The sequence below is a fragment of the Primulina eburnea genome, chromosome 8 (genome assembly GCF_022965805.1).
Source record: "Primulina eburnea isolate SZY01 chromosome 8, ASM2296580v1, whole genome shotgun sequence".
Lineage (NCBI taxonomy): Eukaryota > Viridiplantae > Streptophyta > Magnoliopsida > Lamiales > Gesneriaceae > Primulina > Primulina eburnea.
This window is the reverse complement of record NC_133108.1, coordinates 30,847,623-30,919,711: the sequence shown is the minus strand read 5'-3', so window position 1 is coordinate 30,919,711 and position 72,089 is coordinate 30,847,623. Positions and strand designations below refer to the sequence as shown.

General features: G+C 34.8%; 1 protein-coding gene across 1 annotated transcript; it reads right to left on the bottom strand.

Moving 5' to 3' along the window:
• Positions 1-36,220: 36,220 nt before the first annotated feature.
• Positions 36,221-38,242, bottom strand: LOC140839375 (pentatricopeptide repeat-containing protein At5g59600). Its single transcript, XM_073206034.1, has one exon. It carries the CDS (start codon positions 37,990-37,992, stop codon positions 36,421-36,423), a length of 1,572 nt encoding a protein of 523 aa, XP_073062135.1. The 5' UTR covers positions 37,993-38,242; the 3' UTR covers positions 36,221-36,420.
• Between the last annotated feature and the right edge of the window lie 33,847 nt (positions 38,243-72,089).

The window sequence follows — 72,089 nt, the reverse complement described above, 5'->3', positions numbered from 1 at the left end:
TTTTTCAATAATATATTTTTCCTAAATATCCCCGGTCTCCGTTCCTCGTTCAAGCGCGAATACAACTTAAAAGCCATTATACATTAACTTTAATAACCCATGAATTAAAACACATATTTATGCAATAAACATGCATTTAATGCATATTAAAATAATTTAATAAAATACAAAAGAATTTTGATAATTTGCATGCATGTGGGTTACGTGGACATTCAAATTTTCGGGACGTTACATCTTGAACAGTCCCTGGGGCTTCTGCTGCCCCTGATTCCTGAGTGGCCAGGTGAACTATTTATTCTACGGCTGTGAGCTCTGGTGGGACTGATGCCTCTTCCGCTTAGACTTGTCAAAATGGGATGGCGAGGCGAGCCAGCCCACCACCCGCCGTAACCCGCCATTAGGTGGGGCGGGGCAGGCCAGCCGGCCTCTAAATGGCCAACCCAGCCCAACCCACCTTGGGTCGTGGTTACACGGGCCGACCCGCTTGTTTTTTTAAGAAAAAATGCTAAACATTATTATAGTGAACATATAAGAAAAATATACTTCTGTCAAATAGTTTCATAAAATACTTACAAACATTAAAATAAGAAATTAAGAAAGCATACAACATAATCCATAAAAAGAAAATGCATAAACAAAACATGAATAAACTAAAAAAATACTATAAAGTCTATTTTTATTAAACTCCATTCAATCTTTATCTTCTACAATAGCTCCCTCCACTGTTTCTTCATCAAAAATTTCAACAACATTAGATCCTTCTCGGGATGAAGTTGTTTTGAAATCTGCACATTCATCATCGTCTGCATCTAAAAGACACGAAGTAAGCCAATAAATCAATTTAAGAAAAGTTATATATATATATATGCACACACACACAAAATCAACACCTTGTTGCATATATTAGATAATAAGAATCACGATCTCATGGAAACTTGACAGCGAATCTAGCCATTAAATAAGATTACCAATTTCTGATTTCATTTTACTAATCTATCTGTATACATCAAGCAATATGTTCAATCATATGTTTAGTTTCAAAGCTTGGAGCTCATTTAATATATAAACATGCTTTTTTTTGAGTACGAGGATGCCATTTTTGTATTGTTGTACAATAATTATGGTAAAGAGTGTTAGAGTAGATGCCCTGTAAGCCAACTGTTGGCTAGGGAATTTATTGACTCAAGTGAAATAAACAATCTTTATTTTAATATAATTTACTTTTTAATGGTTTCATTATACTTTATCTGTATACCCATGCAAGCAGCATAGATAAAGTCCTTGATTATGCTTTAATACAAATGAATCGTAATTCGATGTTGAAACTTATTTGTAAACACTGCATATTCTAAATTCGTTCCTAGTCGATTCAGCCGCCTAAAACATAGATAAAGGCCGCTTGAGCTCGAGGCTAGCATCTGTGATGTTGTGTACTGCGTTTCTTGGTAAAGGCATAGAGATGTCCAAACATACAGATGGGTAGTCATATGATGATTATACCGAACAACCCTCCCTCGGACTTTCCAAGTGGTTCTCATTCATCGAGAGGATAAGTTCGTGGTTATGATTGTACACCATTAGTCCTTATGACCCGGGACAACTCTGAGGCTCTATATGCTAGGGCTGTGCTTTGACTCGTTTACCGGCTCCAGGAGAGTCATCAGGTGGTGAGGTTGGGTACAGTCGCGACACATATAGGAGCCAGTGCATTGTAGTCGGGGATTCACCGCTCACCTACGGGTGTGGATATCCTATGTGATCTGATGTAATAATAGTGCATGGAATCTTTGGCCAGAGTATGAGATGTACGTTGGAGAAGGAGTTCTCCAATGGTACACGCGATGCCACTATTATATGTAACACATAGTTATCGAATTAATATGCAACCCTCGATGAACCAATGGTTGCAGATTCGATCGGGATATTTGAGATGAAGGGACCGTACTGTACGCTAATCATAATCGACTGGTTCTTGCAGGCACTATCAGTGATACCTAGGGGATCATGGGGCGATGCTACTAGACGCTCTTACCATGATCCGATGGGTGCAATCAGAAATGAGTTCTGACATTCTTGATCAAAGTGTTGATGAAAAGAATGGGGCTAACTAGGGTAAGCCCGAATAAGAATAAATGTTATTCTGAATCACAAGGAGTTGTGAACCCACGGCTAGCTGTATCCCTGAACCATTGAGGGTCACACAAGTACTGGATTGTTTGTTCCCGTTGAGAGAATAAATTCAATAAGTTGAATTATATTATATAGTAAATTCAAGGGGTTGAATTTATGATAATTAAATTTTGAGAGAATAAATTCAAGGAGTTGAATTTATAAAAATTTGAGAATTTAATTTATTAAACTCAAATGTTGGGTTTATTAAATATTAAATTTTGGAGGTGATGAAAATTCAAAGAGTTGAATTTATAATTTAAATAATAAATTCAAATGTTGAATTTATAATGTATTTAATTTATTAAGCTCAAGATTTGAGTTGATTAATTAATAAATTAAATATGGTGGATAATATGTTTAATGGGCTTGTAGGAGTACAAGTCCAACATAATAAATAATTAAAGTTTTAACGGGCTTTGATTAAATTAATTAAACTAGTTGGACTAGTCCAATTAATTAAATCAAGCCCATTAATGTTAATTATGTAATTAGGGTTTAATTTATTATAAATAATGTATTAAGAATCAAACCCTAGCCACCACCCAAGCTACCTACGTGAGCCTCCATTTGAAAGAAAAAAAAAATCGGCCATTATTTTTGAGAGACAAAAAGTTTGAGCCTCTCTCAATTATTTTCTCTCCTACGCAAAATCTCTTTTAATTTTCTAGTGCAAATTACAAGAGGAACAAATCTTCTAGTCGTGGACCTAATTCGGAGATTGAAGAAAGTTCGTAGGGACTTACATCAAGAGCTATCTCCGCTAACCCCGGAATAGTTGGAGCCACGTGAATTAATTCACCAAAGGTATAATGATTTACTCCCTATGAATGTTTAATTATGAAAGCCATACAAGCGTCCAAATCTAATATATTTTGATTGTCAAAATAAAATAAAAATTTTAAAACTTCCGCTGCGTTTGGGCGCGTAGAAAACCGGGATCCAACAGTGGTATCAGAGCCAGGTTTTTCTAAATCGTATGGTTTTGATATATTGAATAATTTATTTCTAACCACACAAGAAAATATTTCAGAAAATTGATGCACCATAAAAATTATTTTATTTTTCAGAAATCAAAAAAAAAAAAAAAAAAAAATTAAATCTGCCCAAACTGTTCCGGGTAGTCCGTGCGCACAGGGCTGCGCACCGACGCCTGCGCGCAACGCACGCGCGCAGGCGCCGGATGCCTGCGCGCACCGCGCTAGCGCAGGCGTCGGACGCCTGCGCGCACCGCGCAAGCGCAGGCGTCGGACGCCTGCGCGCACTGCGCGCGCGCGGCGTCGGCGTGCGCTGCCGCTGCCCGAAACGTTCGGGCAGCGGGCGGGCAGTGGACGGGCGGCTGCCCGGGAGCGTCTCGGAAAGCGCGCTGAATAATGGGCTTGAATTGTTTGGGCCTAGGGTGTAATTTTCTGAATTTTAAATTTTTTGGGGCAAAATTGATATTTTGGAAAATTGGTTCAATTTTTCTTTTAAAAATTATTTTTTGGAAAATTAATAATTTTCTTGTAAAATAAATAATTAGAATATGATTTTAATTATTTATGGTAAAAATGAATTTTTACAAGAAATCAATTATTATTGATTTAATTGGAAATTAAATAAAGGGGTTTATTTAATTTATTAAATTCTTTAATAATTGTGGTGGTTTGTGATAAATTATTAGATATATGATTTATCAATTAATTAAATTGTTTAATTAATTGATGATAATATTTGATATTAAATGCATGGAGGATGATCGAGAGCCTTGACCAATGTGTTAGGTGTATGTTAGGATATTTTACTGTTTTTATTCTTTTTATAATATTTGATATTATTAAAGTGGGCCTGGTTTATGGCCCGTTCCCACCCCCATGAGTTGTATCCCTTATGTGCCATGGCTATTCAAATGTAATTATTAGAAATAGTGGGAGATCAAGACTGGAAGATGGTAGGCCCGATGATCAAGATGAAGACATGTAAAATATTGGAAGCTTTTGTAATAGTTGCATTTGCATCCCTGCATTCACCTAGGTTTTTGACCTGGATCCATGTATGGCTCACATGGATCTAATAGTGTTGGCGATCGATCATCCTTATTTATTGTTGAATGTCATATTATGATATATGCGATATATAGTAGTATGCATGTATGTATATTATTAGATAATATAGTTGCATGAATCCGGCAAACATACAAACTCGTGGCACGCGATTTTTAAATTAAAATGATGAGACAATTTTAAAATTATAATCCCTCATTTTGAATAAGATTCAAAAATTTATATCAAACCGAAAAAGTAAAAATTAAAAGAGTTTAATTTTTCCTTGCCTTCCATCAACCGTGGTTGCATGTTGATCGCTACCCGCGGACAGTGTCTGGCTCATATTATTGGGGAGGCCTGGACGCCGGAAAGCTGTGACTTCCACTGGACATATGATGTGAATTGAGTGGAACTCCCATGACTTCGGCTCATATTATTGGGGGAACTCATGGCGACTGTCTACTACAATTCAACATTGATGGGTTGGTTTGACACGCGAAAATAAACGGCGTCATATTATTGGGTCCTTATTAAACGTGAGGCAAAACACGCGGAGGTTGCATAGGGATGCAATTGGATTCTACCTTTTAGAAATTATAATCGGCTGATATTATTCGGGATTATAATTGGTTAATTGGACTCTACGTGCCCACGAAGGAAATACGATTTCCCTTTTTCATCAGAGGGTGATGAAAATGTCAAAATAGTGGGAGGGAGATTTATAAAATAAAATCCATATTTTATATCTTAAAATTATTTTAAAATAATCAGCAATCATTATTCTGTTTCCATATCAGTATATTTTCGATTTCGTCACATAATCAAATTTTGTTATTAACAAGCTAACCGAATCTAATTTTCAAGACTGGTTGGAAAATTGTTCTAAATTCGGAGAAAATGACATACACACTAATGTCAGTCTTGCTGAACTGACAAAGCATGCAAGATGGTAGGACCATAGTATGTAAGCTAAAGTGTAACATGCTCGCTTCTATGTCAAATGAACTGTAGGGACAGTTTGAGGAAATATTGAATGCTGCTGACATTCGAATGCACGTGCAAGAGTTGCATGGTACATGAAATTCATACGATGATGCACACCACTTTCAAGGAACTCATGACTACACGTATGCAAGATAGGGTTTTGGCCCATGAGCGTGGTGTACATATGATTGGGCTTATTGAGAATGTGGTGGGCCTGGAATATGTGATTCCTAACGAGTTATTAGATAACATCAATTTGTTGTCTTTCTCTTCCTCATTTGACGGGGTTATGGTGAACTTCAATTTGAATAAGATATATGATAGCCTTGAAGAGCTAGTCAATACGCTTATAACTTATCAGATCACCATAAAACAAGAAATTGTTGTTTTTTCTTATGGGCATCTCGTCACACGAAAAATGGCCCACAAGATAAGGGAAAGAAATGTTCTGCCTCTCACGAGAAAAAAAACAATCCCAATAAGAGGCAAACTCTGAAGGACACTTAAAGGGCCTACAAAACCTGATAAGTCAGGACATATTTATTTCACTGCAAGTAATCCGGACATAAGATATTATAAGCGCCAGAAATGTTCTGGGAAATAATAAGTGAATGTCTAAGTAAACACGATTTCAACAACAAATTTAGATGATCCAAATCCCGCACAAATATGGCACGCTAGACTATGTCACATTTCCCAAAGAAGGATGCACAAACTAGTCGGAGAAGGCATGTTTGACTTATCAAACATAAATTCTCTACATACTTGTAAATCCTGTCTAAAAGGAAAAATGACAAAGACTCCATTCGATGGAAACGTGGAACGTGCGCATGGTCTACTGGATTTGATCCACACAGACGTTTGTGGTCCGCTAAGTGTTAGCACAAAATATGGGCAATCCTACTTCATTACCTTTACTGATGACCATTCGAGGTTTGGGTATGTTTATTTGATGAAACACAAATCTTAAGCGTTTGAAAAGTTCAAAGAATTCAGATTTGAAGTAGAAAATTAGCTAGAAAGAAGTATTAAGGCACTTCGATCTGATCGAGGTGGAGAATACTTAAGTGCTGAATTTTTGGGTTATCTAAAAGAGAATGGGATTCTCTCCTAGTGGACTCCACCAGCAACACCGCAATTGAATGGTGTTTCTGAACATCGAAATCGAACCTTGTTGGACATGGTTTGATCCATGATGGGATTCACTGAATTGCCTACATCGTTTTGGGGCTTTGCGCTTGAAACTGCGGCAATGTTGTTGAATAATGTCCAAACTAAAGCAGTGGATAAAACACCATATGAGATATGGATGGGGAAACCTCCCAAGTATTCTTACATGAGAATATGGGGATGTCCTGCTTATGTGAAGCAGACAGTGGGAGACAAATTGGATAGTAGATCCACTTTGTGCTACTTTGTAGGATATCCAAAGAATTCTGTTGGATATTATTTCTATCATCCTAGTGAAGCAAAAGTGTTTGTTTCAAGAAATGCCACTTTTTTTGGGAAAGGAGTTTCTATTAGATAGAAAAGGCAATATGATAGAACTTGAAGAAATTCAAGATACTCCCTCAACTTTAGAAGTTGAACCTAATCCCCTAGAACCAGTTTTTGAAGTACAAGCTCCTACAAGGTCTGATAGGGTTATTAGACCACCTGCCAGATATACACTTCTTCATTAACAAGGCCATGATGAGCCTTGTGTTGGATGTGATCCAATGAATTTCAAAGAAGCAATATCTGATACTGATTCAACCAAATGGCTTGAAGCCATGCAGTCAGAAATGGACTCTATGTATTCAAACCAAGTCTGGACATTAGTGGATCCACCTGAGGGAATTGTTCCCATAGGATGCAAATGGATCTATAAAAGAAAGCTTGGGGCGGATGGGAAGGTAGTGACTTTCAAAGCAAGATGGTTGCAAAAGGTTATACTCAAAGACAAAGAGTTGACTATGAGGAAAATTTTTTACCAGTTGCTATGTTTAAGTCCATTAGAATACTACTAGCCATAAAAGCATGGTATGACTATGAGATATGACAAATGGATGTAAAGAATGCATTCCTCAATGGAGACATGAAAGAAGAAATTTATATGTCTCAACCTGAGGGATACACATCAGTAGGAAGTGGAGCATAAGGTATGCAAACTTCAGAGATCAATATATGGTCTCAAGCAGGCGTCAAGGAGATGGAACCTCAGATTTGATAGCACTATCAAAGAGTTTGGTTTCGCTAAGAATCGTGAGGAACCATGCGTGTACAAGAAAGTTAGTGGGAGTGCTGTGACATTCCTAGTACTTTATGTTGATGATATTCTACTCATTGGGAATGATGTAGGATTACTGCAATCAACTAAAGTATGGTTAGCAAGTAGATTCTCCATGAAAGATATGGGTGAAGCATCCTATGTATTGTGAATACAAATCTATAGAGATAGATCTAAAGGTATGCTAGGACTCACCCAAGCCACTTATATCGATACCATTCTGAAGCGATTCTCTATGGAAGAGTACAAGAGAGGATACTTACCAATGCGTCATGGTATTACTCTATCTAATGCAATGTGGCCCAAGACTGATGGAAAGATAGAGATGATGACACGTATTCCATATGCGTCAGCTATTGGTAGTATCATGTATGGTATGATATCGACATGTCTTGATGTTGCTTACGCTTTGAGTGTTACAAGCAGATATCAGGCGAACCCTGGTCCAATGCGTTGGAAAGCCGTGAAAGATATTCTTAAGTGCTTGAGAAGCACTAAGAACTTGTTCATGGTTTATGGGGATGGAGAATTGAAATTGAAAGGCTACACTGATTCTAGCTTCCAATGTGACGTAGATGATTCGAAATCGACCTCTGGTTTTGTATTCATGCTAAATGGTGTGGGTATCTCTTGGAAAAGTTCCAAGTAAGACACAGTTACGGATTCCACCACTGAAGCTGAATACATTGTTGCATCTGATGCAGCCAAAGAGGAAGTTTGGATGAGGAATTTTGTCCAAGAGTTGGACATTATTCCTAATGGAGTTGATCCAGTCCCGGTGTACTGTGACAACACTGGTGCCGTTGCGCAAGCAAAGGAACCAAGGTCTCATCAGCTATCCAAACGTGTACTGAGGAAGTTCCACATCATACGGGAGATCGTGGGAAGAGGAGACATATCAGTCGAAAGAGTACCTCTGCAGATAATGTTGCCGATCCACTTACATAGCCCTTGCCAGGACCATTGTTTGAGTAGCATCGCGAAGCAATGGGATTAAAGTTTATGGGTAGTTGGCTCTAGGGCAAGTGGGAGATTGTTAGAGTAGATGCCCTGTAAGCCAACTGTTGGCTAGGGAATTTATTGACTCAAGTGAAATAAACAATCTTTATTTTAATATAATTTACTTTTTAATGGTTTCGTTATACTTTATCTGTATACCCATGCAAGCAGCATAGATAAAGTCCTTGATTATGCTTTAATACAAATGAATCGTAATTCGATGTTGAAACTTATTTGTAAACACTGCATATTCTAAATTCGTTCCTAGTCGATTCAGCCGCCTAAAACATGGATAAAGGCCGCTTGAGCTCGAGGCTAGCATCTGTATGTTGTGTACTGCGTTTCTTGGTAAGGGCATAGAGATGTCCAAACATACAGATGGGTAGTCATATGATGATTATACCGAACAACCCTCCCTCGGACTTTCCAAGTGGTTCTCATTCATCGAGAGGATAAGTTCGTGGTTATGATTGTACACCATTAGTCCTTATGACCCGGGACAACTCTGAGGCTCTATATGCTAGGGCTGTGCTTTGACTCGTTTACCGGCTCCAGGAGAGTCATCAGGTGGCGAGGTTGGGTACAGTCGCGACACATATAGGAGCCAGTGCATTGTAGTCGGGGATTCACCGCTCACCTACGGATGTGGATATCCTATGTGATCTGATGTAATAATAGTGCATGGAATCTCTGGCCAGAGTATGATATGTACGTTGGAGAAGGAGTTCTCCAATGATACACGCGATGCCACTATTATATGTAACACATAGTTATCGAATTAATATGCAACCCTCGATGAACCAATGGTTGCAGATTCGATCGGGATATTTGAGATGAAGGGACCGTACTGTACGCTAATCATAATCGACTGGTTCTTGCAGGCACTATCAGTGATACCTAGGGGATCATGGGGCGATGCTACTAGACGCTCTTACCATGATCCGATGGGTGCAATCAGAAATGAGTTCTGACATTCTTGATCAAAGTGTTGATGAAAAGAATGGGGCTAACTAGGGTAAGCCCGAATAAGAATAAATATTATTCTGAATCACAAGGAGTTGTGTACCCACGGCTAGCTGTATCCCTAAACCATTGAGGGTCACACAAGTACTGGATTGTTTGTTCCCGTTGAGAGAATAAATTCAATAAGTTGAATTTATATTATATAGTAAATTCAAGGAGTTGAATTTATGATAATTAAATTTTGAGTTAATAAATTCAAGGAGTTGAATTTATAAAAATTTGAGAATTTAATTTATTAAACTCAAATGTTGGGTTTATTAAATATTAAATTTTGGAGGTGATGAAAATTCAAAGAGTTGAATTTATAATTTAAATAATAAATTCAAATGTTGAATTTATAATGTATTTAATTTATTAAGCTCAAGATTTGAGTTGATTAATTAATAAATTAAATATGGTGGGTAATATGTTTAATGGGCTTGTAGGAGTACAAGTCCAACATAATAAATAATTAAAGTTTTAACGGGCTTTGATTAAATTAATTAAACTAGTTGGACTAGTCCAATTAATTAAATCAAGCCCATTAATGTTAATTATGTAATTAGGGTTTAATTTATTATAAATAATGTATTAAGAATCAAACCCTAGCCACCACCCAAGCTACCTACGTGAGCCTCCATTTGAAAGAAAAAAAAAATCGGCCATTATTTTTGAGAGACAAAAAGTTTGAGCCTCTCTCAATTATTTTCTCTCCTACGCAAAATCTCTTTTAATTTTCTAGTGCAAATTACAAGAGGAACAAATCTTCTAGTCGTGGACCTAATTCGGAGATTGAAGAAAGTTCGTAGGGACTTACATCAAGAGCTATCTCCGCTAACCCCGGAATAGTTGGAGCCACGTGAATTAATTCACCAAAGGTATAATGATTTACTCCCTATGAATGTTTAATTATGAAAACCATACGAGCGTCCAAATCTAATATATTTTGATTGTCAAAATAAAATAAAAATTTTAAAACTTCCGCTGCGTTTGGGCGCGTAGAAAACCGGGATCCAACAAAGAGTTGAGACGGTTTCTAGGAAGACATGATGAATGGTATGTGGTTGTCATTTTTATCAACACCCATGTGCTATTTAACCCCTTCCAAGTTCCACTTATGTTTCTTATTTAAATAGTTAAATAATTTTTGGTTATTTTCCTACGTTGTATCTTTAGTTTTCCAATAAAAGATATTTATGCTAATTGACAGGAAGAATTACCAATAGGCAAAATATAATACTTTTTAAGCATTTTTTTTTCTCAAAAACCAACTTTAATACAGCAAATTCAGCCATTAACTTGGGATGTTGAGTTACAAAACCTTTACGATATGGAATACTAACAAGGAAGATCAACATCATTTGTTTCTCAGCCATTTTCAGGTATTTTCGGGCATTCTTTCGTTTGATCCCCGTTTTTTGATAATTTAAAGAAATAGAAAATCCCACAAATTTAAGGATGTAATCACATAATAATGTGTTCTTTTCTTTTTCTTTTTCGTCTTTGAAACCCAAAAAACAGTGAGACATATGTGTCTTTGAGCTTAACTACTGCAAATTTTATTTATATCGTTTTCAAGATGCTAATAGAAATCTTAACATGCTCATTAAATAACTAAAAAAAATTACTTTCGAGAGCAATTTTCCAAGAAAAAGCAATGGAGTCCGATGGGCAGCGAGATTTTACCAAATATATTGAGCAGCAAAGATGTGTATGGCTACGACGACCGCCTTCAACCGGCAAGGAAAGCCACTCAAATCTTGAATAACAAAGAGGCAGCATCAGCTTGGATGGTTAATTAAATGGGTAAACCGTGATTAAGCAAATCGAGGCAGCAGTAGCTTGGCAAGAGTGAGGAGACTTATTCAATGTCCATTTCTTAAAACCTAAAAATGTAAAAAATTATCCTAATTTGGCGGGCCAGCCTGCCTCGTTTAGGTCCGCCCCGTCTTGGCCCACAACCCAAACGGATGAGACAATTTGGCCCACCTCCAAATGGGCTGTTATTTTATCAACCCAACCCGCTAAATTTTATGACGAGACGGGTCTGGCCCAATTTTACAAGTCTACTTCCGCTGCATCTCCACATCGATATCCCTAAGGGCCTACTCCATCTGAAATGACAAGCAGTGGCAGCATCATAAGTAGCCGGCCTCATCAACATGACATCCCGGCGAATTGTCGGTTTGAGGCCATCCATGAAGTGCCTCAAATTCTCCGCAGCATCCCTATCTATAATGGGCACAAAGTTGTAGCCCCTGTCGAAAATCCGGATAAAGTCAGCCACAAACAACTCCCCTGTTGGAGACTCATGAACTCTAGTGTCAGGCGTCCCCTGACGTCAGCCGGCAAATAATTATTGTAGAAGGTGTTCTTGAACTGATTCATGTAAGGGTAGCCAAATCCACCCTGTGTGCTGCTCCCTCCCACCATAAGGATGCATCGTCCCTCAGCATGTACGTGGCACATCTGACTTGGTGTCCGTCTCTCATGTCTAGATACTGAAAGTACAGCTCTAGAGACCGAATCCAACCCTCTGCTATGAATGGATCAGTAGTATCCCGAACACCTTCCGATTGAGCCGTCTGAACTGCTCATAAATGTCAGTCTGGGGTCTCGAGCCTGCTGAGCCTGCTCCATCAATCTAGCAACACTCCAGAACTCGAGTAGTTGGATCTCTTGGTTGTGGTGGTGGAAAGCCTCTATCGCCTCCAGGATTACCATCCACCCTGTTTATTCTAGGGGCTCGTCTTGGAGGCATAACATCTGAATACAGTCCAAATTCTAAACTTTACCCATCATGCAGTTCAATCTAGTTTTCAAAACATTTAATCCTTAAAGCATATAAACAGCTAAACGTATATTGTAAAACATACATCATTTAAACATGCAGGTAAGAGCATTAAACTATTTAAAACATTTAAAACATGAAAAATTACAGACTTGAGATTTGATGACTGAGCTTCTGAAGTTGGTGGTGGCACAACCCTTTACAGGACCCTTGCTCTGATACAAACTGTAACGTCTACTACTAAAGTACTACAAGAATTTTTTATTTTTTTATTTTTTTGGCACGCTAATTTTCGAAAATAATCCTACCCATGCATGCAAACAAAATCTAACAATCATGCATGATAAGAAAGTTATTCCATCGCCGATTAGAAAAAAAAAATGCAGTTAGATAAATCTAAAACATCCTCAAATCCCTAGACTACCATTTTAAAAGATCTCAAATGCAACATTCAAAATCCTGCCAAATTATCAACATATAAAAAGATGTGAAACGTATAAAACGTAATGTAACACTCCTGACTCATATACATAAAGTGCGGAAAAAGTGCAAGGTCCTCGGGTTATCGTGCGCACTCTTCGCCACCCCCCCCCCCCCCCAGTCTCTACGTCATCATGCTCACCTGTATCAATCACACCTAGTGAGTCTAAAGACCCAACACATCTGAACCATTATAACAATTACATATATATATCATGCAATAGTGAAAAGTACTGTAACTAAAATACATTTCGTGATCTTAAAAGCATGCACTTAAACATAGCATGACAAAGCATAAATGTATCCATAACATATCAAATCATATTAACATATACGTGTTCATTTTTTTTTATTGAATTCAGATCATTAGTTGTGACTTTCGTATCAGCTCTAATCGATGGATCCATCTACGTATAACTACGGTACCCGACGGCGAGGACATCAGCGAAAATTTTACCCATCCACTGAGCCTTGGCCTTACATGTTCGTGTTTGTGTTCGTCTTTATATTAGTCACAACCAATTCCCCTCCTTCAGAAAAATGTCATCGTATTCATCACTTATAAAAATCATACATATACGTACAATTTCTTAAAACCAAGCATGCAACTCATTTTCCGTATTTTCATAAAAATTCATATTCATATTAACATGTACATTTTTAACATGCAATTTCAGTTGTCAGGGCGCTGCCAGGATTGCTAACTCGACCCAAGTGCAAAATGACCATTTTACCCTTGGACATCAAAATTTCAATCCGAAGCCAACCAAACTTATTAAAACACCTCAAAAAAATTTATAACCATTTCATACACATAACTCAAGCCCATGCAAGAACTTCTATAATTATTTTTAAAACTTGGACCGGGTTTCTGGTTTTAATATGAATTAACCCGAAACTCAACCAAACTTTTCCCAACTTAAACTATTACTTGAACCTACATGTCCAACCCTTAAACAGCTTATTTCAGACCCTCAAAAATGACAAAATAGCTGCTGGAAAAATTATGCACTTTGCAACCTTCAAACCCTAATGCACCACCCTCGAATTTTTTATCCTAGCCCAAACTAGACCAGACCAGCCCCAAACAAGACCACCATACTGGTCATGAGTCTTTAGAAGGGTGCAACATAAGCCGTAGCTCATGTCCATGCACCGTCACTCATAGAATATCTCACCCATGTAAAGTGGTTTCTTTCGCCTCCCACAACACTTGAATCCATGACCTCCAAGCTTAAATACCTAGATTATGAAAGTGTTGGCACCAGTTGAGCTACTAGCCAAACTGGTACCAACACTTTAAGAATCTAGGTACACTCGGCCCATACTCATACACCACTACTAGTCATGGGTCCTTAGGATGGTCCAGCATGAGCCGCAGCCCATGCCCAGGCACAGTCACTCATCGAATATCCCACCCCTAGAAAAAAAAATTTCCGTCTCTTCCAACACTTGAACCTAGGACCTCCAGGATTAAGTACCTAGATTCTTAAAGTGTTGGTACCAGTTGAGCTAGTAAAAATCACGGGTCATTAGGCTAAACCAACATGGGCATCGGCCCATACCCATGCACCACTATTGGTCATGAGTCGTTAGGATGGTTCAGCATGAGCCACAGCCCATGCCCATGCACCGTCACTCATAGAATATCTCACCTCTAGAAAGTGATTTCATTCGCCTCCCTCGACACTTGAATCCAGGACCTTCAGGCTTAAGTACCTAGATTCTTATAGTATTGGTACCAGTTGAGCCTTTTTTTGTAATGATCATGGGCCATTTGGCTGAACCAACATGAGTCTCGGCCCATACCCATTCACCACTACTGGTCATGGATCGTTAGGATGATCCAACATGAGTCTTAGCCCATTCCCATACACCGTCAATCATAGAATATCTCACCCCTGGAAATTTGTTTCTTTCGCTTCCCCCAACACTTGAACCCATGACCTCTAAGCATATGTGCCTAGATTCTTAAAGTGTTGGTACCAGTTTTTTGATAGTGTTTTATAGGTAATAAGCATGTTGACCAACTTTTCAAGGGTGGCTTTCAGCTTGTTCATATTTAAGTTCACCACAAACCCATCAAACGACGACGGTAGTTACGGAAGTAGAATTTCCATGGAAAATAAATTTGGAATAACAAGGTCCAGGCCCACTAGCTTCTTGATGAGCCCAATTATTCTCACACTATGCTCATGGACCGAGACCCTTTCTCGCATGCTTGATATCGTGAGCTCCTTGACAATAGCATGCCTCAGTGGACATGTTTAGTCAGCATAAAACTCTTCTAGTTGACTGTTAATGTCAGCAATATTTACAGCTTCCTTAAACCGCCTTTGCAGCTCGTTCAATATAAAAGCCATCATATAGCTCTTAGCTTGCACATCATGGTCCCACCATTTTTCAAGCTTAGCCAATTCCTCAGCAGGGACATTGACAATAGCCATTTTGGAGGAACCTTGTTGAGCACATGTGCTATTTCTGCAGAATTTAAAATATTTTTTTAAAATTCTTTAGCCAGTTTAGGTAATTTGGTCTGTTTATCTTGTTTAGATCGAATATAACAGATAGAAGATTTCGCAAAACAGAATAAACCTTACTAACTATTTTAAAATATTTTTAAGACGTAAAATATGGATTTTTGTTTTTATGAATTGTCTCTCTCTATTTGGCATTTTAACACCTTCTGATGAAAATTGGAAATTAAATTTTCTTAGTGAGTTCGCAAGGTCCAATTGATAAATTATTATCTCGAACAACATCAAACAATTATAATTTTCAAAAGGTAGAGCCCAATTGTTACTCTTGCAAACCTCGGTATTTTTACCTCACATTTGATGAGGGCCCAATAATATGATAAACTTTCTCTCTACGTGTCAAACCCGACCCATCAATGTTGAACTTTAGTGGACTATCACCATAAGATCCTCCAATAATATGAGCCGAAGCAATGAGATTCCACGTAGTTCACATCTATTATGTCAGTAAAAGTCACAACTTTCCATCGTCCAGACATCCCTAATAATATGAGTCAGACACTGACTGCGGGTAGCTCATGCAGCCACTGTTAATGGAAGGAAATGAAATATTAAGCTTTCTTTTAATTTTCCTTTGAAGGAGACTGATTTAAATTTTGAATCTTTTCCAGAACGAGGGATTTAATTTTGAAAATTTGTCTCTTCATTGTTTTAAAGTCTTTGCCATGTTTGTTTGTATGTTTTTCGGATTGTAACTTTTGTTATTATATTAATAATTATACTAATGATGGTTATTTAAAATATATCATATACATTATAAATAATAAATTTTGACCGGTAACCAATAGCTAATTGATCTATATGAGCCATATAGAACCCGAAAATCAGATTACGTATAAGTCACGCATAATTGCTACTTTTTAAATTAAAAATGAATATTTTATATAAATATGAAGTGTTTGATTTATTTTAATAATTTTAAGTCATGATTATTTCATTTAAAGGTAGAAGTTTAGTTTTATCATTTTAGGATAAATACACGAAGTCGGACCGGAGTTTGGAGATTAGAGATAAGAATAATAATAAGAAAATATTCCTAAATTTAATTTAAGGCAAAGAATAATTTAATTTAAAGAAATATAATATTTTAGGATTTATTTAAATTAATTAGAGCTAAGTTACTAAATAAGTTCTTAAGGTTAATATTTAATTAAAGCTTAAATTAAAATGTGTAAATAATTTAGGAGGAATCAATTTAGGCTTAATATATTTAAGAAATTAAACATAACATTTAAATACTTAAACTTAAGTCAAACATGCCATACAAAATTCTAAGCAAGATTTTAAACTAAATTGTTAATGCATTAAAATATATAGTGAAGGATTAACATCTAAAACAATTAAAATGCAAGGATTAAATAAGAATATACCATGCAAATGAGTAGAAAATTCGGTCAAAACCTTAAACCATTTCTAAAGTGACTAGTAACTCCCCATTCAAGTCAATTTTAATTGTATTATATGGTGTGTTCATCTCCCCATTTGAATGCACTAATTATAAGTAAATTCAAATACAAAATACACCTTAATTCTTCTTTAATCCATCATGCTAGCAAATAAACGAAAATATGCAGCAAAAATAAGAACAAGACAACGGCAACAAGAGGAAGGAGAAACAATTCAAAACCAATCAAATTCTCACATGTAACTCTCAACTAAATGCATGTTATGACTCATTTAACACCTCCTATAACATCTCTTTTCATTGCCTAACAAGCCTACACCCTCACCTTCGAAAAAAATCAGAAGAATAGCAACTGGAATCGTGAAAACAGCCGCAGGAAGAGTAGGAAAGAAAAGAATCCTCAACTCCGACTCCGACTCCGTCGCGTCGTATTGTCGTTTTGATTTGTTTTTTTCAAAACAAATTCCAGGCATGTATATGTTGTTCCTTTTCTCTTCGATCAAGTCCTATAGATATTTTTAAACCATTATATATGCATGATTCAAACAATAAATCGAAAATGACAGCAACTTTCCAAGCAATAAGCTGTACAGAAATTTTCGGCTCTCTTGGTTTCAACATCACGGTTTGGTGATCTTTGTTGCTTACAGGAAGTTGCTTGATTCCAAGCACTCAAGGCTACTTCTAGGAATGTTTTAGAGTGTATTAGGGAGTTGTTGGTTCATTGGTTTGTGTGCAAACCTTTCAAACAAAAGCATGACAGCAAATGTTTCACACAAGCTACAGAATTGGTTCACGATTTTCTGTCCTTGAGATGTTTGAGGGGTGTTCGAACTTTGACTGTCCTAGGGACTATAGCCATGGTTAGATCCCTTCCTTATCATGTCTAGGACGTGACCAAATCATTTTTTAAAAGCTGGTTTCATGGATTCCCCAGATTTTTACAGAAACATGATAAGTGTTCTTCGGTTTTCAAAATCTTGATCTTTGGGTGAGTGAGTTCGGTTTTGAGGTATTGAATGGGCTGTGGCTGGCTTGTAGCCCGTATCCATGGTTCATACAACATTTCATCATGTCTAAATGGAGCCACGGTGGGTCACATAACCACTGGAACGATCTAAGATGACAAAACAACGCAATACACCCCACTGCACAGAATGGGTGCTCTCGGCTGGTATGCTGTTCTTGTTCTAGGTGGTTGCTTGGGTTGTGGTTGGATTTTAGCCCTTAGCCATGGTCCAAGTCATGCCTTAGGATGTTGGTAAGAGTCTCTGGTTGGTGGTACAAGCCACAATGGTAATTAGTTTCATAAATTGATCAAAAACATACACCATAGTTGCTGCTGAAATTTCTGGTTTTTGACAGCAACTTGAGCTTCGGTTTTGAAGGTGGTTTGAGTTCTTGGTTGGCTTTTAGCCCATGGCCTTGGACTGGACACTACCTCAATGAGTTAGGAAAGTCATGTTTTTGACCGTTCGTGATTTGGTCGAGTTTAGAGGTCGTACGAGAATTTATGATGAAAGGTGCCAAAATGACTCTCGAAAGAGTGTTTTATGTTTTTGGAATCCATTCACCTATTTTCGTGTCTTACAGTCCTTGTGCATAATTTTCAGTATGTTTGGGGTATTTTTAATCATGGTAAAATGTCGGTTTAATGTTGGTTCGGGTTGGTACGATACCATGATTAAAAATCAAGTGGTTGGTCATAATAGTCTCGTTTTTTGGTTCTACTGTTAAGTTTTGTCAAGTTAAGATTTATTGCATGTGTCACATATTAGAATTAGGTCGCAGCAAGCCTGGGAACGATTCAACTCATCCGGTAAAAATAAGGTTATAATGATATTACGTGCATAAAAATATAAAATGTTTGTTTTTGAGATATATGCTATATGTCTTGTGGCCTTATGCTTATCGGTTTGGAAGTCGGTAGGCGCAACCGAGGACCTCTCCACCCGGTGATTTACGATCGGTTTATGATTATGTATGGGTACGGACATCCAGTCCAAGGGCTGTGATTGATCTCTACCGCCCAGTATATTGGGGTTTAGTCTGATCAGGCGCTCACGTTATGTTATGGGCCACTTGCTTAGAAACACTATCTCTACCAGAAAAATTATGATATGTTATGACAGAGCTCTATTGAGCAAAGCTTTTACGTATGATTATCAGATATGCACGTAGTTATAATTATTCATGATACGATTTTCACCGTACGCTTTACGATACTTTATTTTTACATTGCATGCGATTTTATGATATATTTAAATGTTATTCACGATATATACATGTTGAGTCTTTAGACTCACTAGACTTGATTGTTGTAGGTATTGACGAGGTCGAGACTGCGGGCGGAGACCAGTGAGCGATCTTGGGACATCAATAGAAAACCCGAGGACCTCATGATTTAATTTATGCACCTTTTATCATTCAAACTCGATTTTAACATGTTGGTTTATTTTTGAATTGTTGTTTGAAATACAATGTTGGCTTCCGCTGTTATTTTAAAGTTAAAATTATTTACATGTTTATTTTATAAATTGGGCAACTTATTTATTTATTTAGAAAAATTTTAATAATTCCGCAAAATTATGAATACGAAATACGGGCCTTTACAAGCCATATATAGATTCATGTCTAAAACCTAGATAAATTTTGGGAATCAAATGCAGTATTACATAAGCTTATAATATTTTACATTTCTTCGATCTACAAAACTTTTAAGGATCTGGGCCCATCATTTTCAAATACTAATGTCCCACTAAATCTAATATTTACATTTAATTTACATGGTAAATTGAGATAAAAATTTAAGAGATGAGAACGAGACTATAAAATAGACCCATTAATAAATTATCAAATAATTAAAAAACAACATATAAAATATCCTAATATACACCTAGAAAATTAGGCATGACTCTCAATCTGATAGGATCGATTGACGTGTCAAGAGTGTTTAGAAGGGGGGGTTGAATAAACACTCTCAATTAATATTGGTCTTTTCGAATTTTTGAGTTCAGTTTGGTGACAAACTGATTCTCGGAATCTTGTTGGTCAATATCAATCAGTTAAACTGAGGTAGTTGCGGAAGGTAACTGACTGACAAATAGAATACAGAACTGAAATAAAATACACAAGGATTGTTTCTGGATGTTCGGATAATTCAATTACTCCTACATCACCCCTTCTATCACAAGGATAGGATTTCCACTAAAAGACTTTGATCCAATACAACACTTCTACAGACCCACTTCAGTTAGGACTTACCCACTGCCTAAACTGAAACTCTTAGTATTACAAAATGATCTCTGTGCGTGACTGATCTTAGCACTATTAAATTAACAAATATTACAGAGTGCTAGTTTGCTCAACTTGTAGCCTTGATTGCTACGAATAAATCAAGTAAGAGTGAGCTGAGATTTTGACAGAGTAATAGCAAGTTTTTGATAGTGTATCGTTACTTCTTCTTTTTCTTCTGCCATATTAATACTCTTCTTTTCCAACGGTAATCTTGAGATAAATTTGAATCTTTGTATCCGTTGGTTTCCACTTGATTATTCCTTCGAAATTGTTTGCTTCATTTATTGTAATTCGGCGTCTTAATTGCTTTGTCCGGAATACGTTGTTTTAAGTAGTCTTGGTTGTTGTGCGGTGCTCTTGTAATCTGTTATGTCTTCTTTGTTTTTTCTCGAGACATCTTCAGTTGAGAGACTTTAAGGCATTCGGCTGAATGTTTTAACTGATCGGTTCCAACTGATCAGTTTACTCTGTATCATTGTATCAGCTGATTTCAGTTGATAAGTTCAGTTGCCGAATTTGCTTGCGCGTATCAGTTGATTCATATTTTGTTAATCGATTGATTCATGTTTTGTCAAACTCCAGAATCTAGTTTCCAACAATTTCCCCCTTTATGGTGTTTGACAAAACCAAGTGATTTAAGATCGAATAACTGAGCTCTTTGTAGATAATAGATTACGCAACTGAATCATAAAATAACTGGATTCCTTGTAGATAACATAAAATCTGAGAATATAATATCAGTTGATTATAATAATCTGATTAATTCTTCTTCAGCTGCTGTTCTTCCCCCTTTTTGTCAAACAACTCCATTTTGTCTGATAACTTTCGAACGTCAATGGAAAGAAGTTTTACATCTGATGAGATACTTGTGGCAACAGTTGTGAGGGAGGTCTGTAGAAATTCTATTTGATTTGAAACAGAGGTTTCCAGTCGCTCAACTCTCTGACTGATTACATCCTGAGTTGTAAAGAGTGAGTTAACTAGCCCCTTCTTCATTTCATGCACAGTTCTGCTAAGAGAGTCCATGTTGGCTTGAAGAGCGTTTAGTTTTTCCGAGTCAAATTCAGTCGAAGAATCTAATTTGACAGTATGAGACAGTTGTTCTAATTGAATTTTCTTGATTTCAGCGAGCATCTGCTGCATATTGTACTGTATGTTCTGGATTTCTTAAAGAACAACATCCATTTCTGTGGATTGAATTGGAGGTCGCTGACTGGGCGTTTCTGAATGCTTCGATGTTTGTCCAAAAAGAACTAATGCTTGATTAGTTTCCATTGTTCCAGCCATAGGCTGAGCTGGAATGTTTTCTTGAATTTGAGATGATGAACGTTGGTTTTGATCCAGAAATGGACTGTCTGGCTGAATGATGGAGATGGATGGTTCATACATAGGGGCCTCCTGTGGAGAATTAACTGAACTTTGTTCTTGCTCCTTTGATTCAGTGAGCAACTGACCTTCTACATGTTCAGTAGTTTCTTGTTCTGAGGGTTTTGCTTGTTCATCACTTTGAATATCTTGTTCAGCAGAGCTTTCTGGCTGAACTGGTGCTTCAGTTTGAGCTTTTTCCGATTCAGTTATTTCTTTTTCTGAAGTTTGGTTTGGCACTTAAGTTTGATATTCAGTTTGAGCAGATATAAATTTTTCAGCAATAAGTGACTCAGCTGGTGCTTCAGATGATATCTTAATGTCTTGCTCTGGTTGTTCAGCTGAATGGGTAACTGAGTCATACTGTATTTCCTCTAGTTGAGCTTCCAAGGTAACAGCTTGAATGATTTCATCAATGTTTGCCAAGGATAGTTCTGCTTCAGAATATAGCTGATGTTGTGTCTGAGAGGATTGAGGTATTCCCTGAACTGGCTTTTCAGTTGCCTGTTGTGGAGATGGTTCTTTTGTGGAGAGGAGGATAAATCTTTTTCAGTATTTGAGTTGGGGGGTTTATCATGAAGAACTAGTTCCTGATCTTCTTCCCAAAATCTGATTTCACTCTGCAGACTACTAAGATCTGTGTCTAGTTGAGTGAACACAGCTCTATCATTGTATGCAGTTGGACTTGTGGGATTGTAGTTGGACTTCAGCTTTGCTACCATTCTTGTTAGCTTCTTGACGCGAATCTGATCAAGGAAAAATTTCTGCCTTTCTAATGCCTGTGGAATTGTAGCAGCTTTGACTACTTTCATCACAATCGCTTCTAGCTTGATGAACTTTTTCAGTTGAGATCTATGCTTCAGTTCTTTGGCAAAGATTTCTGTTCTGAAGCTTTTCCAACAATCAAAAGATTTTAATTGTGATGTGGCAAATGCATTGACCTTTTCCCAAACTAGGTCAATGTGTGTTTGAATGACATTGGATGGCTGGGGTTCTTGAACCAGCTTGCCTTTTCCTTTGTCAGTTGAGAGAATGTGAGGAAGATTGTGAGGAAGATCCATTCCAGAATGTGTGGAGTGCACTTGTTCCCTTAATATTACACCTTTAGATCTGGCTCTAGGCAAGATGGTAGGGCGATTTACAAGAGTCAAGGGAGCTCTTACCTTAGCTGGTGTCTTTGCTTTGGTAACTGAATCATCAGGTGAGACTACTTGCACAGGGATAGCCTGAATGGGCTGTTGAGCAGCTGATTGAATAATTTTCTCAGGTGGAATGACTTCCACTGTTGTTATTGGTTTGGTTCTTTGAGTCCTTGGTCTCTTGACAAGCTTAGGGGAAGGAGTTTTCTCTGAATCTGATTCACTGAGAATCAGTTTCCTTTTTGTTGTTTTGGCCTTCTTGACTGGTGATGGCTCAACCTCTAGTTTGGTTTTTGATGGCAAGGTGTTTTTGGCAGTAAAGACCTTGAATTTTGATGATGTTTCAGCATTTTCAGCTACCAAACCCTTCAGTTTTAACAGATAACTGATTTGGATGGCAAAGCCACATGACTATTTGGATGACTTGAGCATATTCTTCAAGATGTTAAAAAGAATATATCTCCGATTTGCTTTATTTTCACCCATGATTATGGTCATTACCTGGAATTTTTCGAGTGTAAGAGCAGCATAAGAACCGGCTTTTGCTAATATTCCCTTTGCCACGATATCAGCTAACAACTGAATTTCTGGTTTCAGTTCCTTCTTTGGATCGGAAACCTTGATTTTCCGTCCATCAGCAGATAATCGAGACTGTATTTCTTCAATGTCCTGAGTTTTTGCTTCAGAAAAGCTGACATAACCATCAGTTGGCAAAGAGAAGATTTCTCCGAAAGCTTCTTCAGAAAGGAGTAGCAACTGATCATTGATAGTCATAGAGATAGTGTCATTAGCAGTGATAAATCCCTTCCGATAGAATTCATTGACCTCCTTGAGGTATATCTTCTGAGAAGATTGTCCTAAGAACATCTTAAGACCTGCCGACTCAAGCTTTAGAAATACATTCTTAACGTCTGCTTCTTGAATCGATAGAACCGAGTTAAAATCGATGACCATCACATTCAAAATATGGGCTGGGATCTGGTTTGCCATTTCGGAAAGTGTAGTGATCAGTTGTGGTGGATGTGATTTTCTCCATCTGTACTCTGCATTTGTTGCATCAGCAACTTCTTCAGTTGGTAACTGAATGCAGTTTTCAGCTTCAGTTGATGCCTCGTCCGCTGGTATTTGAATGTTATCAGTTTGCTTTAATAACTGATTGTTAGCATTGACTTCCTGCTCATTTAATTGATCTAATATCTCTGGTTCTGGTGTTTGAAAGATGTTTTGATTATTATGACTTTCATCTTTGTCATCATCTTCCAAATTGATAACTGTAAATCGATCAGCTAGCTCAACTTGATCAGTTGGCTTATCAGTTAGTACAGTTTCATCAAAATCAACACGCGCAGATTCTTCAACATTTAAAGTTTTCTTATTAAAGATTCTATAAGCTATACTAACTGATGAATATCCAAGGAATATTCCTTCTGCAGATTTGGCATCGAATGCTTTTAAGTAATTTTTATCATTATCATGAATAAAACATCTATAGCCGAATATTTTGAAATAAGTTATTATACTTTTTTTTCCATGCCAGATCTCATATGGTGTTTTCAAATGATTCTTATTAATCATTGATCTGTTCTGAGTATAACATGCAGTGTTTACTGCCTCTGCCCAAAATTTTTGAGAAATACCAGAATCAGCAAGCATTGTTCTAGCAGATTCTTTAAGGGTTCGATTTCTTCTCTCAGCTACACCGTTTTGCTGAGGAGTTCTTGCTGCTGAGAGCTCATGCTTGATTCCAGCATTTTCTAGAAAGCTTGAAAGTGTTTGATTGATGAATTCAGTTCCTCGATCAGATCTGATTCGATCAATCCCAACTGATTTTCCATTTAAAAGTCTTTTAAAGAGTTTAATCAGTTGTGCAGCCGTATGGTCTTTGGATTTGAGAAAGATAACCCAAGTAAATCTTGAAAAATCATCTACGACCACAAGGTGTATTTCATTCCCCCTAAGCTCATGACTGGTATTGGACCGAAGAGATCCATGTGCAATAGTTCTAAGCGTCGGGATGAAGATTTACAGCCCTTGTTTTTTAAAGAAGATCGTACTTGTTTTCCATACTGACATGCTGAGCAAAGTTTTTCTTTTGAAAAATTTATTTTGGTAAAACCAGTTACAAGTTCATGTTTACTCAGATAGGCAATGGATTTAAAGTTTAAATGATAACCTTTTATGCCACAACCAGTTTTGAGATGATTTTGAAGCAATAAAGTAGACTAGTGCATGAGGCTGTTCATTCCAACTGACTTTATATGTGTTTCCACATCGTTTGCCAAATAGTATGATTTCATCAGTTGATGTTTTAACTGAGCATGAGTTTTTATCAAATTGTACCGAGAATCCATTGTCGCATAACTGACTGATGCTAATCAAGTTATACTTCAGATTCTCTACTAATAAAACATCTTTAATAGTAAAGTTACCAAGGATAAGCTTACCCTTACCCACGGTTTTACCTTTGGAATTATCTCCGAAACTGATGTTTGGACCACTATATTTGGTCAGTTGAGATAGCATACTTGCATCTCCTGTCATATGTCGTGAGCAACTGCTGTCCAAATACCATATTGAATTTTTATCTGTACCTGTTACCTACAAGCACACACATAATATGATTTGGTACCCATATCTATTTGGGTCCAAAACTTATTAGTCCCTTTGGAACCCATACTTGGATTAGTCTAACTGACTTTCCAGTAGCTGTATTCCAAATGGTTTTTCTCGGCTTTTGTGTGCTTGGTGAGTAGTGTACAGATGATACAGTATGTGTTTTAGTCTTATTCAACTGATTATTCAACATGTATCTCTTCTGAACTGGCTTGCAGTTATAGTAGTTGACATAGCCATTCGAATAGTTTTTGTGAAATCTTTTTGATGACCCGCTTTGTGAATCAGTTGAAAGCTTTTGGCTATAGCCAATCCCATATCTTCTAGCCTTGTTCAACTTCTCAGTAGGTTGTTCAATCAGTTTACTGGGCTCAATTTGTTCATGTACCACTGCTGATTTGACAAAGTGAATGTACTTCCCTTTGTTCATTGTCAGCTTTGGTTGAGTATCATTTGAAAACGTTTCTCCTTGATTACTGAACCCTAAACCAGTTTTATCAGAAACTGATTTTTGTGAGTTCTGCATCTCATTCAGTGCAGTAGACGACTTATTCCAAGATTGAATGAGTTCAGTCTGTTTTGAATTTTCAAGGATCAATTGCTGGATCAGTGACTGATCTTTCTTTCTCTCTGCTTTTAACTCAGCAATTTCTCTTTTTAGACTCAACCCATCAACTGATTCATCAGTTTTGGTTTTATTGTCCATGGGATCATTTTGCTTTGACTTTATTTCCTCAAATGATGATGCAAGTTTTTGGTACTCATTTACCATTTCATGCAATGTTAAAATGAGTTCTTCTCGTATAAAATCAGTTGAACTAAAATCAAATACCTGTTGACTTGTAGATTCTGCTTCTGTATCATTGGCCATTAGACATTTGACTTCCTCTTCATCACTTGAGCTGTATGAGCTTTCTGGTTCTGATTCGTCACTATCAGTTTCTGCCCATTTGGATTTGTTCTCTTCAGCTAATAGAACTTCATGTTTCTTTCTGTAGGTTTTCTTATCATCTCTGGGTCTTCTCTTATGCTCATATGATTTCTTTCTTCTGTCAGTTGATCCTTGACTGTCCTTTTTAGGTTTAGGACAGTCAGCAATATAATGACCTGTTTTTCCACAATTGTAGCAAGCATTTATTTCTTCTTTGGAATTGTTTCTCTAGTATTGATTCTGAAAGTTTCCTTGGTTCTTTCTCATGAACCTCCCAAACTTTTTGATGAATAATGACATAGCATCATTGCTTAACTGATCAGCAGATTTTTCGACTGAACTAGTTGATTCAGTTCTTACAGCTGCTAGAGCAGTTGTAGCTGTAGGAGTAAATTGTTCTCCTTCTCTGCTCTGCAATTCAAATTCATAAGCCTTTAAATCAGCAAATAGTTTATGAAGTTCGATTTGGTTCAAGTCTTTAGTTTTTCTCATAGCCATAGTTTTGACATCCCATTCCTTTGGAAGACCTCTCATCACTTTTAGTGCAACCTCTTTGTTAGTATACACTTTCCGAGTGCATTTAATTCATTTACAATACTGCTCACCCTTTCATCATACTCATTCATTGATTCTCCAACCTTCATTTTGATATTGTCAAATTTCAATACAGCAACAGAGAGTTTATTTTCTTTTGTTTGGTCATTTCCTTCATATAACTGAATCAACTTTTCCTAAATTTCTTTTACTGTTTTGCACATCTTTATTTTGTGAATGTTGCTTTGTCCAGTGTTTTGTATACAGTATCTTTGGCCACATTGTCAATATTGGCTTTTCTTTTGTCCTCAGTTGTCCACTCTTCTCTGGGCTTTTGAATTCTCTGTGGTGCCTCTTCAGTTATGGCAATTGCTGTATTTTATTTTAGAATCTTCATGGGTCAGTCTGTTATGACATACCACATGTCATCATCTTGTGCAGCTAAGTGAGCCTGCATTCTGATTTTCCAGTCATTGAAATCTTCTCTTGAGAACATAGGAATTTTATTGAATGAAGTCATGCTAGCAGATTTATAGATCAGAAGTATTCAAGAACAAGATTCAACTGCTCTGATACCACTTGATAGGATCGATTGACGTGTAAAGAGTTTTTAGAAGGGGGGGTTGAATAAAAACTCTCAATTAATATTGGTCTTTTCGAATTTTTGAGTTCAGTTTGGTGACAAACTGATTCTCGGAATCTTGTTGGTCAATATCAATCAGTTAAACTGTGGTAGTTGCGGAAGGTAATTGACTAACAGATAGAATACAGAGCTGAAATAAAATACACAAGAATTGTTTCTGGATGTTCAGAGAATTCAATTACTCCTACGTCACCCCTTCTATCACAAGGATAGGATTTCCACTAAAAGACTTTGATCCAATACAACACTTGTACAGACCCACTTCAGTTAGGACTTACCCACTGCCTAAACTGAAACTCTTAGTATTAAAAAATGATCTCTGTGCGTGACTGATCTTATCACTATTGAATTAACAAATATTACAGAGTGCTAGTTTGCTCAACTTGTAGCCTTGATTGCTACGAATAAATCAAGTAAGAGTGAGCTGAGATTTTGACAGAGTAATAGCAGGTTTTTGATAGTGTATCGTTACTTCTTCTTTTTCTTCTGCCATATTAATACTCTTCTTTTCCAACGGTAATCTTGAGATAAATTTGAATCTTTGTATCCGTTGGTTTCCACTTGATTATTCCTTCGATATTGTTTGCTTCATTTATTGTAATTCGGCGTCTTAATTGCTTTGTCCGGAATGCGTTGTTTTAAGTAGTCTTGGTTGTTGTGCGGCGCTCTTTTAATCTGTTATGTCTTCTTTGTTCTTTCCCGAGACATCTTCAGTTGAGAGACTTTAAGGCATTCGGCTGAATGTTTTAACTGATCAGTTCCAACTGATCAGTTTACTCTGTATCATTGTATCAGCTGATTTCAGTTGATAAGTTCAGTTGCCGAATTTGCTTGCGTGTATCAGTTGATTCATATTTTGTTAATCGATTGATTCATGTTTTTTCAAACTCCAGAATCTAGTTTCCAACACAATCATCATTTTACAATACACTATTAAATATTATATTAAAACTATTGTTGGATTGGAAAATCCTCTAAAAATGTGATGGGCTGCAATAGTTCATGTTCTAAAAATTTTACACCGATGAATTAAATCGAGTTTCAAATTAAATCAAGCGAAAAATACTCGAAGTAATCTTCCGTTAAGAAAACTAATCGGTTAAAGCTTTAATCTTGTGTAACTAATTAATTTAAGATAAGGGGGATCAGTTCTGCATGTATCAATTCAGTTATTGTGAGAAATGAACTGATAGATACTCAAACTGATCAAGTCAGTTCAAAGTTAGGGGTTAACAGTTAGAGTACACAAGATATGTTTATGGATTTTCGGAGACTTCAACTGCTCCCATGTCACCCTTTCTACCACCTCGGGTAGTATCAACTAGAAGACTTTGATTTATAAAACTACTTGTACAAACCCACCCAGCTTAGGACTTAACCATTGGCTAACTGAACTCCTAGTCTAGAATAAAGGCATCACCTTCCAGCCAACACTTATTTAACGTCTATGTAAGAAAGACTACATACACAAGTTTATTGTCTTTGTGCAAGACTGTATTTGAGAGGAGGTGTGTGTGTGTGTGTGTGTGTGAGTGAGAACTGAACGACAAATGCACCACGAAGGTGTTCTCACACACTGAGGGAAGTAAGCTTTTAAACTAAGCTGATATGACTAAGTGTTCCCTCTGGGCAAGTTGCTTCTTCAAAGCAGATAAGCATTGTGCGTTCCCTCTCTGTATTTTATCTTTTCAATCGTCAACTCTCATCTTTTTCTTCACTGAGCTTCGGTTTCTCTTTATAGGCGTTTGGCTGAACGTACAGTGTGAATGAGTGAAAGAATCTGTTGCAGTTTGAATTTCTTCCCCCAAATAGATATCTGGAACAATTGGCTTTAAGCGCTGCTGCAACATCTCTTATTGTACCTTGATCGTACAATAGCTTTTGTACCTTTGTGCACAGCTGGATTAAGCTTTTCGTATCTGCAAACTGGTTTGCTCCTAATTGATGTTTTGAACTGGTTAGTTGAACTGGTCTTGAACTGTTGAGGTGTAGTCAGTGGACTCGTCAGCTGAACTGATTTCACCGATTCAGTTGAACTGGTCATTTGGGCTCTTCATCAGCTAGCCGAGCTTCTGAAGGACTTCTGCTGAACCACCTATCAATTGGACAATCAATTGAACTAGTTCAGTTCGATCAATCAGTTGACACTTTCATCTTGCGTCTCAATAGCTTCAATTTAAACTTGGTAACTGATCAGTTTGAAGCCTGATCAGTTTCAATTTCTGCGCACTTAGTTAAAATCATTAGAAACAAATAAACAAGTTTTTTTAACATCAAAATCAAGATTGCGAACATGAAATGTTCCAAAAATCTCCTTTTTTTTTGATGATCACAAAACTTGAACAGTTAAAACGATTTAAAATAAATTTAAACAGTTAATACTTCTCCCCCTTTGTGAGAATAAAAAATGTTTAAAAACATTGAAACGAATAAAAAAACTTTCAGTTCGAAGGATAACAGAAAGAAAAACTCCCCCTCAACAACTGAATAAAATTATTTGAAAACAATTTTTCAGTTCAAGGGATAACAAATTTAAAATCAGTTTTAAAGAATTGCTCCCCCTTAAGTACTGAATCAAAAACGCCTCTTTAAAAATGCAATCGTTGCGCAATTTTTAAAAAGAAGTTTAAGCAATAAACACTCAAGCAGTTAAAGCAACGTATAAACTGGCAAAATCAGCTCAGTTACATGCAAACTAACTGAATACACATGATGTTAATTTAATCAATTACTCATTACTTTTATTAATATAAAGCACACCATCTTATGTAAGGGAATTGCTACTACACTTAGCAAATATCAAATAACATCAAGTATCAGTTAGTTTATATAAAATAGAACTGAATGTACCAACAATTGGTCGGCTAGAATGCTTGGAATGCTGCATCGATTTTGAGTTTCTTTTGACATAAGAATAGCTAATTGTCTTGGACTTGATCTCTGTGCTGGCTAACTTGTCTAAATGATGCAAACTAAACTCAACTGATGTTGAACCGCAATGATCAACAACTAGGATTTGATATGGTAATGAAGCGGTGGCACTTCTGATGATTAAACTCCACTTAATTACTCAGTTTCAACTGGAGTTGGCTTTTGTCTGTTGATCAGTTGAACTGGTATGCTGGCAACTGAAACCTTTTCCACTGATCATTTTAGCTATTCTAGTGTCAGTTGAACTCAAAAATCCTTCAAACAACTAAAGAACAAAATATCACAACAAACATATAAATATTATCAGAGGGTTTTGAAAACAATTTTTAAAACATTTTAAAACACATTTTAATAGAAATATCAGTTTTCAAATGTCCTTCTTAGAACAGCTAGCTCTGATACCAATTGTTGGATCGTAAAAATCCTCCAAAAACGTGATGAGCTGCAATAGCTCGTGCACTAAGAATGTTTACACCGATGAATTAGATCGAGTTTGAAATTAAATCAAGCGGAAAATAATCGAATTAATACTTCGTTAAGAAAACTAATAGGTTAAAGCTTTAATCTTGTATAAATAATTAAATGAAGATAAGGGGGATCAGTTCTTGCATGTATCAGTTTAGTTATTATGAGAACTGAACTGATAGATACTCGAACTGATCAAGTCAGTTCAAAGCTAGGGGTTAACAGCTATAGTACACAAGATATGTTTATGAATGTTTGGAAACTTCAACAGCTCCTACGTCACCCTTATACCACCTCGGGTAGGATCCACTAAAATACTTTGATTTATACAACTACTTGTACAAAACCCACCCAGCTTAGGACTTACCCACTGCCTAACTGAACTCCTAGTCTAGAATGAAGGCAGCACCTTCCAGTCAACACTTCTTTAACGTCTATACGAGAAAGACTACATAAACAAGTTTATTGTCTTTGTGCAAGACTGTATTTGAGTGGTGGTGTGTGTGTGTGTGAGAGAGAACTGAACAAGGAATGCACCACGAAGGTGTTCTCACACACTGAGGGAAGTAAGTTTCTAAACTAAGCTGATATGACTGAGTGTTCTCTCTGGGAAAATTGCTTCTTCAAAGCTGATAAGCATTGTGTGTGCCCTCTCTGTATTTTATCTTTTCACTCGTCAACTCTCATCATTTTCTTCACTGAGCTTCGGCTTCTATTTATAGGCGTTTGGCTGAACGTACAGTGAGACTCAGTGAAAGAATCCATTGCAGTTTGAATTTCTTCCCCCAAATAGATATCTTAAACAATTGGATTTAAGCGCTGCTGCAATATCTCTTATTGTACCTTGATCATACAATAGCTTTTGTACCTTTGTGCACAGCCGGATTAAGCTTGTCGTATCTGAAAACTGGTTCATTCCTAACTGATTTTTTGAACTGGTCTTGAACTGGTGAGGTGAAGTCAGTTGACTCGTCAGCTGAACTGATTTCACTGATTCAGTTGAACTGGTCAGTTGGGATCTTTATCAGATAGCCGGGCTTCTGAATGTCTTCTACTGAACCAGCTATCAACTGGACAATCAGTTGAACTGGTTCAGTTCGATCAATCAGTTGGTACTTTCAGCTTGCGTCTCGATAGCTTCAGTTTAAGCTTGGTAACTGATAGTTCGAAGCCTGATCAATTTCAGTTTCTGCGCACGTAGGTAAACTCATTAGAAATAAATAAACCAGTTTTGTTAACATCAAAATCAAGATTGCGAACATAAAATGTTCCAACAATATAATATCAAATATTATTAACAAATCATGTATCATACAAATATGTCACTAACCGCTATAACTAAGATTAAATATAAAATAAATAAACACCTTTATTTGATTATTCAATTTATTAATAATTAAATTTCTTCTAAAATACATTTTACCATAAATAATAAAAATCATATTTAGATTATTTATTTTATAAGAAAATCATATGTTTTTGTTATAATTATTTACAAAGATAAAATTATCCAATTTTCAATAGAATTTAAATTTTGGCCCAAAAATTTGAAAAATCATAAAATTGCATCTGAGCACAACATTATCGAGCCCATAGGCCAAAGACTGCCTGGGACAATATCAGGCACCTTTGTTTAGTGCCCTACCCACTGCCCAAAATTTTTCGGGAAGCTCTGTTTCGCACACGGACAACGCATCGCCCTGCGCAAAACAACCCTTGTTTTTTTAAAGAAAATCAATTTGGACAATTGGCCCTGCACAGATTTACAGTGGTTGCCATCATGCAGCTGATGTGCGTGTGTTCTACATGGAACTTTTTCGGGCAGAACACATATAACATAATTTTAAAAAAAAAAAAATTCAGGGTTCGCAATTTTGGATTTCTTATGTGTTTGGAAACAATTTGTTCAACACGATTTAAAAGTTTTAGCTCTGATACCACCGTTGAAATATTATTTTCTCACACCCAAGGCGCAATAGAAGTTAAAAAATTTTAGTTTTGAAGTTCAAACGCGACGTATGATTTAAACCATTCATAAGTTGTTTAGATTAGATTTACATTTGCGTCTATAACGTCGGCTCCAACTATTCTGGGTTTTAAGGGCACATAGCACTTCTTCTAAATCCCTATGAAAGAATCTTTCTCCTTCAATCGTCAAACCATGTCCATGATAAAACTTTGTATTGGAACATTTCATGTTCAAAATATTGATTTTGATGTTAACAAAACTTATTATTGTGTTTCTAACATATTTACTCAAGTGTGAAGCTATTAAAACAAAAAGAAAACTGAAACTAGATTCTGCACAAACTAATTTTTTGGCAAGCTTCGGATATTTTGATGTTATCTCTCAAATGGATGATTGAAATAACAATCCTCTATCTTGAATGATCAGAAAACTCAATTTCGAAAAAGGCGTATTTCACGTCAGTTGGGCAAATTCGGATGTGATCAAGGTCTAACTGATCGTTGAATTACCAAACTGATTGCACGAAAATAGTAATTAGTTAGGTATGCGCAGTTGCGGTATTTTGGTCATATCTCTTAGTGTTGTTATTAGAATGAAACAATTCAGTATGTGTTGAAAAGATAAGACAATGATCTACAAATTATCTTCAGAAGTCAAAGTCTGAATCGAAGCTTAGGATCCTGATAAATGACGATGAAGCTACTGGTTCTGTACAAATTGAAATCAGCTTGGCTGATTTCAGCTGACCAATTGAACTGAAATGATCCAGTTGCTGCTGACCAAATGAAATGAACCAGCTGCTGACCAACTGAAACTGAATCGAACTAGTTGAACTGAACCAGACCAATTCAACTGAACCAAACCAGATGAACTGAACTAGTTGACCAGAGTTGACCACTCGGGAAAATTTCCAGCAAGGCAATTTTACCGTTGCAATATCAGAAACAGTACAAAAACATTCCAAACGGTCATATTTTTGTGTCTAACATATATATCGTTGTTGGAGCCTATAAATACAACATATTAAAGATCAAACAAAAACTTTTGAAGAGAATTCAAAGCATGGGAAGTTAGCATGAATATATCAGCTAGTTCAGAGCACAAACCCTTTTGTGAGGATACATTTGAGATGTACACTGTAAATGATAAATTCCTCACATACAATCACTCACACATATACAAAAGAGTTGAGCTTGAAAGATTGGTTAAATGAGTCTTGCACAAAGATAATAAACTTGTGTATGTAGTTTTTTCATATGAGACATTAAAAAATATGATGATTGTAAGGTGCTGCCTACAATCTTGAGTGCGAGGAGTTCAGTTAGGCATTAGCGTAAGTCCTAGCTGAATGGGTTTTTACAAAGAGTTGTATAAACCAAAGTCTTCTAGTGAATCCTTCCTGAGGTGGAAGAAGGGGTGACATAGGAGAATTTGAAGTCTTTGAACATCCATAAACAAATTCGTGTCTATTTTTTTACTTGCTTTTACTTATCATTTCCATTGTTTTAAAGATACATTATTGAAGCATTTTATGTGTTTTTCAAATACAAAATTATTGCATACCAAGTGTTTGATAAAATGCTTTAACAAAAATATTTTTTACTCATTCAACGTGCATATATTTTAAATGCTTTACAAAATATTTAATTAGTTTCTACGAAAGATTGTTTCAAGTGTCTTCCGCTTGGTTTGAAAACCGAACTCGATTTAATTCATCGGTCTTCAATATTTCAAGAACCGAGCTATTGTAGCTCAACGATGATCCACCTAATCTATCATGTCACTTTGTTCCTATTATAGATTGCACATGATTTCTAAACAATGTTTGTGTAGAGATTGGATCGCCGAAATTTCAGAAATCCGATGGTGTTGTGGCGGCGTCGAAGCGGTGACGCTGTAGAATGGAGGCCGAAATATTTTTCCTCAAAAATTGAGGTGGCTGAAAATCTTTGGGGAGAGATGGAGAAATTTTGTTGGAAAAAATTTGTGTGTAAAAACTATATTATTTTAAATAACTTTTCATGGAATATATATATAAGTTTTAATTTTTGATATAATCAGGAATACTACTTAAATCAGGATACAATAATTTTTTATTTAAAATTTCTCATGTATGTATTTTTTGGTCTTGAAATATCATTCATAATTAAATCATTATCAACTTTTGATATTACAATAAATATCTATATATCCATATACACGCATATGTATAAATATTAATTAATTTATGCTTTAAATTAAATAAATTTTATTTAATTACTTAATTAATTAGTCAATCTATTCTAGACTTTTCTAGAATGTTTAATGAGAATTTTGCACTTAGTAATCACCACTACAAATATTAGTATTTAATTAGTATATTTTAAATTTACAAAATAAAAAATTGTGAACTCATTATAAACCTAATCAACGATCAGACAAAGCAGATATAAGACAAAATTTTCTACTGATACGTTTTTGGCAGCTGCTAGTTTTGTTAACTCCTTCACTAAAAAATACATTTCTACTCTCCTAACTTAATTAACTGTTAAGCTAACTTCCACATATTCCTTTACATGAAATCAACTTATAAACTCTTTTATAAGCAATTTATTTTATATTCATTAAACTACAGTTTCCAAATTCAATTCTTTGAACTTGACTATCTCGACGAGAACACAAAATCCGATAATTGTGTGGCTCTCAATGATTCGGGGATACAGCTAGTCACGAATTCACAACTTCATGTGATTCAAAACAAAATTTGTTCATATTTCTGGCTTATCCTAATCAGCCCAATTATTTTCATCAACCCTTTGATAAAAAACGTCAGAACTCAAGTCTGATTGCACACATCAGATCATGGAAAAAGAGTCTGGTAGCATCGCCCCATGATCTCTTATGTATCACTGATAGTTCTTGGAAAAACCTTAAGTTATGCTCAGTGTATAGTACGATCTTTTTAACTCATATATCACTATCAAATCTATAAACATTGGTATATTGTGGTTGCAAATGAATTCAATAATCGTGCGTTATATGTTTAAGTAATAACAATGACATGATATGTGCAACTGAGTTAACACCTTTCTAAAATGCATATGTCTTATTCTGACCAGATGTTCAGTGCACTATTCCACTCGATAAGTGATAATCACTTGAAATCCGAGAGTTCTTGTTCAATGTATCATCAAATGATCACTCATCTATATGAATGAACATCTCCATGTCCTTACCAAATAAACACGACATTTACATTATAGATGTTAGTCTCAAGCTCAAGTGACATTTTTCCTTATTTTAGACAGTTGAATCGATTTGGAACCTGTTTAGAATATACGATATGCTTCTTAATGAGTTTCATGATCTTATATTGAGAAACAAATCTCACCGTGGTTATAGTATATCTAATGATTTTATCTATGCAGCCAGCTTGCATGAATATACATATAAAGTAAATGTTATAATTGGATAAATCGTAAAATTTTATTAAAATATAGATTGTTTTTACGTAAAAGGAAATAAAGCTCAAATGACAAATTCACTCGCTTGACACCTAATTTAACCTTTTTTTTCATCAAGATTTACACTTGAATTCTTAAAGATTAATGTTTTAAATAAGTCTTTAGTTTTGAGGAGTTGCAGAAGTTGCAAAACAAGTCATATGATTGTGAAACTCTATCCAAGAAATCACCGGAATTTTATCCATATTTATCCTATACAAATTCAATCTTCTAAAAGACTGATAAAAAAACCCATAGTATAACGATCTCTTACATTTAGGCGGTGTTTGCAACCTCTAAAATTATATTTGACATTCCACACCATACGGTGAATTATTAATAGAAACATCTCCAAAGCCTAAAATAAATGCCACAATATAAGAATTTCATATTACATCGCTTCAATCCAACTACAGCTAGGAAAATTTCTCAGTTTCCTTTTCTTCATCACCTTCTTCACCATGAGAGCATTTTCCAACTTATTTGAATCCATGTATAAACTAAACAACAGCACACTGCTTCCAGCACTCTTAGGTTCGAGCTTTGCCAATTGTTTCACAGCTATTTCCGCCATATCCACCCATCCATGTTGCCTACATGCTCCTAAAAAAGCCCCCCACACAAATAAATCAGGCTCAATAGGCATTGTCCGAATAAAACCATAGGCCTCAGAAATCATTCCTGCTTTTCCCAATAAATCCACCATGCAAGCATAATGCTCTAATCTTGGCATGATCCGATATTTTTCCTGCATCAGCTGGAATAAACTTTCCCCAAGATCCACCATCCCACAATGAGCACAAGCCATAAGAACCGCAGTGAAAGTCAAGTGATCCAATTCTTTTTCTGCTACTCTCAGCATTTTCTTGAAAAGTTCAATTGCTTCATTGCAGTATCCATGATTTGCATAGCCAAATATCATGGAGTTCCAGGAAACAGAATTCCGTTCAGACATCTTTAGAAACAATGATCTAGCTTCAGAAATCGACCCACTTTTAGCATACATGTCCACTAGTGCGCTTCTTACAAATAGGTTCCCTTCATATCCCATTACCACTGAGTGACCATGAATCGCCTTGCCATGCCCCAGATTTGCCATAGTAGCAGCAGCAGGCAATAGACCACTTATGGTGGCTGGTGTAGGGAGAATACCCGCTTCCAACATCTGCCGGAATGTAGCAAACGCCTCCTCGTTTCTAAAGTTTTGAACCAAACTGGAAATGACAGCAGTCCAGGTCACCACATCTGGCTTAATCCCATTAGCATCCATAATTTGGAATATTTTGTGAACCATAATGTTATCATTCGCTTGTGAGAACCCCGAGATCAATGTGTTCCATGTAACAATATCAGGTATAATTCTCAATAATTTCATCTCATCAATCAAGCACAATGCTTTTTCAGGGAAACCATTTTGAACATAACCTGAAACCATAGCATTCACAGCTACCAAATCCTTCTCCACCATGCCATGGAACACACTTCTGGCCCATTCGACCACCCCACATTTGGAATACATATCTATCAATGCACATGTTACAAATGCATCGACCTCAAACTCACTTTTCAAGACGACACAATGTAATTTTTCTCCGGTTCTATTATCACAAAGGTGCCCACATGCTTTCAGAACACTAGGAAGAACGATTCTGTCACACTTAAACCCTTCCCTCAGCATTTCTGCAAACACATGCATGGCCTCCTGATAATAGCCATCTCTCGAATATGATCCTATGAGAGCAACCCAACCATGCACCACTGACCTTGGAATTCTGTCGAACACTTTCCCGGCAGTAGCTAACTGCTTGCACCGTGTGTAAAACGGTATGAGCTTGGAAGCAATGTTGGAGGAACGAAACGATCCATTGATTATCAGGTGGGCATGAAGTGATTTTCCTGGTTTCAAAGCTCGATTTTTGGTGTATATTTTAATTAAATTATCGTATGTAAAGGGAAGGTGCATCTATGCGCAAAAGAGACAATCGATGACTTTCATCCCATTAACAAATTCACTCACCACAGCAACTCCAACTCTCTCATTTCATGATCAGCAGCTTCTCTTGAACTCGAAAATTCAGTCTGAGCCGGGAAATTGAAATCCGCTGAAATTCCATTTCTTTTGTCCGGACCAGCTTTCTAAACGGTAGTTGGCGCTCACTTTACTTTTTTTTTTTAAAGAAAGAAATAACTCACTTTAGTTTCAAAGCGCTTAAACTTGATAATTAGATTATTTTTGTTTGTAGATTTGTAGGAGACAGTTAGTTATTGCAATTTTAATATTTTTATGCTGTTTTGAATTTGAAAAAATGATTTTTATCGTACCGTAATTTTACTATTCAAGAATTACGGAAAAATTAAAATTTTCTTGAATAAACATAAACATTCAAAATTCGATAAAATAAGTAAACTGCACCTCTCACAAGTTGTTGCAACAACAACTTTGAAATTTAAAGTTAAAACAAAAGTCTTAAATATTTTCAAAAAGCTTAAATCATGGCGGTCCTCAGGTTTAGCCTCCCGCTCAGTCCAAGCCTGCTCCTTGGTCCCCACCTCCTGTCTCCTCATAAACGTCGTCACCTGCATCGATCAAGTCTAGTGAGTCTAAAGACTCAACACGTATAAACTGGGAATAACGAATAATACATAATAAAACCACATACAGCTTAAAAATAGAACATACATACTTGAAACTTGAACTTGAAGCAACCTTGAACATTCATACATATCATAGACGTGCCATAACGCAAAATTTTTTCTTAAACATGCTGCATACTTGAACTTACATAACTTCATCATTTTGCATAGAGATATGTTAGTGACCCATAACATAGTCGCATAATCAGACTAAACCACAGTACTAGGATGAATGGGCGAACCCACTGCCACATACATGAGATCCCCGTTCATGCTTTAACGGGTGGATTGGTCTCCGTTCATGCTTTAACGCTTTCCAATCCTGATCTAAACCCGTTCATGCTTTAACGGGGTGGGTTGGTCCCCGTTCATGATTTAACGCTTTCCAACCCCATATATACATTGGTCACAAGACATTTAGCATACCTCAAAAACTTGAAAATAATTTCTTGCACGTCGAACATACTTACTTGGCGTTGAGGGATTCGTTGGACTTCGATTTGGGGCCGTTGCTGCACGTACTAACATGAATTCACATACTTAACTTGCATAGCTTAGACGTATTGATCATGCTTAATTGCGAGTTCATTCAACTCCTTAGGATATTCTAAAATTCCCATGACTCGACTTTGTAAATCATTGCACTAAACCATGACATCAAACCTCATAGTAAACATTACATTTTTCCCAAAATATGAAGTACACGGACCCCGTGCCCGGGTCCGTGTACGTACACTAAAATTTGTCGTGAAGAAAAGGGAAGGCACGGACCCCGTGCCTAGGTCCGTGTGGGGGTCCGTGTATGTGCGCAAAGAATTTACTCGGGAAAAAGAAGGGACACGGACCCCGTGCTAGGGTCCGTGTAAAGGTCCGGTAGCTTCGCAAATTTTGACACCGAGAAGAAACAAAGGCACGGACCCCCTGCCTTGGTCCGTGTACCTGCGCAAAATCTGAAACTCACGAAAATTATGAACACGAAATGTTTATCATTCTGGACTCGGTTATACGGACCACGAACCGACACCACGAGACCAACCTAGGATGCCATAACATTGACCCAACTCGCACAAACGTCCCAAAGCAACGACATTCACCCTACGACACATATGACACAAAAATACGGCAATTGACATCAAATCGTTTCCTACGACTTCTAATTAAATCAAGTGCCTATCGACATGAAACAAAACCTCAAAATACTCCCAACATCAATATCAATGTACCTATATTCAGCAACGATCACCCATCGATCCCCAACGAAGCCTGCAACATTAAAACTTCAAGAACGCATCAACATCAATATTTCTGAAAACGCACTTTGAGCAGTCCCATGAAAACATCATAACTCATTTAATCCAAATATTTCGAATTTACTGTCAAATCGAAGGTAACTAAAAGTTTTACAATCTTCATGTTGAAAATTTTCACAATAACGCGACCGAGAACTCTCAGTATTTAAAAGTACAACAAAAACGAAATTTTAGATCTAAAAATGGTTTCAAAACCGTTCTAAACATAATTGCTCAAACTCCTACGCATCGCACATGAATTTTTGCACATAAATATCAACACACGCATAATATGACGAGATCGATGCAGAAATACAGTATATACGTGCCTTTTGATGATTTGAAATACCGTAACGACGATACCGAAGCGGAGATGGCGTGAGGATTGATCCGGGACGAATGTAGCGCTAAAATCTTGCAATAAAATTCACGAAAAATTGCTGGAATGATAAAAGGGGATGGGGCGGCTGCTGTATGAGGAAGAACCCTAGGTTTCCTCTTCAAGAATGATGAAAATCTGAATTGAAGAGTGTGTGTGTGTTTTGCATTATTTAGTGTGTGTAAAAGTGTGCGTGTGTGCGTGTGATTAGTAAATTAGGGAGAGTAAAATTTGCTTAATTATTAATTAGTACTAATTTTAAAAAACTAACTCTCCCTTAACTTTAACAAAAATCTCTAGTTTAAAATAAAATGTACATGTGCTAGTCTTTTAAAAGTTTTAAAATTCTAAAATTCACCTAATAATTAAATTAGGCTTTAAAATGCTAAAAACCTAATAAATGAGTTCAAATGCCCCATCTCTAACTTAAAATAAAATACCACGTTTAAAATCGCCAAAATCTTCACCGGTCTCTTTTTCTCGATCCCCCCTTGAATAATCGCCTGGAACATGAAACTTGAAAAAAAATTTAACGTGCATAACATAAACATTAAAATCATGTAATTTAAATAAATCATGCATCACTAAAATTATTTTAAACTTAAATAAAATATTTAACAATTTAATTAATGCATGGGTTATACGTGTACTAAATTTGGGCACTACAATTCCTCCCCCACTTATAAAAATGTCGTCCTCGAAATTAAGTCTTTCCAAAAAACTCCGTGTATCGGTCCTCATATCCGCCTCGGTCTCCCAAGTGGCTTCCTCTACTGATTGATTCAACCACTGGACTTTGACCAGCTTGGTCACCTTGTTCCGAAGCCTACGCTCATGTCTGTCTAGGATCTGGATAGGTCTCTCCTCATAAGACAGGTCTGGATCCAGCTATAACGATTCATAGCTCAACACGTGCGAAGGATTAGCTAGATACTTTCTTAGCATCGAGACGTGGAACACATTGTGTACCCCGGCCAGATTCGGCGGAAGGGCAACCGGATAAGCTAGTGTCCCAACTCTGTCAAGAATCTCGAACGGCCCAATAAACCTTGGACTGAGCTTGCCTCTTTTCCCAAATCTCATAACACCCTTCATAGTTTATTTTGACAAAAACTTGATCACGAATGACAAACTCTAGATCTCTCCTTCTCTTATCAGCATAGCTCTTTTGGCGACTCTGGGCGGTCTTCATTCTATCTCGAATCTTTACCACCGCATCTGCAGTCTGCTGAACTAACTCCGGACCAAGTTCTGCTCTTTCACCAACCTCATCCCAATGAACTGGTGATCTGCATTTCCTTCCATACAACGCCTCATAGGGAGCCATACCTATCGATGATTGGAAGTTGTTGTTTTATGTAAACTCCACTAGAGGTAGCTTTGATTCCCGAGTCCCCTAGAAATCGATCATACACGCTCGCAGTAAATCCTCCAAAATCTGAATCACTCGCTCAGATTGGCTATCTTTCTGCAGGTGAAAAGTTGTGCTGAAAAGCAACTTTGTCCCCATGGTTGCATGTAGGCTCTTCCAGAAGGACGATGTAAATCTCGGGTCCCTGTCAGACACAATATAAACTGAGATCCCATGCAATCGAACTATCTCCTTGATATAAAGCTCCACGTGCTGCGTCATGGAGAAGGTCGTCTTCACTGGCAAGAAGTGCGCTGACTTAGTTAGTCGGTCCACTATAAACAAAATAGAATTCGATCCTCTGACTGACATCGACAAACCAACCACAAAGTCCATTGTAATATTCTCCCATTCCCACTCTGGGATGGGGAGTGGCTTAATCAATCCTGTTGGCCTCTGTTGTTCTGCCTTCACCTGCTGACAAGTGAGGAATTCAGACACAAATCTACAGATGTCTCGTTTCATCCTTGGCCACCAATACAAAATCTGCAGGTCTTTGTACATCTTGGTACCTCCTGGGTGAATGGAATACGGAGATGCGTGTGCCTCTGACAGAATATCCTCTCTGATCGAATCAACGCTAGGCACCCAAATTCTGTCTCTATATCTCACAATACCATCTGACACTGTGTCGAGTACACAGTCCTTAGCCTTGTCCTTCAGCCTCCATTTCTGCAGTTGCTCGTCTGAAGGCTGGCCTGTACGAATACGATCAAGCAAGGAAGATTGAACTGTCAGATTAGACATCCTCGGAGCTCTACCCTTGCGATAAACATCTAAACCAAACCTCTAAATCTCAGACTGAAGAGGTCTCTGCACTGACAACTGAGTTATGACTGCAACTTTCCTGCTCAATGTGTCTGTGACCAACTCTAACCACCAACCCTTTACAAGAACACCGTTCTGATACCAACTGTAACGTACCGTACTTTTACTATTCCAGATTAACGGAAAAATTAAAATTTTCTTGAATAAACGTGAACATTCAAAATTCGATAAAATAAGTAAACTGCACGTCTCACAAGTTGTTGCAACAACAACTTTGAAATTTAAAGTTTGAAAAAAGTCTTAAATATTTTCATAAAGCTTAAATCATGGCGGTCCTCGGGTTTAGCCTCCCGCTCAGTCCAAGCCTGCTCTTTGGTCCCCACCTCCTGTCTCCTCATAAACGTCCTCACCTGCATCGATCAAGTCTATTGAGTCTAAAGACTCAACACGTATAAACTGGGAATAATGAATAATAAATAATAAAACCACATGAAGCTTAAAAATAGAACATACATACTTGAAACTTGAACTTGAAGCAACCTTGAACAATCATACATATCATAGACGTGCCATAACATAAAACTTTTCTTAAACATACTGCATACTTGAACTTACATAGTTTCATCATTTTACGTAGAGATTTGTTTCAATGCAAGTGACCCATAACATAATCGCCTGATCAGATTAAACCACAGTACTGGGATGACTGGGGCGAACCCACTGCCACATACATGAGATCCCCGTTCATGCTTTAACGGGTGGATTGGTCCCCGTTCATGCTGTAACGCTTTCCAATCCTGATCTAAACCCGTTCATGCTTTAACGAGGGTGGTTGGTCCCCGTTCATGATTTAACGCTTTCCAACCCCATATATACATTGGTCACAAGACATTTAGCATACCTCAAAAACTTGAAAATAATTTCTTGCACGTCGAACATACTTACTTGGCGTTGAGGGATTCGTTGGACTTCGATTTGGGGCCGTTGCTGCACATACTAACATGAATTCACATACTTAACTTGCATAGCTTAGACGTATTGATCATGCTTAATTGCGAGTTCATTCAACTCCTAAGGATATTCTAAAATTCCCATGACTCGACTTTGTAAATCATTGCACTAAACCATGACATCAAACCTCAAAGTAAACATTACATTTTTCCCAAAATATGAAGTACACGGACCCCGTACCCGGGTCCGTGTAGGTACGCTAAAATGTGTCATGAAGAAAAGGGAAGGCACGGACCCCGTGCCTAGGTCCGTGTGGGGGTCTGTGTATCTGCGCAAAGAATTTACTCGGGAAAAATAAGGGACACGGACCCCGTGATAGGGTCCGTGTAAAGGTCCGGGTAGCTTCGCAAATTTTGATACCGAGAAGAAACAAAGGCACGGACCTAGTGCCCTGGTCCGTGTGGGGGTCAGTGTACCTGCGCAAAATCTGAAACTCACGAAAATTCTGAACACGAAATGTTTATCATTCTGGACTCGGTTATACGGACCACGAACCGACACCACGAGACCAACCTAGGATGCCATAACATTGACCCAACTCGCACAAACGTCCCAAAGCAACGACGTTCACCCTACGACACATATGACACAAAAACACGGCAATTGACACCAAATCATTTCCTACGACTTCTAATTAAATCAAATGCCTATCGACATGAAACAAAACCTCAAAAATACTCCCAACATCAATATCAATGTACCTATACGCAGCCACGATCACCCGTCGAACCCCAACGAAGCCAGCAACATTAAAACTTCAAGAATGCATAAACATCAATATTTCTGAAAATGCAGTTTGAGCAGTCCCACGAAAAATATCATAACTCACTCAATTGTAATCTAAATAATTCGAATTTACTGTCAAATCGAAGGTAACAAAAGGTTTTACAATCTTCGTGTTGAGAGTTTTCTCAATAACGCGACCGAGAACTCGTAGTATTTTAAAGTACAGCAAAAACGAAATTTTTGATCTAAAAATGGTTCAAAAGCGTTCTAAACATAATTGCTGAAACTCCTACGCATCTCACATGAATTTTTGCACATAAATATCAACACACGCATAATATGACGAGATCGATGCAGCAATAACAGTATATGCGTGCCTTTTGATGATTCGAAATACCGTAACGACGATACCGAAGCGTAGATGGCGTGAGGATTGATCCCGGACGAACGTGGCGCTAAAATCTTGCAATAAAATTCACGAAAAATTGCTAGAATGATAAAGAGGGATAGGGCGGCTGATGTATGAGGAAGAAACCTAGGTTTCCTCTCCAAGAATGATGAAAATCTGAATTGAAGAGTGTGTGTGTGTTTTGTGTTATTTAGTGTGTGTAAAAGTGTGTGTGTGCGTGTGATTAGTAATTTAGGGAGAGTAAAATTTGCTTAATTATTAATTAGTACTAATTTTAAAATACTAACTATCCTTTAACTTTGACAAAAATCTCTAATTTAAAATAAAATGTACATGTGCTAGTCTTTTAAAAGTTTTAAAATTCTAAAATTCACCTAATAATTAAATTAGGCTTTAAAATGCTAAAAACTTAATAAATGAGTTCAAATACCCCATCTCTAACTTAAAATAAAATACCACATTTAAAATTGCCAAAATCTTCACCGATCTCTTTTCCTCGATCTCGCCTCGAATAATCGCTTGGAACATGAAACTTGAAAAACATTTTAACGTGCATCACATAAACATTAAAATAATGTAATTTAAATAAATCATGCATCACTAAAATCATTTTAAACTTAAAAAAAATATTTAACAATTTAATTAATACATGAGTTATACGTGTAATAAATTTGGGCACTACATATAATCTTAAATTTATGGAGAATATATCATTTTATTCATTTTAAAATAATTAAAATTATTATAAAATTATAATAAAATCTTTATATGATAAACTTGACCTCACGTTATGACGTGGTTCACACTTTTTAAAACAATATATATATATATATATATATATATATATATATATATATATATATATATATATATATTGTTGGAACTTTTCAAATTCACAATCTTGATTTTGATGTTAACAAAACTTGTTATTATGTTTCTAACATATTTATTCAAGTGTGAAGTTGTTAACACAAGAAGCAAACTGAAACCGAATTCTGCACAAACTGAAATTCTGCCGAGTTTCGGTTTTTTGATGATATCTCCCAGCTGGATCATTCAAATGACACTCCGCCAATCGGACTGATCAGAAAAATCAATTTGGAACAAGTCGTATTTTACGTCAATTGGGAAAAATCGGATGTTATCATGGTCTAACTGATCGTTCAATAACCGAACTGATCACACGAAAACAGCAATCAGTTGGGTTTGAGTAGCTGAGGTATTTTGGTCATATCTCTCAGCTCGGTTATCGAAATGATGCGATTCAGTATGCGTTGGAAAGATAAGAAAAAGATCTACGAATCATCTTCAGAAGTCAAAGTCTAAATCGAAGCTTACGATGCTGATAAATGACGATGAAGCTACTGGTTCTGTACAAACTGAAATCAGCTAGGCTGATTTCAGCACACCAGCTGAAACTGAACTAGCTGCTGACCAGCTGACCAACCAACTAAACTGAACCAGCTGCTTACCAACTGAACTGAACCAGCTGCTTACCAGATAAACTGAATTAACTGCTGATCAGCTGAACTGAACTGAACTAGCAGTTGACCAACTGAACTGAACCAGCAGTTGACCAACTGAACTGAACTGAACCAGCTGGTGACTAGTTGAAGTGAACGACCAGTTGAGTTGACCAGAGTTGACTAGTCAGGAAAATTCCCAGCAAGCTGAATTTGGCCGTTGCAATTTCAGAAACAGTACAGAAACTTTCCCAACAGTCATATTCTTGTGTCTAACATATATCATTGTTGGGGCTTATAAATACAACATCTTGAAGATCAAAAAGAGCTTTTGAAGTGGATTCAAAGCATGGGCACTTAGCATGAATATATCAGCTAGTTGAGAGCACAAGCCCTTGTGTGAGGATACATTTGAGATGTACATTGTAAAGGATAAATTCCTCACACACAATCACTTACACTTATACAAGAGAGTTGAACTTCAAAAATTAGTTGAGTGAGTCTTGCACAAAGACGTAAAACTTGTGTTTATAGTCTTTGCATATGAGACATTAAACAATATGCTGATTGTGAGGTGCTGCCTACAATCTTGAGTGCTAGGAGTTCATTTTAGGCATTGGGTAAGTCCTAGCTGAATGGGTTTGTACAAAGTGTTGTATAAATCAAAGTTTTCTAGTGAATCCTTCCCAAGGGGAAGAATGGGTGAAGTAGGAGTATTTAAATCTCCGAAAATCCATAAACAAATTCGTATCTATTTTTTTATTGCATTTACTTATCATTTTCATAGTTTTAAAGATGCATTGTTGAAGCATTTTATGTGTTATTCAAATTCCAAAATATTGTATACCAAGTGTTTGATAAAATGCTCCAACTAAAATATTCTTTTTCTCATTCAACTTGCATATATTTTAAATGATTTACATAATATTTAATCGGTTTCTACGAAGGATTATTTCGAGTATCTTCCGCTTGGTTTTTAACCAAACTCGATTTAATTCATCGGTGTTCAATATTTCAATAACCCAGTTATTAAAGCTCAACGATTACCCCCTAGTCGATCCAAACATATATATATATATATATATATATATATATATATATATATATATATATATATATATATATATATATACACACACTAATTACTAATAGAAATATTCATAAAAATAATAATAATGAGCAATTAATAAAAAGAAAATACATAAACAATAAATAAAGTAGGCGGCTTAACCAGCCATATAATAAGTATAATATATATCTTTAAAGGATTGTATGTAGAGCATACTTTTTCAAAGAACACCACCAAATCTTCAAAAATATATAATATAATATGGCCTGTTAAACCGCCTAAATAAATATAAATTCCTATATATATATATATAAAATATATATATACATACAAGTATTTAACACATAAATAAAACACACATTCGAAACAAAATAAGAACTTCAATATAAATATTCAAAGGATTCACAAATTATTTAAGAACATAAAGCTTGAAGGATAAGAACACTTTGAATATGAGTGGAGAAAGTAAGATAAGTAAGAAAGAAAGAGAGAAGGAGAAAGGAAGAGAGAGAAAGAAAGAGAAAAATCAAAACTTGGTATCAAAAACTTGCATTTCCTTGGGAGACTTGTCTTCTTTTTATAGATATCTTCAAGGGCATTTTCGGAATCTTTAATAGTATTTGTCGTTGTCATGCTTGCATCATTTCGACGTCATTTTTCAATTTTTTAATATATGAATTTTACAATCAATATACAAAAATTAAAATTTACATTTATGTGTCTAAATTGTTCATTCCTTCTTCATCAAGTAAATCTTCAAGGATAATATCTTCCTCTGAGAAGTAGAAGATTTCTTCTATCTTCTGGTCTTCTAAATTCTTTCAAGAATCTATTGTACATTTTAGTATAAACATAAAACCTTTGGGAGCATATGTAGAAAAATCTGGAAAATGATCAACGCATGGAGATGAGCTCATTATGTAGATTATGTAAATCTGGTTCATAAAATATAATATGTAGTCTTCATTTCTCTTTTCGATGAATTTATGCTTGAAGGCTACTGTCTGTAAACTCTAATGTTTTATTTGTTTTTGGATTGTAGCACTGCAAATGGTTGGATGATGGACTTCGGGTTCCGCTTTTTGTTTTCGTCATTTATAAAAGGGCTTGACCCAAATTCTGTGAACTGCTGGTTCGAAATCTGTTCTAATCTATTCTGGACTTATTGATATTTTTTCTAATTTTTTCATTATTGCCGATATCAAGGAGATATTGGATTGCACTTTTAAGGCAACACTGTTGAGACTGTCTATGTCATCTTTATCTGTAATGATGATTTCTGAAACTAATTATAAATCTAATAAGGAATTTATACTTTTTCTTTCTTCTTTATTATTAAACTGAAAGAAAAACCTCTGAAGAATCAAAAGTATATTTGGGTAGAAAGGATGTAGAATTGAAGTGGACAAGAACAATTGTCTATGTCTAAAGTTTATTTTTGACAATCAATTTTATGTTTGACATATTCACTTATTTCTTTTAAAGGAATAATTTTTATGCCATCGAGTTTTAAGAAAAGAATTTCTTGGATCATTTGGACTTTTTGGTAGAAATTTTCTTTGGCTTTTGAGAAAATAATGTCATTTATTTGGGTAGGTAATATTATTAATTCTGTAAGTGGTCTAAAGAAAAATCTTGTTGGGCTCAGTTTTTGGCTAGAATTAAATAGACTAGGTCTGTCTAATAGACTGGGTTTTTCTATTTCAAAATCTTGAATCTTTTTAAGATGGTCCAAGTTTATAAGGTTTTACTTAAGGGCTGCTTCTGTTTCTTGTAATTTTTCTGTCAATTCCTTAATTTTATCAGACATTAATGATTTTGAATCATTTAGTCTTTCAAAATTTTTTATCATCGTCTCGCAATGGTTTCAAAACTGAAAGTCAGTTTTTAAATCTTTTTTAAGAATTTCATAAAAACTCTTTTTTGGAAAACTATTTTCATTGGCTATTTGTTTATTACAACTCTTTTGGGTATTTATATCTTTTCTGACTGGATAATCAATAAAGTAATTTGGACCAAAAAAATGGTTGGCTGATTCTAGAGCTTCGGGAAGGGTTTTAAAACTTTTATAAAAAGAATTTTGTTCATTTTTAATTACTTCAACCACTCAGGTCCAGTGGTTGTAGATTCATGTCACATTTTCTTGGTAAACAACATAATATAATATGGTTTCTGAATCGGCTTCATGTGCGGTTGGGAAGAAATATTTATTTGATTGAAATAATAGGTCACTTTTTGATTCGAATCGTTTGGTTAAACGTTCCATATTGAATTTAATAAAGTTTTTGGGATTTCTCTAGATGAAAAGGTCTTGAAGTCCTGAAACATTTTTGTGAGTTTTGAGGATAAACAGGGAGATTGATATCTCCAAAAAAAATTAATTATATGGGGAATTTCTGTTGAGAATAATTAACTTTGCTTGATGATGCCATTTTCCTGCATGGATCAAATAAATTTATTAGAATTCTTTCATATTCCCCATAAGTTTCTCTTCTTTTTAGAGAAATATCATTTTGAAATTTTTTTCCTTGGATTAGTGCATTAATACTATTTTCATATATAGAATATGTTTTTATTAAATTGAGATTTTTTGTACAAGGTTTGTCTAAAAATTCTAATTCTAATTTTTTATAATTAAATTTAAAAGAGATAGAATTATTATTTTCTTTATATGGAATAATTAATCCTATAAAATGTGTTCCTAGAATTACAGTATGATGTATATCTTTAACTAGAATAAATGTAGTTTTAATAAAAACTTCATTGTTTAATATTGATGCTTCTGTTTTTGAATTAACATTTAATTTAGAATTGTTAGCAGCCGAAAGTTTTTCATTAGTTTTTTCTTGAAATTTTTAGGTACTATCCCCGATTTTATACAATTTAAATCAGCACAAAATATCAAAAAGGGCTATTGTATTAAATTTAAAATTTTCTGAAAATACTAGATTTATTTTTAATATGTATTTTCTAAAGATTATTTCTCTTAATACAAAAAAAAATCTTCTGGAAATTTCTCAAGGTTTTGAATGTTTTTAATTTCATTATCTTCAGATTCTTTGGCATTTTCAATATTAATATCATCTAATATTCCTTTGATTATTTCAAAATCTTGTTTTTGTTTTTCTTTTAACTCTTTTAGTTTTAGTTTTATTCCTTTTATATCTTTTTGTAAATCTTGGATTGTTATCTCTTCATTTTTTATTTTTTTTCTTTTTCCTAAAATATTGGTTAGGTCGTAATTATTTTTAGAATTATTTGGTAAAGTAATATATTTTATTTCTTTTTTATTTCTTTTTTTTTTCTTTGAGAGTTTACAATTTTATCAAGATATTCTTTTTTAATATTGGGATCACTTATGTTTTTTAGAATATCTAGAAGGAATTGTTGATCTTTTGAAAGTATGTCAATTTGTTTTTCAGATTCGTTACTACATGTAATTAATTCATCTATTTGTAAAAATTCATTTTCATCTTTAGAAGAAAAATTTTATAATTCTGATTCAGAAGAATCAGTTAAAAGATTAGAAATTTTATTTAATATTTCTTCATTTAATTCTAATTCATTTAACTGTTTATTCAATCTATAATAATTAGCAGTATGTCCTTTTTTATGACATTTATAACATTTAATATCTTTAAAGGATTTTTAGGATATTGTTTGAAATTTTTAATTTTCTTATATGGTTTCTTATAAAATTCTTCATTTGATTTCTTATTGTATTTTAAAAATTTCTATATGATTTTTCATAAGATTCATTACAGTTTCCTAAGCATTTAGAAAGAGGAGATTTATTAGGATTTATATCGAATTGCTGACAGAAAGTTCCTAATTCTTGTTTTGTTCTTTTCATTTCTCATTTTAAATGTTTTTGTAATTTTAGATCTTGACATATTTTTAAACCTTCTTGTTGAGTTAAACTAATTAATTGAGCATAAGTAAATTCATTATAAGAAAATATTTGTTTTCCACATGATCCCTAATATTATTTCTAACATTTTCTCCTAAAAGAGTTGGTAATCCTGCTAGGAATTTTTCTTTCCAAAATGGTTGATTATGGTCTTCCCTAAGCATGACTCTGGTTAGAAAAATATTTTATACCATGGAAAATCACTTAATTTTTTATATTTAAGATTTGATAATAATTCAGCATTTTTATCTTTTAAATGTGAAGGATCACCTATGAAGTGTAAAGAGATTGTTAGGATTAAAGTAGCTACAACATCTTGTTGGGGATTTTCATCTTGATCTAAAATTGGTACCCCATCTTCATCAGCTTTTATAGAATTTAGAATATCTTCTTGTTGCTGATTTGTAAGATAATAGTACCACCAGTAGCGTAGATTGTTTGGATACTAGAATAAAGAAAATCTAACTTTTGGATTATCGAGGATAAGCGAATTTCAGGGACGAAATACAAATTAAGGGGATAGATTGTGACGTCCCGAAAATTTGAGGTCCACGTGAACCACGTGCGTGCAAGTTATTAAATTTCTTATGTATTTTATTAAATGATTTTAATGCATGTTTAATTCATTGATTTGAGTTTTAGTTCACGATTTAAGAAATTGCATTATTTTAATATTTATGTTTAATTGATGCATGTTAAAATGTTTTTCGAGTTTCTTGTTCAGGCGATTACTCGAGGCGGGATCGAGGAAAGAACCGATGACGATTTTTAGCAATTTAAAGAGTGGTATTTTATTTTAAGTTTAAGATGAGGTATTTTAAATAATTTATTTAGTTTTAGTATTTTTAAAAGCCTAATTTATTTATTTAGTGATTTTAGAGTTTAAAACCTTTAAATCTAGCATTTTGTGTGGGTTTGTTATTTTAATTAAGGCAATTGAGGGAGTTAGTGTTTGATTAACTTTAAATTAGTGGTCAATTTATTATTAAGCAATTTAATTCCCATAATTAACCACTAAACTCACACACTCACACTTTTACACACACCTAACTCACACACTAAAACACGGCAACTCACAACACACACAAACATATTTCTATTTCAATTCTTTTTGAAGAAAACCTAGGTTTCTAAGAAACCTAGCAGCCGCCCTCTTCCCCTTTACCTTCCAGCAGGTTTTTGTTCGATTTTATTGCAAGAAAATCGCGTCACGTTCGTCCCGGATCAACCTCGCTTCTATCTCCGCTTCGGTGACGCCGTTACGGTATTTTTAAATATCAAAAGGCACGTATATTCTGTTCTTGATGCATCGATCATGTCATAGTATGTGTTGCGTTGTTTTTATGCGTAAATCCATGTATGAAGTGTAGTAGTTTGAGCGGTTATTTGCTTGGTTCGATTTTGAAGGAAGAATTTTAGATCTAAAACTCGTTTTTCTCTGTTCTCCTCGAAACTGCGATTTTTCCGTCGGGAATTTGAGAAAACTTTCAACTACAAAGTTGTAGAACTTTCGATACCTTCGATTTGATATAAAATTCGAAATTTTTGGATGAAAATTGAGTGAGTTATGGCGTTTTTCGTGGGACTGCTCAAACTGCGTTTTTAAGAAAATTATGTATTGATGCGTTCTTGAGATTTTATGGTTGCAGGCTTCGTTGGGGATCAACGGGTGATCGTTGCTGCATCTAGGTATGCTTAGTATTCTGTTGGGTTGTTATTTGACAGGTCGTTTAGTGTCGATAGACACTCGACTACATTAAAGTCGTAGGAAACGTTTCGGTGTCAATTGCCACGTTTTTGAATGATATGCGTCGTAAGGTGAACATTGTTGCTTTGGGAGTCTATACGAATGTGTTTTAAGGTTATGACAAGCTAGGATGGGTCTCGAGGTGTCCACTCATAGTCCGCACAATCGAGTCGAGAGCGCTAAACAAAACATGTACAGAATTTTCGTGAGTTTTCTTGTCCCGCGAGTACACGGACCCTCACCCGAACCCCCACACGGGGTCTGTGCCTTTGTTCCTCAGTAGTGTCCAAAACCCGAGTCTACACGGACCCCTTGACGGACCATGACACGGGGTCCGTGCCTTCTTTCCTCTGCACACACGCTTATACAGTATGTACACGGACCCGGACACGGACCCATGCACGGGGTCCGTGCCCCCCTCCTTCTTCCGAGTATCCCTTCACCGCACCTAGACAGACCCGTACACGGACCCGGGGTAGGGGTCCAGGTACTCACTGTTTGGGAAAGATTTGGAAGTTGTTTTCGGGGTTTGAGGTCATGGTTATTGCAAGGATTATCCAGGGTCGTGTTATGGGAAATTTTAGAATGTCCTAAGTAATGATTGAACTTGAGAGTAAGTATGATTTCTACGTTTAAGTTATGCAAGTTAAGTATGCAAATTCAAGTTAGTATGTGCAGCAGCGACGGCCCCAGTCGAAGTCCAACGAATCCCTCAACGCCAAGTAAGTATGATGACGTGCAAAGAAATATTTTAAGTTTTTGAGGTATGCTAAATATCTTGTGACCAAATTATGAATGGGTTTGGAAGTTGGTGAACGTGGCCGAGGACCTCTCCACCCCGTTAAATTATGAACGGGTTAGATCGTGGTTGGAAAGCGTTAAATTATGAACGGGGACCAACCAACCTGTTTAATTATGAACGGGGATCTCATGTATGTGGCAGTGGATACGTCCCTGTCAGCCCAGTACTGTGGTTTGTCTGATCAGGCGTTTATTATGTATGGGTCACTTGCTTTGAAACATCCTCTACGCAAAATGATGAAGTATGTATGTTCAAGTATGTTCAAGTATGCAGCATGTTTAAGAAAATTTATGTTGATGGCACGTCTAAGTATATATGCACGTACGTCCAAGTTTTAATACGCAAGTCAAGTTTAAGTATGTATGTCCTATTTTAAAGTTGCATGTGATTTTATTATGTACTACTCGTTTCTACCAGTTTATACGTGTTGAGTCTTTAGACTCACTAGACTTGATCGATGCAGGTGAGTATGTTGATGAGGAGACAACAGGTGGTGACCAAGGGGCAGACTTGGACTGAGCGGGAGGCTATACCCGAGCACCGCCCACGTTATTTTAAGATTTTAAACATGAAAACATTTATACTCTGACTTTATGATTTGGATGTCAGACATTTTGAGATAGCTTTGCTTTTAGCAAATTTTATTTGTGATGGTTGATTTCAAAGATATTTTATGAATGTTGAGTGACGACCGTATGGATGTTTACATCTAAGAAAATTTTTAATTTTTCCGCAAATTTCGAGTATGAAAAGTACGGTTCGTTACAGTTGGTATCAGAGCGGTGTTCTTGTAAAGGGTTACGCCTACTGCCAGTCGTAAGAAGCTCACGAAGTCACACCTCAAGTCTGTAAGTTTTAAAAATTTAAATTATTTCATGTATTAAGCATTCAAGTCATGATTTCAGCATGTGCATGTTTTAATGCAACCACCTGTATGTTTACATGACATACGTTTTAGAGTACAGGTTTATCTGTCGTTATGAATTGAGGTTGGATCCTTAAAACTTTTATGCATGTTACGACATGAAATGAGAAATTTTTTTAATTTTCTTGCATGCTGGTGTGGTGGAAATGGGACATGAGCAAGAATTTTGCTTTTGGGCGTCTGGAAAAGTTGGAGATGATTTGTCTATATTAATTTTTGGTTAGTAGTACTGATGTTATACTTGTGGGTCATAAGTTAAACTTGACAATTACGAATGCTTTTGGGACTTGTAGATTTTTTAAGAAATTACTGATGGTTTGTGGTTGCTAGCTGAGTTGCTTTTTGAGAACTCCATGTAAGGATTAAATATTTGAGGCTACGAAAATATTTGGAAATATACAAGAATAGAATTTATTTAGGATGCATGCTCCCCCTAGTTGGATTTAAGGATTTAATTGCACGAATTGAGAATTTTAAGGACCTAGTGGTAATGACCCATAGTTTCAGGACCTAAGTACAAAGATAAAAATCCTAAGGGACTAGTTTCGAAGTTATCGTTTGGGATTAAATTCCTAGTTTCGAGGATTTTAAGGTTTAATGAGACTAAAATCGAAGATTTTACTGGGGACCGGAAATGCAAATTTTGAAGAGTTGTATGGCCAAAAATGTAAGTTCGAGAGCTGTAAGAGTCAAATTGCAAATTCAGAAAATTTTGGGAATTAAATTCGAATTTTTGAGGAACACTTGGGTTAAATCAGTAAATTTTGAGGCTATGAGAATTGAATTTGGGTCTAATAAGCTTAAAATTTTTGAATTTTATGTTGCGAGGAACTTACACCATGGAATTAGGAACACCAAGAACTTATGGGTAAATGTGGAATTTCCGAAATTTAGGACAAACTGGATAATTTTGAGGAAATAATGAATTGATGCTACAATTTTAAGGAATTTGGGGGACTAGTTTAGCAGTAAGTGAGAATTGAATGGTCTAAATGATAGGAATTTTCGATGATTTAAGCTCGAAGGGATCATTAGAACCTTGAAGTATCTGGGTTATAATATTATAAGAAATGGTAATCAAGGGGATTGTAAGATGAATCGACATTGGGCTCGAAAAGTTAAGCGCTAGTGAAATTAATGTTGCGGCAAATTTAAAATTCAGGGTGATAACGATTTGAGGTAAAGTTGATCGTTTAGCTAAGTTATAAGAGTAGACATTGAGTTAGCGAAATTTTTTTTTTGGGAACTTAAGTCGATGTGTCATAAGTTTTAGTCATGATTGTAACAGTTAAGCTTGTACCTTTCTTGGAATTTGATTTTCTAGAAGGTTGGGTATGGTTGATGATTAGGTTGTTTGATAGACGACGCATGTAAGAATTGAGGTAGACATCTTGTCTTGGGAAATTTTTGTAGGTTATTAAGAAACTTGAGAATAAGTGAATATGTGTGTTGGAATTATGTTATCCAAAACTATTTGGACTGCGTAAGGTTGAATTTCAAATTTATGGGATGTTTGCTCATACGGAATTTTTGGTGAAATAAAAACAAAGGGAATTAGTGGTGTTCAACATAAGTTATCAATAAATGAATATTAAGATTTTTATTGAGTAAGAAATCTACAAGCTTGATATGGGGACTGTGAAGGCCCGAAAATCCTCGCTTTGAAAATTTCGGAAAATTAAAAATTTTCTTTTTAAAAGAACTTAACCGGTCTCATTCATAAAATCGCTAGTGAATCAAGTTCAATGTTTAAAATAAAAGCAGCGGAATAAAATAAACACTGCTGCACTGAGGTCCTCGGGTGCCACTACTGCTGACCCAAGCTGGCTCACTGGTCCCCGTCCTCTACCCTGACCTCATCAGTACCTACAACAATCAAGTCTAGTGAGTCTAAAGACTCAGCATGCATATATCGCAGATAACGAGTAAAAATCCGAAGTAAAATATGCATGGGATAAAATATCATGTCATGAGTCATGCTGAAAATAATTTGTACTGATGCTGAAAATAATCTGCACTGATGCTGAAAATAATCTGTACTGATGCTGAAAATAATCTATACTCATGCTGAAAATAATCTGTAATGATGCTGAAAATAATCTGTACTGCTGCTGAAAATAATCTGTACTGAGCAATTATAATACGTGCATAACTGAACTGATAATCACGGTAAAAACGTTTGCTCCTTGGAGCCCTGTACTGAAATAACTGGTAAAATTTTCTTTTGAGATTATGTTTTACGCCTGTGGCCATTGCACTAAGCTGAACTGATCGGTAACTGACTACCGAGGAGCCTGAAACTGAGCTGGCGGTCACTGAAGACCCGATGGTACCATCCGTAACTGATAGGTCACTGGCGACCTGATGATACCAACCTGAACTGAGCGGTCACTGGCGACCGTATAAATAATGCTCCCACATAGTGAATGAACCACAAGCCATATCGCATAAATCTCAAAAATAAATATTTTCTATGCACGTAATATAATTAACCAACATAATTAAATATGAACAATTAAAATCATGTACTTGCGGTATTTAAAAATACCTATATGACTTGATTGAGGTTTAGAAAAAGTATATATACATGCCTTGGTTTTTTTTGACAGAAAACAAACGAAATAACGACGCGGCGCGGCGGAGACAGAGTGCTCTTCTCTTTCTCACTTAATTCCTTTAAATTAAGCATGCACCATAATTATTATAATAGCGTAAAAATCGTAAACGTGATGCATGAACATTAAAAATATTTTTATTTGTGCTCAGGGCGCTGCTAGGACTAAAATCTCACCCCGGGTTCAAAATTACCATTTTACCCCTGGAAACCCGAAAATTACCATTTTGCCCCTGGACGTAAAATTTCACTTCTTTGACATTTTCTTAATTCCATTGACTCTAACATGTCCCAAATAATTATTTAAACCTACGAGAATTTTCTCATATTTTTATTTGGCTTAAATCAATAACTTTTAAATTAATCATTAATTATAACATAATAATGCGCTTTAATCCCGAATTAAATCAAACCTTAACATAAAATTCCCAAATTAAAAAAAACTTAGACTTCTAATAATTATTTGAGCTTAAATATAATTTTCCATAATTTTATTAAGCTTAAATCTAGGCATTTCAATTAATTCCTTAACTAACATTTCGTGCGACGATTAAATCCCGGATAATTTCAAAACTCATTATTTTGATCCGAAACTTACCAAACTCCTAAAATTGTCCCAAAACATATTTAAAAGTATTCCTAGACGTAAACTCGAGCCCATTTCGTAACTTAACTGAATTATTTTAAAACTTGAACCGGGGTCCCGGTTTTAACCCGAATCGATTCCAAACACAACCAAATTTTTCTCAACTTTTTCCTACACCAAATAAACATTTAAAAGATCCAAAAATACCAAGGTTGGACCTAAAACTCTACGGCTGAAATTTCCAAGAAGTGTCCTATTCTCGGCCCCTCATTATTTACACCCAAACACATGTCCCCAACCACTTAAATGTTTTGATCCACTTCAACATCACGTGTCCAGCCATGAAAGGGTCACCGATCAAACCTTAAAAATTTCCTAAACTAATCTTAGCCGAGGCATAAAGCTGCTGAACCTAACCCAAAAATTTTAAGAACACTTCGCCTCCTAAGCTCGAACATAGGCACGCGATTTCTGCCCCTTCTAGACTAAATTAACCTGAACTGAACCAACCCCGCGGCAGATGCACCAGGCTTACAGCTCCTCGCAACTCACACAGTCCCTGGCCCCTCACGATCTGATCCAGGTTTCGGGGCACCCTTGTACAGCCGAGACTTCCCCAACAGCCGATCTAACCTCACGCATCCGATCCCGCCTAAGTTCGCTCATTCTCCTACTAAACCATATCACACCTCAACCTCAACCCTTAGACATCATAACCTTGATCTTAGCAACACTCAGCAACCCTTCGACAGCCCCTTTGCACGCAAAACATCAAAACGTGAGTTGGGTGTATTGTAAATACAAGTTCAAGCCTCAACCGAAGCACACCCGTAAAATAAAATGCATGAACCGAGAAACAACATGAATGGCACACAAGACAGCATGTATTAGAGCGTGAGAGATGCAGAAATAAAATACAGTGCATGCCTTTGATGATTGATGAACCACACACGAGGAGGGAGACACCGGGAGAGCTCCTAATGCAAAGAATGGAGGTGGCCGATAATTTCCTTGAGGTTGCTGTTAGGAACTCGAGAAAGTGGTGTCTGCAAGATGGGTGACGGCTGGTGCATAAATAATGGTGGTGTAAAGCATGCCATGTGATGATCTTAATGATGGACAACACACGAGAGGGACTTTTTCATTCAAGGGTGGGAAGGAAACCGATGGGCCTCAATCATTAAGATGAAAACATGGGTGTGTTGGCTACTCAGGAGGTGTCGGCTATTGGAATCATTAGGTGTAGGATAAATGATATTTAAGGATTAATTAAGTAGATAACAAATTAGTTTATGGGCTTAAATTGTTTAATTAAAAGATTAAAAAGATAATTAATCCCTATAAACTCGAAAGTAAGATCATTAAGCTCAAACTCACTAATGAAAAATATTTCGAGTTGAAAAGATTTTGAAATGATTAGTCGAACCCTTAAAAATTCCCCCGATTCGATAAAATTTGAGTACCGATAAAAATAAAATCTTACGGGTAAAAATACCCAAAAATGCTCATTTTTGTAAAATACACTTAAAAATGATTTACCTTAATTTATAAAAATAAATCATGTAATAAAATAATTTTTCTGAAAATTCTCCGGTCTCCGATCCTCGTCCGAACGTGAAACGCAACTTAAAAAAAAATATCTTAATGCACGAACTTTTAAAATTTCATGAACTAAATTCCATCATCATTAATTATGCATAAATTACATAAAATAATTAAAAACATAATTTAATGAAATAACATGCTAAATTACCACTTCTTAAATAAGTTTTTATTCACTTATCTCAATACTCCATCTCCAGTCCGGCCTCACTGAAATAACTGAAATACTAAAAAAAATCAACTACTGAACTGAACTAATAAAATAATTAACCTCAAAGAAATGCATTTAAAATAATCATGCAATGAAGTTAAATTAAATTTAAAAATCTAGAATTATGCATGACTTATACGTAGACTGATTTACGGGATGTGAAGGCCCGAAAATCCTCGCTTTGAAAATTTGCGGAAAATTAAAAATTTTCTTTTTAAAAGAACTTAAACGGCCTCATTCATAAAATCATTGGTGAATCAAGTTCAATGTTTAAAATAAAAGCAGCAGAATAAAATAATTGTTTTCCCACAATAACAATTTAAAAATGTCCAATGACTGATAAAAATTTGGTTGCGGAATAAAATAAACACTGCTACACTGAGGTCCTCGGGTGCCACTACTGCTGGCCCAATAGAAAAATTCTTATTTATGTCCGGTGGGGGTGGAGATGCATTCCTACCTCTGATACTCACCGTCCTCATGACGACGTTCATCATCCCTCGCGCGCTAAACAAGGCGTGTCTAGGAGGCATATTGTTCCATACATAACCCGTACGTAACTAACATGCATAATTCCATAATTTATTTTAACTGAACTCTGAAATACTGAAAATCTGGAAGCATACTGACAAAATAATTCATGCTTTAAATAAAATGCTGAACAAAATGCTGAATTGTAAAACTTACAGACTGAAGACGTGACTTCGTGAGCTTCTCGTGGTCAGTAGTAGTGTAACCCTTTACAAGAACATAGGCTCTGATACCAACTGTGAAGGCCCGAAAATCCTCGCTTTGAAAATTTCGGAAAATTAAAAATTTTCTTTTTAAAAGAACTTAACCGGTCTCATTCATAAAATCGCTGGTGAATCAAGTTCAATGTTTAAAATAAAAGCAGCGGAATAAAATAAACACTGCTGCACTGAGGTCCTCGGGTGCCACTACTGCTTACCCAAGCTGGCTCACTGGTCCCCGTCCTCTACCCTGACCTCATCAGTACCTACAACAATCAAGTCTAGTGAGTCTAAAGACTCAGCATGCATATATCGCAGATAGCGAGTAAAAATCTGAAGTAAAATATGCATGGGATAAAATATCATGTCATGAGTCATGCTGAAAATAATTTGTACTGATGCTGAAAATAATCTGTACTGAGCAATTATAATACGTGCATAACTGAACTGATAATCAAGGTAAAAACGTTTGCTCCTTGGAGCCCTGTACTGAAATAACTGGTAAAATTTTCTGTTGAAATTATGTTTTACGCCTGTGGCCATTGCACTAAGCTGAACTGATCGGTAACTGACTACCGGGGAGCCTGAAACTGAGCTGGCGGTCACTGAAGACCCGATGGTACCATCCGTAACTGATAGGTCACTGGCGACCTGATGATACCAACCTGAACTGAGCGGTCACTGGCGACCGTATAAATAATGCTCCCACATAGTGAATGAACCACAAGCCATATCGCATAAATCTCAAAAATAAATATTTTCTATGCACGTAATATAATTAACCAACATAATTAAATATGAACAATTAAAATCATGTACTTGCGATATTTAAAAATACCTATATGACTTGATTGAGGTTTAGAAAAAGTATATACATGCCTTGGTTTGTTTTGACAGAAAACAAACGAAATAACGACGCGGCGCGGCGGAGACGGAGTGCTCTTCTCTTTCTCACTTAATTCCTTTAAATTAAGCATGCACCATAATTATTATAATAGCGTAAAAATCGTAAACGTGATGCATGAACATTAAAAATATTTTTATTTGTGCTCAGGGCGCTGCTAGGACTAAAATCTCACCCCGGGTGCAAAATTACCATTTTACCCCTGGAAACCCGAAAATTACCATTTTGCCCCTGGACGTAAAATTTCAATTATTTGACATTTTCTTAATTCCATTGACTCTAACATGTCCCAAATAATTATTTAAACCTACGAGAATTTTCTCATATTTTTATTTGGCTTAAATCAATAACTTTTAAATTAATCATTAATTATAACATAATAATGCGCTTTAATCCCGAATTAAATCAAACCTTAACATAAAATTCCCAAATTAAAAAAATCTTAGACTTCTAATAATTATTTGAGCTTAAATATAATTTTCCATAATTTTATTAAGCTTAAATCTAGGCATTTCAATTAATTCCTTAACTAATATTTCGTGCGACGATTAAATCTCGGATAATTTCAAAACTCATTATTTTGATCCGAAACTTACCAAACTCCTAAAATTGTCCCAAAACATATTTAAAAGTATTCCTAGACGTAAACTCGAGCCCATTTCGTAACTTAACCGAATTATTTTAAAACTTGAACCGGGGTCCCGGTTTTAACCCGAATCGATTCCAAACACAACCAAATTTTTCTCAACTTTTTCCTACACCAAATAAACATTTAAAAGATCCAAAAATACCAAGGTTGGACCTAAAACTCTACGGCTGAAATTTCCAAGAAGTGTCCTATTCTCGGCCCCTCATTATTTACACCCAAACACATGTCCCCAACCACTTAAATGTTTTGATCCACTTCAACATCACGTGTCCAGCCATGAAAGGGTCACCGATCAAACCTTAAAAATTTCCTAAACTAATCTTAGCCAATTTAATCTTTATTCGTGATTAAGTTGAGATTAAATTGATTTAAAGATCAATTAAATTTCCGGTTAATTATCAATAGTGGTATCAGAGCCATTTTAATTGGAGAAATTTTTCAGAAATTAATAACAGATATTCTTCTATTACGATCTTATTCTTTTATTCTGTAAAGAAGAAGGTAGTTATACCCAGGAGAAATCCTTAAGTCGGGTTCCATAAGGCCTGTAAAGCCAAAGGGTAAGGCAGGGTAAAGCCTTGACAGTATCTACCATATTCTTGAATGAATAAATTAATACGATCTTTTACGAAGAATAAATCTTCAAGTAGTAATACTAAGAACAAAGAATTAATTATTTCTGAAAATTTCGAGAAAAATATTCAAAACTGGAAAATACCAGTATCTTCAAATATGAAGATCTATAGATCTAATGGATTTAATTTTAAATCCGATTATATTATTAAAACAATTGAAGAAGCAATTCCTCTAAAAGGAGGATATGACTCATTTAGTTTATTATCTCAAAAACTTGTTAATATTCACAAGCAAAATTACAAATTTATGCATTTGGGAATGATACAAGTAGGTTTAAAACCTCTTACCAGATTAGGCCTAAATACTTCAGCTTTAATTTTGGTAAGAGACCAAAGGCATAATAAATTCGAAGATTTCTTATTAGGAATTGTAGAGTCCTCATTATGCGAAGGACCAATACATTTTAGTTGTTTCCCTAATTTTCCAATTTCTCTTTCTGATCCAAATATCATGAAAGCCCTCACCTTAAATATAAAAACTGAAGGTTTTGATATGATAGATGGAACAGAAAATGTCGTTCTATTATATAGAATTTGTTATAAAGTCATGAATTCAACGATATCTAATTTTAGAATTAATACTAATCAAATTAGTTCAAAAAGAGGAGAAACTACTCTTTTCATAACTGATATTACTAAAAGTAATATTATGATTCCTAAAACAATTAATTGGAGTCAGGTTACTCTGCCAGACATCTGGAAAATGGAAAGTATAGCCCCTTCTCTAAAAGAAGAATCTAGAAAACTAGAAAGTATAATTCAATATGTTGATGGAGATGTCGAAATAAAATTCTCATCTCAAAGACATTTACGAATTAAACTTCCTGAAGAAAGTAGAAATTCTACTTCTTCTATATCGGATTTTGAAAAAATTAGTATATCTGGTCTTCAAAAGACTAATGATAATGTATCTCATCAAGAATATATAGTGGATGTTCCTGAATCTAGTACATCTAGATTTCAACGAAGTTATTCTGTTAATAATAAAAAATCAAATTCTCCTACTTTTTCTGATATGGGATATAATGTTATGGTTATTAATAATAACTCTATTCAAAAGAGTTTAGATAAGATTAAAAATCTTAATAAGAAAAAATGGTTTTTAAGTTGTTTAAATTCAAAACAACAAACATTATATGTTTCAAGATACTTAGAATGGATTGAAGAAACTAAATTAAATTTAGATTTTTTCAAATGGATGGAAAATTTATATTTTCCAGCAAGGAATAAAATATTTCCAAATTTTAAAGATGAGTCTTTTATAAATACTCTTGAATCAACATATAAATTATATGTTCATGAAACTGGAGAAGAATCTTTTGAGATTCATCCTCCTTTTACTACTTTACAAATTAAAAAGGGTAATAAAGAAATATATGCTGCCCCTATAAAATCAGAGATAGGGCATGGTAATTTTGACCATATTATTCAACAGAATAATTTTACCAATCTTACTCTTCATTCTTTAAGAAATCAGACTACTAGAATAGAAGAGATTTTATTAAAACCTAAACAAGGAATTTCTAGTGGTGAAAGTTCAAAGACTTTGATGATAAAACCTCCTCCTAATCTTAAAAAAGAAAATTTTCTTTTAAGTTCTAAGAAGGACGATGATTTTATGGAAGGACTAATAGATCGATTACAAAAAATCAATATTAAAGAAAAAGGTTCTATTTCGGTAATTACCAAATCTGAACAACTAGATAATATTTCTAGTTCGTCAGAAGATGAAATGCAGATTAATAAAATGCATAAAGTATCAATTGTAAAACCTTTTTATAAAAAAGCAACACCTGTTGATCTTCAAATTGAAGAGAAAAAAGATTACGTTCAGTTTAATGGAGAAGCCATTACTGAATGGAATATAGATGGAAAATCTGAATATCAGATTAAAACTATTATTAAACAAATGTTAATATATTCTTCTGCGGCAAAGATAAAAGGTAATAATGATAGGCAAATTGCTCAAGCCATTATTACTGGTTTCACAGGCCAACTTCAAGGTTGGTGGGATTTTTATCTTTCTAAAGAAGCAAAGAATAAAATTCTAAACTCTTCTATAATTGATATTAATGGAAGAGAAGAATCAGATGCTGTAAATACACTTATTTATACAATTTTATCTAATTTTATTGGAGCTAATGAACTCCAATTAGATAGATCTCAAGAACAATTAATAAATTTGAGATGCCCAACACTATCTGAATTCAGATGGTATAAAGATGTTTTTATGACCAAAGTTTTAACCAGAAATGATTGCAATGCAAATTTCTGGAAAGAAAAATTTATATCCGGACTTCCGGTACTTTTTGCAGACAGAGTAAAAAATAGATTAAAATCTAAATCTCCAACAAATTCTATAGATTGGAATATTCTTACTTATGGAGATTTATCTGCAGAAATAACTGCAGAAGGAATTAATCTTTGCAATGATATCAAGTTAAAAAGACAACTTGATATGCAAAAAGAAGAAAACAGAAATATTATTGGTGATTTTTGTGAGCAAATAGGCTTTCAACCAATACAATATCCTAAAAGGGATAAGAAAAGGAAAAGATTTCTTTTTAAAAGGATAAAACATTATATAAAAAATCAAGAAAAATCTAAAAAATATTCTAAGAAAAGGTTTAAAAAACCTATAAAAAATGATTCTACTAAAGTTCCAGTATGCTGGAAGTGTGGAAAGATTGGACATAAAGCTAATAAGTGTTATGTCAAGAAAAAGATTAATAATCTTAATATAAACAATGATTTAAAAGAATCATTGATAAATATTCTTCTTAATACAGAAGAAAATCTAAAAGAAAAAGACTTTTATATCAATATTATTGATAATGAATTATCTGAATATTCTAACAGTAGTTCAGATAATGATTCTGAAATATCAGAAAATAAAATTTGTAATACAGATTGTGATTGTGATACATGTCTCATAAATTTTATGGGATTAGAAATAAATGTAATATCAAATGAAGAAACTTTCATTTTAGATCTCATAGATCAAATAAAGGACCCTATAGAAAAAAGAAAAGCTATAGAACACTATTTAAATATGGCAAATCACAAGCCGACTAAACTTGTACAAAATACAGTACAAGAACATGAATTATATTCTTACAATAAAATATTAGAAAAGGCTAAACAAAAAGAAAGAGAGCCTACTATTTCTGAATTAAAAGGAGAAATAGATCAGATAAAATCTGAAATAAAATATTTAAAAGAAAGAGTAAATACCCTTAGTATTAATAATAATACTTGGGAAAAAGATTCTACTTCTGATGAAGAAGAAGAAGAAGATATTCTACCAAAAAATGATGATGATCAGGAAATAAATCAAATGGTATGGATCAATAAAATTGATCAGATTATTTCTCAAAAATGGTACTCAAAAGTAACATTAATTATTAATAAAAAATTTAAAATCACTATTGAAGCATTATTAGATACAGGAGCTGATGTAAATTGCATCAGTGAAGGAATTGTTCCGTCTAAATATTATAAAAAAAACTACTCAATTTATCACTGCTGCTAATAAGCAACCTCTTATAGTTAATTAAAAATTGTCTGATGTGGCAATATGTAATTCTGGAGTTTGTTTAAATACAACTTTTATTCTTATTAAAAATATATCTACTCCTGTGATTTTAGGAACTCCATTTTTCCAAATGTTGTTTCCTATTAATAAAATCAATGAAAAAGGTTTATATACCAACATTAAAGGTAATAATTTATTTTTTCCATTTACAACTATACCAGTTTCAAAATCTATCAATATTTTACAAAAAATAGTTAGTAATAAAGAAAATTTTGTTATTTCATTAAAAGATGAAATTCTTTTTAAAAATATTAAAGATAAGTTAAAATCTGATAAAATTCAAGAAAAAATAAAAATTATTTCAGAAACCATATCTAAAGAGATATGTGCTGATGTTCCTAATGCCTTTTGGAATAGGAAAAAACATCAAGTCAGTCTTCCTTATATAGATGATTTTTATGAGGATAAAATTCCTACAAAAGCAAGGCCTATAGCCATGGGGCCTATACTTTTAAATTACTGCAAAGAAGAAATTGATAGTCTTCTTAAAAAGGAGTTAATCAGACCAAGTAATAGTCCTTGGAGTTGCCCAGCTTTCTATGTTGAAAATGCAGCCGAAATTGAAAGAGGAGCTCCAAGACTTGTTATCAATTATAAACCGCTTAATAAAGCATTAAAATGGATAAAGCATCCATTACCAAATAAAAGAGATTTATTAAATAGATTATTTAAAGGAAAAATATTCTCTTCTTTTGATTTAAAATCAGGATTTTATCAAATTCTTCTAAAAGAAGAAGATAAATATAAAACAGCTTTTACTGTACCATTTGGCCATTACGAATGGAATGTAATGCCATTTGGATTAAAAAATGCTCCAATGGAATTCCAAAATATAATGAATGAAATTTATAATTCTTATATAGATTATATTATCGTCTATATAGATGATGTCCTTATATATTCTGATAATATCGATCAGCATTTTAAACATTTAAATATATTTATTCAAGTGACTAAAAAAGCCGGTTTGGCAGTAAATCAGAAAAAAGTAAAACTTTTTCAAACTAAGATAAAATTCTTAGGACATTATATTGAAAATGGAATAATAATTCCTATTGAAAGAGCAATTGTTTTTGCTGATAAATTTCCTGATAAAATCACTGATGTAAATCAATTACAAAGATTTCTTGGAAGTCTTAATTATATAGGAGATTTTTATAAAGATCTCGCTCAAGATTGTAAATTATTATTTCAAAGGTTGAAGAAAAATCCTCAACCATGGACTAATAGTCATACTTTAGCAATACAAAAAATAAAAGAAAGAGTTAAAGAACTCCCTTGTTTATCTATTGCTAATCCAGAAGCATTCAAAATAGTTGAAACAGACGCCTCTGATATTGGTTACGGAGGAATACTAAAACAGAAAATAGATAATACATCTAAAGAAATTCTTGTTAGATATACGTCTGGAACTTGGAATAATACTCAAAAGAATTACTCTACAATAAAGAAATAAATCCTTTCAATTGTTAAATGTATTACAAAATTTGAAAGTGATCTTTTAAATAAGAAATTTTTATTAAGAGTTGATTGCAAATCCGCCAAAGATATTCTTTTAAAAGATGTTAAAGTAATAGCATCTAAACAAATATTTGCTAGATGGCAAGCAATTTTAGCCTGTTTCGATTTTGATATTGAACATATTTCTGAAAAATCTAATTCTTTACCAGATTTTCTAACTAGAGAATTCTTGCAGGGATCAGCCTTGGAAGACAGTCTTAAAAAGACCAGCCACCGGGAAGAAGCCCATGAATAAACCACCTTTCAAAAGAGGTGCTACTGTTCCTCAGCCAAATATGGCTAACACAGAGGAAGAAAAATTTGATCCAATTAAAGAATTTGCAGAAGATCCTACTGCATATGAAATACATTATTATAATAATGCTATATTTGCTTTAAAGGGCTCAAAAGAGGAATTAAAATATCCTTATCTAATTTCAGGATGTCTTAATTGCTGTCCTGTGGACAAAGATCTAAAAGGTTTATCCCCAATTCATATAGCTCAAAGCTATTTAATTAAAGACTTACAACCCATATTGGGGAGAAAAACTCGTGATTATTTTGAAACAATTCTAGTCGAAACTGGCTCAGTTGAAATCCAACATATGGATCACAATCGCGATTACGCTTTTTCTAAAATGATAATAAAAAAGATTATCCCAGCTGCTAATTGGGGTTTACCCCTTGGACAAGCACGTCAATTAAACACCTTTCAGGCAATGCCTAATATGTTTAATTACCATGATTATATCATGGCCTGGGATATCATTGTTTTATATGAAAATTCTCAAAGAAAACATTCATGGTGGATAAAATTCCAATTAGATGATATTCATCAATTTATACCAAGTTGGTTTAAAACTTTTTTCTTCTCATGGGGGGTAATGCCTTCCATTCTTCCGAGAAGTGTTAAAAACATATGGAATAAGTTTCTAAATGCAAACACGCAGTTTGATGGTTTAACAGCCATATTACAATTCGCCATTAACTATAATGTTCCTTGGATTATTCGATGGGAATATGGACTACAGGATATGGCTAAAGAGAAATTTGATCTTAAATATACCTCTACTTTCTTAATCAGAAAAGTTCTCATCAAATGGTGGGGTAAAGAAGATTTCTTTGCAGAAGGCAAAGTATATGACCGTCAGGGGATAATAGCTTTGGGAGTTGCCAGAGAAACTATGAAGAATTTGAATCATGATACCCCAACACAAACCACATTACTGAAAGAACTTTTTCAACATCTGGACAAGGATACCATTACTTCTATGTTCACAGAAGTTTTTGGTGAAAAATCAAATTTACCCACTCAAGAATCAACATCCTCAAAAGGAAAAGAAAAAATGGAAGATGATACACAAATGACCGATCAAGATGATCTACAAGATGCTCAGGACCCATATGAGGGTGACGACATATTTGCATTATTGAATGCATGAGCTGGAGGTCACTAAGGTCAGTGGATGAAAAGGCAGGACAGCACGAGACTCATAGTCTTTGTAATAAAGTATGTACATTATTGAGTGAGTGTTTTACTTTCCTCGTGTCATGTTTTTATTTGTGAAAACACTGTAGCATGTATGTATTGTTTTGCTATTTAAGGAGTGGTTGCCCTTTGTGAACCACACACCAAAAAATTCTCTACTACTCTCTTATAATAAAAGTTTCGAAGTTTTCTCCAGTTCCTGAGTTCTTGAGTTCTCAGTTTCAAGGTTCATCGTTTTATCAATGTAAGTTTATGTCACACGATTATATTTATGATCCTCCATTTGATTATATCATGCCGTCTGCAAATTATTTGAAAATCTTAAAAAAGAAAATTAAATTAATTAATAATCAAATTAAAGATCTTGAAGCTCGATTAAAAAATCCAGAGATAAATCCTGTTTATAAACAGTGGTTTGTTTATCCACATTTGGAAAGATCCAAGATTACCTTAAAGGCATTCGAGAAGCAGAGCTCACAGCTTGCTGCTTAAATCTTAAGATTTGAAGAATAAAGATTAAATTTAATCTTTATTTGTGATTAAGTTGAGATTAAATTGATTTAAAGATCAATTAAATTTCCGGTTAATTGTCAATAGTAAAAATACAGTACAAGAACATGAATTATATTCTTACAATAAAATATTAGAAAAGGCTAAACAAAAAGAAAGAGAGCCTACTATTTCTGAATTAAAAGGAGAAATAGATCAGATAAATCTGAAATAAAATATTTAAAAGAAAGAGTAAATACCCTTAGTATTAATAATAATACTTGGGAAAAAGATTCTACTTCTGATGAAGAAGAAGAAGAAGATATTCTACCAAAAAAAGATGATGATCAGGAAATAAATCAAATGGTATGGATCAATAAAATTGATCAGATTATTTCTCAAAAATGGTACTCAAAAGTAACATTAATTATTAATAAAAAATTTAAAATCACTATTGAAGCATTATTAGATACAGGAGCTGATGTAAATTGCATCAGTGAAGGAATTGTTCCGTCTAAATATTATAAAAAAACTACTCAATTTATCACTGCTGCTAATAAGCAACCTCTTATAGTTAATTACAAATTGTCTGATGTGGCAATATGTAATTCTGGAGTTTGTTTAAATACAACTTTTATTCTTATTAAAAATATATCTACTCCTGTGATTTTAGGAACTCCATTTTTCCAAATGTTGTTTCCTATTAATAAAATCAATGAAAAAGGTTTATATACCAACATTAAAGGTAATAATTTATTTTTTCCATTTACAACTATACCAGTTTCAAAATCTATCAATATTTTACAAAAAATAGTTAGTAATAAAGAAAATTTTGTTATTTCATTAAAAGATGAAATTCTTTTTAAAAATATTAAAGATAAGTTAAAATCTGATAAAATTCAAGAAAAAATAAAAATTATTTCAGAAACCATATCTAAAAAGATATGTGCTGATGTTCCTAATGCCTTTTGGAATAGGAAAAAACATCAAGTCAGTCTTCCTTATATAGATGATTTTTATGAGGATAAAATTCCTACAAAAGCAAGGCCTATAGCCATGGGGCCTAGACTTTTAAATTACTGCAAAGAAGAAATTGATAGTCTTCTTAAAAAGGAGTTAATCAGACCAAGTAATAGTCCTTGGAGTTGCCCAGCTTTCTATGTTGAAAATGCAGCCGAAATTGAAAGAGGAGCTCCAAGACTTGTTATCAATTATAAACCGCTTAATAAAGCATTAAAATGGATAAAACATCCATTACCAAATAAAAGAGATTTATTAAATAGATTATTTAAAGGAAAAATATTCTCTTCTTTTGATTTAAAATCAGGATTTTATCAAATTCTTCTAAAAGAAGAAGATAAATATAAAACAGCTTTTACTGTACCATTTGGCCATTACGAATGGAATGTAATGCTATTTGGATTAAAAAATGCTCCAATGGAATTCCAAAATATAATGAATGAAATTTATAATTCTTATATAGATTATATTATCGTCTATATAGATGATGTCCTTATATATTCTGATAATATCGATCAGCATTTTAAACATTTAAATATATTTATTCAAGTGACTAAAAAAGCCGGTTTGGCAGTAAATCAGAAAAAAGTAAAACTTTTTCAAACTAAGATAAAATTCTTAGGACATTATATTGAAAATGGAATAATAATTCCTATTGAAAGAGCAATTGTTTTTGCTGATAAATTTCCTGATAAAATCACTTATGTAAATCAATTACAAAGATTTCTTGGAAGTCTTAATTATATAGGAGATTTTTATAAAGATCTCGCTCAAGATTGTAAATTATTATTTCAAAGGTTGAAGAAAAATCCTCAACCATGGACTAATAGTCATACTTTAGCAATACAAAAAATAAAAGAAAGAGTTAAAGAACTCCCTTGTTTATCTATTGCTAATCCAGAAGCATTCAAAATAGTTGAAACAGACGCCTCTGATATTGGTTACGGAGGAATACTAAAACAGAAAATAGATAATACATCTAAAGAAATTCTTGTTAGATATACGTCTGGAACTTGGAATAATACTCAAAAGAATTACTCTACAATAAAGAAAGAAATCCTTTCAATTGTTAAATGTATTACAAAATTTGAAAGTGATCTTTTAAATAAGAAATTTTTATTAAGAGTTGATTGCAAATCCGCCAAAGATATTCTTTTAAAAGATGTTAAAGTAATAGCATCTAAACAAATATTTGCTAGATGGCAAGTAATTTTAGCCTGTTTCGATTTTGATATTGAACATATTTCTGGAAAATCTAATTCTTTACCAGATTTTCTAACTAGAGAATTCTTGCAGGGATCAGCCTTGGAAGACAGTCTTAAAAAGACCAGCCACCGGGAAGAAGCCCATGAATAAACCACCTTTCAAAAGAGGTGCTACTGTTCCTCAGCCAAATATGGCTAACACAGAGGAAGAAAAATTTGATCCAATTAAAGAATTTGCAGAAGATCCTACTGCATATGAAATACATTATTATAATAATGCTATATTT

What these genes read in the sequence shown, in the direction of transcription:
- LOC140839375 (XM_073206034.1), bottom strand. Translation starts at nt 37,992, where the DNA reads ATGCACCTTCCCTTTACATACGATAATTTAATTAAAATATACACCAAA.